The 70,581-nt window shown below is 50.6% G+C and overlaps 1 protein-coding gene across 5 annotated transcripts; it reads left to right on the top strand.

Moving 5' to 3' along the window:
• The first annotated feature begins 42,514 nt into the window (after positions 1-42,514).
• On the top strand, positions 42,515-70,058 carry RD3 (RD3 regulator of GUCY2D). Of its 5 annotated transcripts, XM_047705419.1 has the most exons (11): positions 42,515-43,472; positions 47,086-47,229; positions 51,529-51,656; positions 53,264-53,336; positions 54,898-56,173; positions 57,018-57,239; positions 58,510-58,563; positions 65,297-65,347; positions 65,701-65,769; positions 65,867-66,176; positions 67,892-70,058. In XM_047705419.1, the coding sequence occupies exons 10-11, from the start codon at positions 65,881-65,883 to the stop codon at positions 68,187-68,189; spliced, it is 594 nt and encodes a 197-aa protein (XP_047561375.1). In that variant the 5' UTR covers positions 42,515-43,472; positions 47,086-47,229; positions 51,529-51,656; positions 53,264-53,336; positions 54,898-56,173; positions 57,018-57,239; positions 58,510-58,563; positions 65,297-65,347; positions 65,701-65,769; positions 65,867-65,880; the 3' UTR covers positions 68,190-70,058. The 5 variants fall into 5 exon arrangements, with proteins under 5 accessions (XP_047561375.1, XP_047561373.1, XP_047561374.1 ...); XM_047705417.1 differs by lacking the exon at positions 57,018-57,239 and having other exon boundaries at positions 54,898-55,551; positions 56,105-56,173; positions 65,701-66,176; XM_047705418.1 differs by lacking the exons at positions 57,018-57,239; positions 58,510-58,563 and adding an exon at positions 56,382-56,503 and having other exon boundaries at positions 54,898-55,551; positions 56,105-56,173; positions 65,701-66,176.
• Positions 70,059-70,581: the final 523 nt, after the last annotated feature.

The raw sequence follows: 70,581 nt of genomic DNA, 5'->3' as shown, positions 1-70,581 counted from the left end.
GGGGTGGGTGTCTTTCCCATCTGACCTTAGAATGTGCTCTTCTCCTTGGGCCATTCTTCAGCTCCTCATTTACAGATGGATCCTGGTGAATGGAAACCTGTTTTGAATGTAGCAAGAGATCACTATTAAAAAAAAAAAAAATCTACATTGTGTGTCTGTGTTGTAACAATGTAGATTCACTATCTCCTAAGGGCTTGGTCTGCAAATTTTGTGTTTGCAGAATCATTTGCTTTTCATTAAATATTTCTGTGGATATTCATGGAGTTACAGATCCAAAGGCTTTCCACTAGAGTTTTATTTTCCCTGTATATTTAGGGTTTGTACAGAGTGGAGGGATGGTCATTAGACTGGGATTTAACTCTTCTTGGGTAAAACCCACACGGGGCAGGGGAAGTCACTGAGTTAATGTTACTCACCAGCAATTAAAGGTCTCCGGAGACAAGAATTTGCACTCCACCTGCCTTCTCCGCTGTCCTAAGTCTCCTCTGGTCAGGGTGGCCAAAGCCATCTACTCAGCTCTGGAGTTTTAAAAAAATAAGCTAATTCTTAATTGCGCAATTTATACCTAGATTCATTCTCTTAGTAAACAATTTAAATGAGACTGACAAGGCTCAATGATGTTTCCCTTGATTTTCGAGGAGTTTTTGAAAAAAACAATGGATTTTGAATTTGTGAAAGGTTTTCATTTTCTACTATTCTAATCTTATGGTTTTTGTCCTTTGATCTAATTACCACCCCCATGCAATCCTCAGTTTGGTGTGTGTCATTCAAGATCTTTTCCTGGGGCGCCTGGGTGGCTCAGTGGGTTGGGCCACTGCCTTCGGCTCAGGTCATGATCTCAGAGTCCTGGGATCGAGCCCCGCATCGGGCTCTCTGCTCGGCGGGGAGCCTGCTTCCTCCTCTCTCTCTGCCTGCCTCTCTGCCTACTTGTGATCTCTCTGTCAAATAAATAAATAAAATCTTTAAAAAAAAAAAATCTTTTCCTATGAGCGTGTGCGTGTGCGTGTGTGTGTACTGATATCTATGTGCATATATGCATATATAGGTACTCAATTAATATGGGTATCATGTCTATATAGGTATGTAAGCCATATTCACATATGTGTGTATGCATATATTATTAACGTATAATTAATGCCTTTATTAATTTATGCAGGATTGTTTTCTGAATTGGCTTGCAACTTGCTTCTTTATACAACAATATGCAGTTCAGAGAGATTTACTCTTTCATTTGCAACTACTGCATAGTTTCCATAGGGATAAATTTATTTGCTCAGGCTCCTGCTGTTGGGGGTCTTTAGGCCCGTCCAGGTTTTCACTCCTGGAGACAATTTTGCAATGAATTATCTTTAACCGCATTTCCTTGTGCACGTGCATCTGCCTTTCGAGGAGGCTGATTTTAAGAAGTGTCCTGGGGTACACGCAATTTAAATTTATCAGATACTGCCAAATTGCCCTTCGAAGGGCCAATTTAAATTCCCACCAACAGTGCATGAGAGGACTTGAAAACTTTTCATGTTATTGAACTCAGAGTCTTGTCAAAAGTTTGTGGTACTTCCAATTGGGTTTTGATTTGCATACATCTGAATACCAGTAGAGTGGAGTACCTTTCATGTCTTTATTGGCCACTGATATTTCTTCTTCAGTGAATTTCATATTCAGATTCTTTCCATAGCTTTCTCTTTTGGGTGGGTTATTTCTTTTACACTAACTCATAAAGATTTTAAAAATACATTTCTGATATTAATAATTCTTTTCTTCAAGGCTATCGCTTATTAAATTTTGTTTATGGTATCTCTTCATACACAAAACATTTATATTTTTGAAGTAGACAAATTAATTACAGTTTCTCTTTAAAGTTTTTGCTTTTTGAATCTAGTTTAATAAGATGTTGCAAGCCCCGTGGTAATGAACATTTGTTATCATATTTTATTTTAATACATATACACATATAATTCACATGATACATATATATATGTAATTCACATGGAATTTATCATCAGATGTGAAAGTTATTTTTTTTAAAGATTTTATTTATTTATTTGACAGAGAGAGATCACAAGCAGACGGAGAGGAAGGCAGAGAGAGAGAGAGAGAGAGAGGGAAGCAGGCTTCTTGCTGAGCAGAGAGCCCGATGCGGGACTCGATCCCAGGACCCTGAGATCATGACCTGAGCTGAAGGCAGCGGCTTAACCCACTGAGCCACCCAGGCGCCCCGTGAAAGTTATTTTTTGAAATGGGTAAGTCTCAACTATATATATTATACATATATTTAAATGTATATATAATATATATTTTTATTTTTGATTATTTTAAAACAACTCACAAATATGCTACTCATGATTATTATACACTATTATTCTTTTAAAGCCTTGTCAGTTAGAAATATATATATTGAAGTACTTACATATTCCTAACTCACAAGACTTTTTTTAAAAAATATTTTATTTATTTATTTGAGTGAAAGAGAGGGATCAGAGGGAGAGGCAGAGGGGTAGGAAGAGGGACAAGCAGACTCCATGCTGAGCACGTAGCCCCATGTGGGTCTTGATCCCACACCCTGAGATCTTGACCTGAGCTGAAATCAAGAGTCAGATGCCCAACCCACTGAGCCACCCAGGTGCCTAACTCACAAAGTTTTTTTTTAAAAGAAAAAAACAATAATCATACCTGACAAATTAGTAAAAATGTCTCAGTATCACCTAATACCGAGTTCAGGTTAAATTTTCCTTGATTGTTTAAAGATACATTTCCATCTTTGTTTGAAGTGAGATCTAAACAAGTAAGTGTGGGGTCACCTGGGTGGTTCAGTCAGTTGAGCGTCTGCCTTTCACTCAGGTTAGGATTCCAGGGTCCTAGGATCAAGCCCCCACACTGGGCTCCTTGCTCAGCAGGGAGTCTGCTTCTCCTTCCCTCTATCTTGTTCCAGTGAACACTCTCTCTCTCTTGCTCAGTCTCTCTCTCTCTCTCTCTCTCGCTCACTCTCCCAAATAAATAAATAAAATCTTAAAATAATGACAACAACAAATTATTGGGTGGGTATGTTTCTTGATTTTCTTCTAATCTGTAGCAGTTCTGTCTCTCCTCACCATTTTTATCTCTTTATGAATGGTAAGGAGATAATATTTTTTTTAAAGATTTTATTTATTTATTTGACAGACAGAGATCACAAGTAGGCAGAGAGGCAGGCAGAGAGAGAGGAGAAAACAGGCTCCCTGTGGAGCAGAGAGCCCGATGTGGGGCTTGATGTGGGGCTCGATCCCAGGACCCTGGGATCATGACCTGAGCCGAAGGCAGAGGCTTTAACCCACTGAGCCACCCGGGCGCCCCAGGAGATAATATTTTATTAGTTGACAGTCTTGGTTTCTACATTTTTAATCATTCACATCACAATACAGATTGCTAAATTTTTTGTTTGTGAGTTTGATCTTTTTTTTTAAGACTTAAATTTTTGTAAGTTTTAGGTTTACAGGAAAATTAAGAGGAATGTCCAGATTCTCCTTCTACTCCCCCTGCTCTAGGCACAGCCTCCTCCAATTATCAACATCTCCCACCAGAGTAGTACATTTGTTACAATCAATGGACCTACATTGAATGGCTATAATGGCAGATTTTTCTCCCCCCTCCAACATTTATACATTTTATGTATTTACTGTATTGGACAGAACATCCTGGAACATGTCAAAATATAGAGGTGATACTTAGCCTTTACCCACTTTAATGGGATTGCTTCAGTGCTTTAGGAAAATGTGCTACCTTTGTTATATATTTTGGTTAATGCCCTTTAACAAGTTTATGAAGTGTTGGTTTTCTAGGAGTTTGTTAAAAAAACATGAGTGGATTTTGAATTTATTAAATGTTATTATTGTTTAATAATAACATTATTATTATTAATATATAGTGACCCATCTGATTTTCTTCTTTAATTTCATTAATATAGTAAATTATACTAATAGATATACTGATAGATTCTCTATGTAAAATTCTCAGTTCAATTCTTTAAAAAATTTTTTTAATTTAAGTTCAATTAATTAATATAGTGTATTATTAGTTTCAGAGGTAGAGTTCAGTGATTCATCAGTTGTGTATAATACCCAGTGCTCATTACATCATGTGCCCTCCTTAATGCCCATCACCCAGTCACACTATCCCCCCAACCCCTCCAGCAACCCTCAGTTTGTTTGCTATGATTAAGAGTCACTTATGGTTTGTCTCCCTCTCTGATTTCGTATTCTTTTATTTTTCCCTCCCTTCCACTGTTTCTTTGTTTTGTTCTTAAATTCCACATATGAGTGAGATCATATAATAATTGTTTTCTCTGATTAACTTATTTTGCTTAGCGTAATACCCTCTAGTTCTATCCACGTCATTGTAAATGGTAAAACTTAATTTTTTTCGATTGCTGAGTAATATTCCATTGTATATATAGACCACATCTTTATCCACTCATCTGCCGATGGACGTTTGGGCTCTTTCCATGGTTTGGCTGTTATGGACATTGCTGCTATAAACGTGGGGGTGCAAGTGCCCCTTTAGATCACTACATTTGTATCTTTGGGATAAATGCCTAGTAGTGCAATTGCTGGGTCGTAGGGTAGCTCTATTTTTAACTTCTTGAGGAACCTCCATATTGTTTTCCGGAGTGGCTGCACCAGCTTGGTTTCCCACCAACAGTGTAAGAGTTTTTCCCTTTCTCTGCATCCTCACCAACATCTGTCATTTCCTGACTTGTTAATTTTAGCCATTCTGACTGGTGTGAGGTGATATCTCATTGTGGTTTTGATTTGTATTTCCGTGATGCCTGTAACGTTGAGCACTTTTTCATGTCTGTTGGCCATTTGTATATCTTCTTTGGAGAAATGTCTGTTCATGTCTTCTGCCCATTTCTTGACTGGATTATTTGTTCTTTAGGTATTGAGTTTGATAAATTCTTTATAGATTTTGGATACTAGCCCTTTATCTGATAAGACTTTACAAATATCTTTTCCCAGTCTATAGTTGTCTGTGGTTTTGTGGACTCTTTCCTTTGCTGTGCAAAATCTTTTTATCTTGATGAAGTCCCACTAGTTCACTTTGCCTTTGTTTCCCTGGCCTTTGGAGACGTGTGTAACAAGAAGTTGCTGTGACCGAAGTCACAGAGCTTGCTGCCTGTGTTCTCCTCTAGGATTTTGATGGATTCCTGTCACACATTTAGGTCTTTCATCCATTTTGAGTCTATTTTTGTGTGTGGTGTAAGGAAATAATCCAGTTTCATTCTTCGGCATGTGGCTCTCCAATTTTCCTAACACCATTTGTTGAAGAGACTATCTTTTTTCCACTGGATGTTCTTTCCTGTTTTGTCAAAGATTAGTTGACCATAGAGTTGAGGGTCAATTTCTGGGCTCTCTACTCTGTTCCAATGATCTATGTGTCTGTTTTTGTGCCGATACCATACTGTCTTGATGATTACAGCTTTGTCTCAGTTCAATTCTTACTTGGTCTTTTAATACAATGCTGATTACACTGTTGATTTCCCAACATTTTCTTAAGATTTTTGCATCTATCTCACAGTTATATTGGACTCTAAATTTCTTTTCTTGTGATATCCTTGTTTGGTTTAAGAATTAAAGTTAAGCTATCATCTTCAAATGAGTTGAGTGGTTTCCCACCATTTTTTCCATGCTGTGGAAGAGGTTATGTAAGCTAGGAACTATTCATTTCTTGGAGGTCTGGTAGAATTGTCCCTCATAATTCTTAAATATACTTTGTATCTATAATCATATGTCTTTCATTTTTCTTAATGTTTACTTCACCTTTCCTTTTTCTCTTTTGTTATATTTACCAAAGGAGTATCTATTACATTGTGCTTTGCAAAGAAACCTCATTTAGTTTTAGACACAAATGCAAATTTGTTTTTAAATGATGAATGTTTTGTTTCAATCTTTTTTATTCCTTTATTCTATTTCAATTGGGTTTACTTTGTTTCTCTTCTATTAGTTTAGTTTTTTAAACTTTAACTCATTTGTTTTTGAACTATACAACTATTTAATGGGTATTTAAGATTATAAGTGTTCTGACTACTGATCTGGCCTGATCCTTGCAGATTTCAATATGTACTACTCTTATTCTGGATCATTTTCACATAATATGTCATCACCATTTTGACTTCCTGTTTAATCCAAAGGTAAGTAGAATTTGGGGAGGTTTTTTTTTTTTTATGGTTTCTAAATTAGTGAACAAGGCTATACAAAGTCAACATTTTAGAATTTGCTGAAATTTCTTTCGTGGTCAATAAGTGATCAATTTTTTGCAAATTTCATGTGTATTCCATTTGTCTGTTAGGAACAATTTGTTGATTTATGTTATTAAAACCCTCCCTATAGCCATAATTATTTTTTGTCTGCTTGATTAGTCATTTTCTGAGAGATGTGTAAAACTCTCCCACTGTTGCTATATACTTACCAATTTATACTTGTGACTCTATCAGGATTTACTTTATGTATTTTAATTTTGTGTTTAAGCATCTCAATAATCATTGGTATTATATCTTCTTGAGAGATTGCACCTTTTATTAATATAAAATATTTCTTATCACTTTTAATGCTTTTTGCCTTGAATTCTATGTAATCTGACACTTATGTTGTTAGAGCTCCTTTCGCTTTCTTTCCATTTGCTTCATATATCTTGTTTCATTTCTTTATTTTTCATTTTCCTGTGTCCTTTTTTTGAAGTTCATCTCTAATTTAAAGTCTGTGGCTGGATACTTTCTAAAAATACAATTCTAGATTCTGTTTTTTAATGGACAAATTTAACCTGTTCATATTTATTGAGACTACAAATTATTTACATTTGGTCATGCCATTTTGTGTGGGTTTTATATTTCCATATGTTATAGTTTTGCTTTTCTTTTTTTTTTTTTAGATTTTATTTATTTATTTGACAGACAGAGATCACAAGTAGGCAGAGAGGCAGGCAGAGAGAGAGGAAGGGAAGCAGGCTCCTTGCCGAGCAGAGAGCCCAATGCGGGGCTGGATCCCAGGACCCTGGGACCATGACCCGAGCTGAAGGCAGAGACCTTAACCCACTGAACCACCCAGGCACCCCCTTGCTTTTGTTTTTTGTTGTTTTTTTGCTCCATTTTATTTCCTTTACTTATTGGAAAGTTTTACATTCTACTTATATTTTTGTAGTTGCTTTAATGCCTTTAAATATTTAACATACATTCTTAAGCATATCTTTTTTTAAACAATGGCTAGAGTTCAATCTATTCTTTTACTTGAAGTATAGTTGGCATAAAATATTACATTTGTTTCTGGTGTACATCATAGTGATTTGACAATTATATACATTAAAAATACCACAATAAGTGCAGCTACCATCTGTCACCATATAAAGTCATTATGACATTACTGGCTATATTCCTCATGCTGTACTTTTCATTCCCATAGAGTTCAAGTTGTCTATTAAAGCCCCCTGAACAGGAAACTTAGCATGTCTTTACTTTTCTCCTCTCTCATTCCACTGCACAACCACCCATGCTAATGTTTTTTACAGTGTATTTTTTAAATTTTGATTTAAAAAGTACCATAAATTTTACCATTTAACCATTTCAGTGTGTGGTACAATGGTATTGAGTACACGCAAAATGTACAATCACCACCACTCTCCATTTCCAGGACTTTTTCATCATCCCAAAGAGAAACTCTGTACCTATAAAACCGTAATTCCTCTTTACTGCTTTCCTCCAGATCTTGGTAGCCTCTATTATAAAAATTATATTTTTCTGTATTTACCTATTCTGGGTGCCTTATATGTGTGCAATCATATAATATGTTCTTTCGTGTCTGGTTTGTTTCACTTAGCGTTATGTTTTCCAGACTCATCCGTGTTATAACATATATCACAATTTCAGTTTTTAAAGGCTGAATTATATTCCATTGTATGACTACATCACATTTGGTTTATCCACTCACCTGCTGATGAACATTTAGGTCATTTTCACCTTTTACCTATGGTGAAAAATGCTGCTGTGAATATGCAATGAATATGCAAATATGTTTGAGTCCCTGCTTTCAACTCTTTGGGGGTATATACCTAGAAGTGCAATTGTGAAATCATGGTAATTCTATGTTTAACTTTCAGGGTAACTACCGAAATGTTTTCCACAGTGGTTGCACCATTTTACATTCTCACCAACAATCCTCTGGGATTTCAGTTTCTACATATCATCCCCAATACTTATTATTTTCCATTGTTTTGATGACGGTCAACATAATAGATGTGGAGCGGTATCTTATTGTGGTTTTAATTTGCACTTCCCTAATGAGTAGTGATATTGAGCATCTTTTCATGTGCATATTGGCAATTGGGATATCTTTTTTGGAGAAGTGCCTATTGAAGTCCTTTGCCCATTTTTCATTTTGGTTGTTTTTATTTTTGTTGTTGAGTTCTAGGAATTCTATATATATGTGTGTGTTTGGATTTTCTCTCATTTTGGGTTGTCTTTTCACTCTCTTGATAGTGTCCTTTCATGCACAAAAGTTTTTAATTTTGATGAAATCCAAGTTATCTGTCTTTTTCTTTTGCTGCCTGTGCTTTTAATGTCTAACCAACAAATCATTACCAAATCCAGTATCATGAGGCTTTTCCCCTGTGTTTTCTTTTCCACTAGTTTTAGTGTTCACATTTAGGTCTTTGATCCATTTTGAGTTAATTTTTGTATATAGTGTGAGGTAAGGAACCAATTGCATTCTTTTGCATGTGGAGATCCAGTTTTTCTAATACTGTCTGTTGAAAAGGCTGTCCTTTCCCCCATTGAATGATGTTATTATGGGCTGAATTATATCCCCCCCCCAATTCATATGTTGAAGTCCTAATATCCAATACCTCAGAATTTGACTATATTTGGACTTTGGACCCTTAAAGAGGTAATTAAAGTTCAGTGGGGTTAGATGGATGGACCTTAGTCTATCTGACTGTGTTCAGAGGTAGAGTCTTCAAAGAAGTGATCCGGTTGAAATGAAGCTGATAGGATGAGCCTTCAATCCAATATAACTGATAAGAAGAAAAGGAGACATTAGGAATATGTTCACACACACACACACACACACAAAGCACCATTTGAGAACACAAGAAGATGGCCACTTGTAGGCTACGGAGAGAGGCCTCCAAGAGAAATCAAACCAAATTTAATAATATTAAATCTTCCAATTCATAAGCATGGGATGTCTTTCTAGATCATCACCAAGTGTAATTATTGAAATTATCAAGTATAATTACCAAATTTATCAAAGGTTTCATTCTAGAAATTTTTGTTTTGTTTTTTTTAGAGTAAATACAAATATATATATATCATGTCTATATTTATATATAAATTTATTTATATATATCATGTCTATATTTATATACACCTAAATATAGATAGGATATAACACAAAAAATATACATACCTGTACTTTTGTGTATGTACACACATGTGTATCTCACCTCACTACTCGAAACTCACTTATTCCTTATGGACACATATTTCTTTTTTTTTTTTTTAAAGATTTTATTTATCTATTTGACAGAGAGAGATCACAAGTAGACAGAGAGGCAGGCAGAGAGAGAGAGAGAGAGAGAGAGGGAAGCAGGCTCCCTGCTGAGCAGAGAGCCCGATGCGGGACTCGATCCCAGGACCCTGAGATCATGACCTGAGCCAAAGGCAGCGGCTTAACCCACTGAGCCACCCAGGCGCCCCCACATATTTCTTTTTATTGGAAACATTTGTAATTATTTCAGAGAGAGTCTATGTTGTCTGGACATGGAATTCTAGCTTCTTTTATTTCCTATTAACATTTGTAGATGTATTGCTTGTCCTTTTTAAAAAATATTTTATGTATTTATTTGAGAGAGAGAGAGAGAGAGCACACAAGCTGGGGAAGAGGCAGAGGGAGGGAAAAGCAGGCTCCCCTCTGAGCAGGGAACCAAATGCAGGACTGGATCCCAGCACCCTGGGACCATGACTTGAACCGAAGGTAGATGCTTAAGGCTGAGCCACCCCAGTGCCCCTATTGCTTGTCTTCTTACATCCAACATGGCTGATGAGGGCTTATGTCAATCTGAGTTTCTTTCCTTTGTAGACAGTCCTTTTTTTTCTCCCTGGAAGTATTTAGGATTTTCTCTTTGGTGGTTCTGAAATTTCGCTACCTTGTGTCTAGATAGAGTTGGCTGAGAGAGGAGGAGTAAGGGACAGGGTGCATGGGCGTTCAGGCCCTCACATGTCTTAGCTGCATTCAGTATCCACCTCCAAGGATGGGGTTCTCTTGGTACCACCCTCTTCTTTTGAGAACAGTGACCTTCTCCATATTCTCATGTACTTTCTGCCTTTTAGGGACTCCGCACCATTTCTGGCCTAGAAGAGGTTCCTCTTCCTGTTTTTGATTGACTATAAATTTATTTCATTTTTAAATTGCATTTTTCAAATGTAAGAGCTAAAACAATAAAACTTTTGTTAAGAAACATTAACTATCGGGGCACCTGGGTGGCTCAGTGGGTTAAGCCTCTGCCTTCAGCTCAGGTCATGATCTCAGGGTCCTGGGATCAAGCCCTGCATCAGCTCTCTGCTTAGTGAGGAGCCTGCTTCCCCCTCTCTCTCTGGCTGTCTCTCTGCCTACTTGTGATCGCGCTATCAAATAAATAAATAAAAAATCTTAAAAAAAAAAAAAGAAACATAAAAACTATCTCTACCATCTTGGGCCAACAAAGTATTCCTAAATAAGACACAAAAAGCATAAACGATGAAATTGATAAATTTTCCTCTATGAAAATGAAAATCTTTTGTTCTTTGGAATACATTCTCAATAAAAAATGAAGAAACAGGCCACAGACTAGGGTAAGATATTTGTGAAACACATATCTGATAAAGGAATTATGAGCAGAATATGTAAAGAACTCTTATAATAATTAAAACCTGTGTCTTTTTTTTTTTTTAATGGGAAAAGGGGGCACCTGGGTGGCTCAGTCATTAAGCGTCTGCCTTCAGCTCAGGTCATGATCCCGGGGTCCTGGGGTCGAGCCCCGCATCACATCGGGCTCCCTGCTCAGCGGGAAGCCTGCTTCTCCCTCTCCCACTCCCCCTGCTTGTGTTCCCTCTCTCACTGTCTCTCTCTCTCTGCCAAGTAAATAAATAAAATCTTTTTAAAAAATGGGGAAAAGATGTGAGCAGACTCTTCATCAGGGAAGGGGTCTGGATGGCAAAGAGACACAAGAAAAGATGTCCAACATCATTAGAATCAGGGAACCGCAAGTTAAAACCACAATGAGATATCACTACACATTGGCTGGAATGGCTAGAAGTAAAAAGTGCTCATTCGCTGCTCATTGACTGCTGAGAAGAATGCAAAATTGTACAGCCGCTTTGGAAAGCAGTTTGGCCATTTTTAATAAAGTAAAATATATGCATATACCATACAACCCAGCAGTCCTCCTCCTAGGGCAGTTTCCTAGGAGAAATGAAAACGTGTCTGCACAAGCTGTGTGTGTGAGCGTGTACAGCTGTCTTATTTGTAATTGTCCAAAGCTGGAAACGACCCACGTGTCCATCCACTGGTGAACAGACTAGCAAATTCCAACACTTTGATACCATGGACTGCTACTCAGAAATCATAAAAAGAACTTCTGACACACACTGCATAGATGAATCTCACAAACATTGTGCTAATTGAAAAAAAAAATAAAGCCAGATACAAAAGGTTCACACTGTGTAATTCCTATCAAATGACCTTTTGGGAAAGGCAAGACTATAGGACAGAAATCAGACTCGCTGTTGGTTGCCAGCAGCTGGGGGTTGGGAGGGAATGGATCATAAAGGGACCCAGGGGGACTGTCGTAGGGGCAGGATGGAAGTGTTTTACATCTTGACTGCAGTGGTGATTACATGACTGTATACACTTGTCAGAAGTCATAGCTATACACTTTTAAAAGGAGTGAAATTTTTATTTTTATGATTTTTTAAAATATTTTATTTATTTATTTAAGAGAGAGAGAGAGAGTATGAACAGGGTGAGGGGTGGGCAGGGAGCCCAACACGGGGCTCGATCCCAGGACCCCAGGATCATGACCTGAGCTGAAGGCAGACACTTATAGGAGCCCCAGGAGCAAAATTTTTATATGTAAATTATGCCTCAAAAAATTCTGACATTTAAAAAAAGGGTGGGGGTTTTTTTTGTTTTGTTTTTTGTTTTTCCCTGCGATTTCTAGGACTTGAGCCAAAAGAGAGAGTGGTGGCTTGTGCTCAGCTGGTCATCTTGAAATGACACTCAGCACAAGGTTGCTAAGCAATGCAAGCATCGGCAACCACTTCAGAGCCCCCTGGGTCAGTCTGGCTTTCCTAGTAAGACGGTCATGTCTGTGGATGCACGGACCCGGTGGACTGGCCTTCTTGGTTTGCCCAGGATGGAGGAGGCGTTTCCATGAGACTTGAGTGTTAACACTGAAAGGTCTAGGCAAATTGGGAGGAGTTGGTCACCCCAGCCAAGGACTGTTTCAGATTCCATTTTTAATGTACCTACAATACCTAGCAAGGAAGAAGCAAAAACTTGTTGACTGATGTGTTGTTGAAGAGACGTTCAATGGGCTAGTGACCGGGTCCAGGTGCCACACAAGCTGCGTGGCCCCCCAAAGTTCATCATGAGTCAGAAGCAACCTTGACAAACCCCGAACTCCTGCATCCTGTGGGAGAACCATCCCCCTCCCCAGCCCCAACAGGCTCAGTGGGGGGTTCTTTGTCAGCCCTGAGACATTTCCTCTGCGGGTGTATAACCTCTCCTCTTAGCAGTTCACGTTCTTCATGTAGTAACTCAAGTTTGAGTTAAGAGTTAAGTTTGCCGCATCTGCCCTTCAGGAAGGTATGGCTGTCCCCATTTGACAGGTGTAGTTAGAGGTTAACACACGGTGAATTAGAATCCAAACCCCAGTCCTGCTTGTCCCAAGCTCAGAACTAACCCATGAAAATGGATAGAAGGCACTCAAGTATGAGCTTTCTCTCTCACCTTCTTCTTCCTCCCTTCCCCCAAAACGGACGGAAACTTTCCTCCCCACAGGTGACTCTACCGGCCAACAAATACAGTCCACCGTATTTAAATTTTTCTGGGTAAGAACCATGGAGAGAGGAATTTTCTGGGGGCAAAGGAGAAAGGGAAATGGTGGATAGTCGTGACTGCTGGGCTGGGAGACAGAGGTCTGGAGAGGGGCTGCCCTCAGTCTGCGGGCTGATACTCTAGTCTGGGCTGCAGGCTTTCAGGAAGCTCTGTCCTGTCTGCTCTCCTTTGCCACTTATGGCCCTGCACTTGCAGGATGCCTGACCTGGGACTGGCCTATAATCTGTGGTTGGTGACAAAATGGACTGGGCTGCCCCTGGCTCAGCCTGCTGCTCTCCCTGAGGCCCTGTAGTCTCTCTAGGTGGTAGGTGCCTGGCAAGGCCCTCGGAGCAGGACTCAGGAGGTCAGCCGCTGGCAAACCTCCTGCAGCCCAGGGCACGAGAAGGTAGGAAAGAATCCCAAACTCCCGAGCGCCTGGGGATGGAATATTCTGCCTTGCTGGCTGTGATTTTCCTGCCCCTTTCCTTGGCAAAGCGAAATAATTAGGTGCATCTCGGCAGCTAAGTCAAAATTAATTTTGCTTCCCTCTGCAATGCGAGTCCAGCTGAGTTGGGCAGGGAGGGGCCCTGGAAAGGTATTTCCACCTTGGCTTGACTTATTAGGTTAGTAGAAATGGACTTTTTGTTCTTACTGGTAGGTTATTAAAACCCTCAAGGAATGTGCAGAAGGCACATTTACTTTGAGGAGCCCAGTGGGCCAAGGAAAGGCTGAATAAATAGTGCAGCTGTTTGGATCGCTGTGGTGTCGGAGAGACGGAGCCTTTGAGGAAGGGCTGCCCCAGGGCCACATCTCCTGCAAGGCTCATGGGGGCTCTGCCCTGAGAGGGGCTGCAGGCAGAGTCTGCTCACCCTCGGCCCGTCCCTTCCCAAAGGTGAGAGATTCCTCACCTACTCCCTGGAGGCTTGAGAGCCGCACTAGCCTCTTGCCCTTGGACTTGATCGCTACTAGAATCTCTCGCGGTTGACGCGTGCAGGAAGAAAGCAAGAGGGGACATCGGGTGACATGGGAGGTGGGGGACTGCTACATCCTGTCCAATCTGGGGGTCTCTGGAGCAGAGAGCTACGAGTAGGGCGAAAGCAGGCTCCCAGTGCAAGAGGCCTGGGGGAGTAGGAGGCGCCGAAGCCTGTGGCTTGTAAAGGGCTTGATTGAGCTGCTGACTCAGAGGCGCAAGGTTGATTACCCATAATTACAGCCCCGTGTGCTGTTGTGTCTTGTCCAAATGCAGAGATCTCTTTAGCCGCTCTAAGTGGGAGAGGCGTTTCTAAAACACACGTGCGTGTATCTCCCCACCCTCAACCGCACAAGGAAAGAATCACCTTTCTAGAAGAGTTGCGCTCCCTCCCAGAGCCCATGGGAGCTTTTCTAAACCTGAAGGTCATCATGTCAGCCCTCCTCCAGATCTTTAGCAAGACCGAACAGCCCTGCTGGTCGGCTGCTGCCCATCTCTCAGCCCGATCAAGCAGCCAGGATCGCCACGCCCAGTCATTCGGTTAGCGCAAGAAATAGTAGTGAGGGCCTGCTGTGTGCTAGGCACACTCTAGGCATTACGGATGTTCATGTGATCCAAACAAAGTCCCCACTCTCATGGCATTTACATTCTAGAAGGGGAGTCCGGCAAAATTTATAGCAGGGTGGCAGGCAATAAGTGTTAAGGAGAAAAATAAAATAAGGAGGGCACAGGAGGGTCCTATTTCTTAGGGTAATCAAGGAAAGTCTTACTTACAATGTGTCATTGGAACAAAGGTCTAAAAGAAGAGAAACACTGGGGCACCTTGGGTGGCCCAGTCGGTTAAGTAACTGACTCTAGGTTTCAGCTCAGGTCTGATCTCGGGGTTATGAGATCGAGCCCCACGTTGAGCTCCACAACTCAGCATGGAGTCTGCTTGGGTTTCTCTCTCCCTATCCCTCTGCCCCTTGTGGTCCCTCCACCATGTGCACATGTTCTCTCTTTCTCTCTCAGAGAAATACATCTTTAAAAAAAAAAACAAAAGAAGAGAAAGGGCAAGTCAGATATCTGGGGCAAGGTAGAGACCAGCACATGCTGGTCCCCTGAGGTGGGGACATGCTTTCCATGCTCCAAAAACAAGAAGGACAAGTGGTTGTAACAGACAGAAGATGAGTTCAAAGAAGAACCAGGGAGTTTGCACTCTGGCTCTTATTCGAGTGAGGTGGAGGGTTTCGAGCTGAGTAAGGGTATGACCCTGACACGTTTTAAATGGATCCTCTGCCGGCTTTCTTGACAGTAAAATGAAGGGGGACCATGGCAGGCTCAATGACGGCAGTTAGGGAGCTCTTATAGCGATCCAAGAGAGGGGCGAGGGAGGCTTGGACACAGTCCTAGAGGTGGAGGTGGTGGTGGTTGTGGTGAAAATCCAGACCTGTTTGGCAGAGCTGTCAGGACTGGGTATGACAGAAACTGAGGAGTCAGAGATGACTCAAGTTTGGGGCCCAAACAACTGGAAAGACGAACTGACCACTTCCAGAGATGCCAAGACTGCAGGAGAAGCAGGTTTGGGGGTAGGAGCAGGACTTTGGTGCTGGACATTTTAAATTTGAGATCAATATTCAACATCGCAGAGAAAGTGTCAAATAGGCATTTGGATGTTCAAGTCTGGAATTCAGGGGAAAGATCTAGCTGGAAATATAAATTGAGAAGTCATCAGCTGTAGGAGGTATTTAAAGCCATGAGCATGGTTGACAATTGTCCTTATTTAAATTCATGACCACCCACCTCAATGGGCTCTTGAGAAGACAGAGAAGTCCAAGGACAGAGCCCTGAGGCACTTCAATGATTTGGGGTCAGGAAGATGAAAAGGAGCCAGCAAAGGACACAGAAGAAGCGGTCAGTGAAGCAGAAGGAAAGCAGGAGAGGGTGGTGTCCTGGCTGCCAGGGGAGGAGAGTGTTTTAAGGAACAAGTGACCAACTGGGTTCAAGAGTCCTGGGGGGCCTAGTGAGCTAGGAACTGACAATCAATTATTGGCAATAATTGGCCACCTTGAGAAGGTGTGTTTTGTGGAGAAGTGAAAGAGAGAGAGTGGAGGTATAGGATTTGAAGGATTTGAAGGCAAAGGTACCTCTTTGGAAGAGTTTGGCTGTCAAGAAGCAGTTAAAGAGGGGCAGGAGCTGGTAGGGGACATGGGACTCGGAGAGGACTATTTTGAAAGATGGGAGAAATAGCATTATATCTAAAGGCTAATGGGAGTGACCTGATGGAGGGTCAAAATGGGATGATGAAGGAGAGAGACACTATTGGACTAAGGCCCTTGGGTAATAAACAAAAGAGGATAGACTCTAGTTTCTAAGAAGAGGGTTTGGCTTCAGATAGGAGTGTGAACAGTTCATCCACAGTAATGGGAGGAAACGTGGCCGATGTGGTGGGAGCCTATGAAAGTTCTCTTGCAAGTCCTCTTAGAGGGTGGGAGGGTGAACGAGCAAGGGAAATGAGGTAGGATTGCTGGGGAGCCCCAAGTGTCCACTTGACCTCCCTTGGCTGTGAATTTAGAGTAAGGTCAGTTAGCACAGTGGATGTTTTCTAGGCATATGTAGCTGTTGTGGTAAAGGTGTTAAATAGATGGGAGCTAGATTTAACCAAAGTTAGTGTTTTTCTAGACATACAGTGAAGGAAGAGGGGCCATGGGAGTTGAGGGTATGCAAACGAGCGGCTCTAATGATTGACCAGATCATCTAAACTGGGTGAGAGGGGCATTGGGGAGGTGGAAGGGAAGGGAAGGGTGAGTAAGTCTGAGGAGATGAAGAATTCCTGGAGTTCAGGCACCAGAGGGAGTGAACTGGGAAGACAGGAGGTGTGAAACTGAGATTATGGAGTTAGTGGTAATAACGTCTCTTGGGCGTGACCGTGAAGGTGAGCACCGGAAGTGAGGAGGAAGATGAGATGACTGGGACTGAGGAGGGGAAGGGGAGGCCAGGTGTGCCAGATTGCCTGTTGGCTTCAGCCCTGCTTGCCCTCTGCACTCTCCTCAGTACTGCAGGGACTAGGGGCGAGAAACTGCATTTCCCAGAATCCCCCGCCAACAAGCTTCTGAGTTTGTTTCCACAAATGAGGAGGAACTTACGCTAGACTTGGAAGTAGAAGAGAAGCAGAAATGTGATTGTTTTTCCAGCGGGGCAGTGATGGACAAGTACAAGAGCTGTGAGTTCATCGATAGAAGAGTCACAGAGGTCTATGAGGGCTTTCGGTCACATCACCTGCCTTCCTGATGGAGTTACGTCACTGTGGAAAGCTCCCTGTGTTTCTTGTAACCTCCTGACTCTCCAAAAGCTGGTATCAAATTCGAAGTCTGTGGCAACTTCTCTGACTTGTCTTTCAGCCCTTACTTTTTTTTTTTTTTTAATTTAACTCCCTGTATTGAATACTTTTGTGCTTGAAACACCTGGAGGGGTTTCTAGTTGCTTTCTTTGTTGTTTTTTAGTATACCAGATTCTTCCTACCAGAAGGTTTTTGTTCCTGCTACCTTCCCCCAACACCCCCCTCATTGGAAACACTCTGCTCTGATGCCCCTTTTTTACCTACCTATCCTTCAGCTCTGCTGAAGGTTGATCCTTCTTGGTCAACCTTGTTCCAATTATTTATTGCTGTGTAATAAACTACCCCTAAATGTATAAACAACAACCATTTTACTGTGGTCAGGAATTTGGGCAGGGAGCAGTGGGGATGGCTTTTCTCTGGTCTGCAAGTCGGAGGCCTCCGTGTGGGAGATGTGAACAGCTGGGGTGACTTGGTAGGTTGGGTACTGGAATCATCTGGAGACATCTTAACTCATATGTTCAGGGCCTGGACGGGGATGGCTCGCAGTCTGGGCTCAGCTGGGACTGCCACCTAGAGCGCCCACGTGAGGCCTCGTGGGCCCAGGGCCATTGGACTTCTTACATGCTAGCTAGCTCAGGGTTCTGGAAATGAGAGTTCCAGTGAAAGGAGCAGAGGGCTTTCATGTTCTCACCTCTGAAGTCACATGTTGGTACTTCCACTGGACTCTGTTGGCTGAAGCAAACTCGAGCCACCCACACTTGAGGGAGGGACAGAGACTCTTCTTCTCCACAGGAGGAATGTCAAAATCCCAATATTTGTTTCTTTCCGTATTGGGCTCTTTGCATGTATTCCTTATGATGAGAATGTAAGTCAGGGCTTACACACTCAAACGAATGGCTCCCATAGCCAGGCCAGGGAGCAAAGCTGGCCAGGTGTAGGAGACATTAAGGGCTAGTGAACTAGAGAATGTTCGAGCTCCTGGGAGTAACCAGCCCCCTCTGGGCACTGGCTAATTGTTGTCCCTAGGGAAGGCATGCCCAGTACTGCTAGAGCTTCCAATTTTTCAAAAGGATCGAGAACTCAGGGTGTTTATATAAAGCTTTCCAATTTTAACAAGGCTGTGCCCGCCAACTGCCTGGAACCTAGTAAGCTCAATAAATAATTGTGGAAGAAATAGAAAAGTCTCCCTGAAGGCCTCTCACACACCCACCCCCGTGCCCACTGCCATTCCTATCCTGGGTTTCTGCTGACAGAGAGAAAAAAGAAAATACATCATAATGCGAGGAGTGTGGGTGAGGCGTTCCCACCCCTTGGTCAGGATGCTGTAGGAGATGATGGGGCAAGACAAGGAAACTAGGCTCCTACGTGGGCCTGGCATTTGGTCTGATCCACACAGCAGGTCACTGTGTTCCTCCTCTGCTTAATTTTTCTTCTAAATGCTTAAAATGATCCGAGACACATAACCGATGGGCTCCTCTCACACGACAGGTTGAATCTCTTTTGTTTTGTTCGCTCTGCGTCCAGAGCCTCGAAGTTCCTGCGGTGGAAGGTGCTCAGCGGATCCTTACTTGGTGAAGGGGTGTCAAGTGGGTGTTAGGAGTAAGGCCCAGGGGGCTAAACACCTGGGGATAGGTCCGCAGATGGGTGAGGAAGCTGGGGTTGAAATATACACGCGTGTGCGTGCGCACGCGCGCACACACACACACACACACACACACAGAGTTTGGTACAGAATATGACTCCCGCTGATGCTTTAATATGGAAGATGTTCCTTGTACTCTAGAGCCAGGTTTTTGAAAATGCTTGTGCAATTTAAAAATGCATTTGTTAAAATCAGTTTCCCTATAGGCTATTACAGGAAAGAAGGGGATTAAGAGATTTCGGTAATCCTCGGGAAACATTACAAGCTTCAGGATTCTCGTCTATTTCAGGCAAAGCTGTGAATATTCAAATATGTGTTATAAATGCAGCGCTTGGGTATGAGAGAGCGAGGGGCAGAGTTTTGGAAACCTGGCAGGGGTGCGGAAGGGCGGCTTGGCCTCCCTAAATTTGCCTGCAGGTTCACAGCAGCAGAGACCATTCTCTTTTCCCTTTGGGGCAGGGGGCCGGTGCGGGGGGTGGCTTGTTTTAAAGACTTTTGGAAGTTTTGATATTCTTCCAGGCAGAGCTTCCGTAGATCCGCAGCCAGGAAGCCAGAAGTTTCGTAGTGGCACAAAGGTATGGGGTGTGGTGCCAGTGAGCACAGAGAGCACGAGGTCACCTCCTCCGGAGACAATGGCCTCCATGGGCAGCGGCTCCGCTGCTCCCCAGTGGCCAGCCGTCCTCTCCCACTGCCCCCTGAGGCTGGCCAGGCTGAGGATACAGAGGTGGCCGCCTCTTGTGATGTCACTGACAACAGCATGTTCGCGAAAGATCTGGAGAGAGCAAGCCAGCCCCACACAGAACCACATATTTTTCTATAGCACTAGACTTCAAACCGGACTTGCCCAACCCCAAACCCTTTTACTCTCCAGTAAAAAGATGAACCTCAAGTCTTTCTATACCACCGGGGGATATTTCTCAGATGGGAGGAAGTTAGGATAGTCTCTGGTGGTCCCCCACCACCCCGCCCCCGGCCCCAAGTCATACACACCATGTCACCTATCTGTTCGCCATTCAAGGCAGAATTCCAGCAGCAGCTCTGGGCGGCAGCTCCTCAGCTAGATGCTGTCCAGTAAGTTCAGTAAGAGGGGCACTCTCTCCTCCCCACCCCACCAGGGGGCCGCAGAGCTGCCTGCCCCTCTAACAGCGTGGGGCACATGGTGGACACTCCTTGGGGCGGGGGTGTTCATGGAGGACTGGCCGTGATTTAGCAGCCACTGGGCACCAGGTGCAGGGCCGGCTTCTCTGCCAACATGTTCTCTTTTAACCCTTACAGGAACCCTAAAAGATAGGAGCAGGTCCCACCTTACAGATGAGGAAACTGAGGTTTTAGGAGCATGGTAGACTTGTCTGCACTCACAAAGCTGCTTAGCCAAGGAGCTAGGCTTGGAATGGAGTTAATCTGCCTCCACAGCAGTTCTTGTGGTATGAACCACTGTGGGGCGGGGGGGGGGGGACTACATGTTGTTGCGGGGCGGGAGCAATATTTACATTGCCTGTTCCCGGTGCTGAGGGCATCCAGATCAGAGCAAGCATCTGTGTGGGGGTGGACGGGGGAGGCAGCTTCCCCTGGCAGGGAGGGGTTTGCAGAAGCTCTGAGGAGGAGTGAATGAAGGGAAACAGGTCAGGGCAGTAGGTGGGGCACTCGGCGGGCTGGGTGACAGGGGCAGGCTGGATGACAAACTCCTCTGGGCCCCTGGGGTTTGGAACAGGAGGGTGATGAGGGCGGGGCCACGTGCAGAGGTCATGGCTGGGCTCAGCCAGACCTGACCGTCAGTCCTTGCTATGGCGGTTTTTAGCGGGACACCGGACTCGTTCCAGCAGCTTCCTGGCTTCTTCAAGCCTTCTCTGCCTCCTTCCTAAGTCACTGGGCTAAGAAAAGAGAACATGTCCACCTGGCCAGCTTCCCAGCTGGAGCCTCAAGAAATTCTAGCACACCAACAAGTGAGAGGAGAAAGGAATAATCTGTTCATTAAGTCATCAAATATTTATTGAGCACCTACTAGATGCTGGGTGCCACCATCGAGACTTGAGATCCAGCAGCAAGCCAGAAAGACAGATACCTCTGCCCTTAGGGCGCTTCTTCTTGTGGGGACCGGGAGACAGTATGCAATCACCATAAGAAATAAGTAAAGTAGATCTTAAAGACTGTGAGATAAAGACAAAGGGAGTCGAAAAAGGGGGAGCTGTAGTGTGTGTGTCCAGGGCTGGGGTTGATTCTGGCTGTAACCTTAACATGGTGGTCAGGGGACGTGAAGGCACGTGATCCATGTAGGTCCAGAGGAAAAGTATTCCAGGCAGAGGGAACAGCCACAACGCAGGCTTGTGTGTCTGAGCAGGAACTAGAGGGGAGGGGGCAGTGGGGGAGCAGAAAGAGATGACAGATCTGGAGCAGGGAGTGGAGGCTCTCTCTGAGCAGATGGGAAGTGATCTGACGCTGAGTGTAAAGGACCCTCCTAGGCAGGTAAGGAAGAAGGTAGGAACAGCTGAGCAGCTCCAGCCAGCGGGAGGTGGGGGGGTGGGGGGTGGATATCCCAGCAAGGGGAGAGGGCGGCTTGGAGCATGGGAGATGCACTCCTGAGGGGTACAGAGAGGGCGAAGCGAAATAATGTGCTGAAGGAAAGGGCTTTTTGAAAGCTCTTGCCAAACAGGAGTTTCTGTCTGGAGGAGAATTCACACACATAACAATGATAAGAAAAAATAAAATTAGGGGCGCCTGGGTGGCTCAGTGGGTTAAGCCGATGCCTTCGGCTCAGGTCATGATCTCAGGGTCCTGGGATTGAGCCCCGCGTCGGGCTCTCTGCTCAGCAGGGAGCCTGCTTTCCTCTCTCTCTCTCTGCCTGCCTCTCTGCCTACTTGTGATCTCTCTCTGTCAAATAAATAAGTAAAATCTTTAAAAAAAAATAAAATAAAATTATAAAGACCGTAATGATGATGATGTTGCTAATTTATGGCTCAGGAAAAAAAATGTCTGAGGAAGGACCCCCTAGGAACAGCGGGCAGCCAACAGCACCCGCGGGGTACGGGCTGGAACAGAAGGAGCCAAAGGAAGGGCTTCCACAGGCGGAGACTTCACCGAGGATGGTCCCCTGGGCTGGGTCCACAAGGTTGTGGAGATTTAGGTGGGCGGAAGGGAAGAGACGCCCACGTGAAGGAAAGGGAGTCTTGGAGGTACAGAGCGGGGCCTAACAGGGACCTGCTTGATTAGAAAAACTTAGATTGTGTGTGTGAGTGTGTGTGTGTGTGTGTGTGTGTGTTAGGGGAACAGGGAGAGTGGGAGAGGTATTGGCAAAAAAGTAGAGTGACATCAGATTATACACACAGTGGCCATATTCTGTAAACCGACAACCAGGCCACCGAAGCCGAGTGCCCAGCCCTGTGCCCCAGTGTACCCCGAACCCTCCCCCAACACAGCCTCCATCTCTCGGAGCTGCAGTTGTCTGATTAGTCCTCTGTCTCCCCCTGAACTGTGAGCTCCCTGGAGGCTGAGGGAGAGGGTCCCCTCAGGCCATCTTGGAGTGAGACCCCAGTGCAGCACTACACCAACCCCCTTGGGTAACTCGGAACAGGGTATGTGCCCCCAATTCTGACTGTTCTAAGGCCTGCCTCCATGTCCTCCGCGCCTGTCGCCGGGTCTTGCAGACGCCCAGTAGGAGCGGTGAGGCCAGATGCCCGGGGGCCCCCACTGCTCTGCCAGCCCCTGGCAGGTCGCGCACGCAGTGCGGGAAGGCCAGGGCGTCCCCGCGGAGAGCCACTCCCCGCACGGACACCATCACACGTGCCGGGTTCTTCATCCCCTTCACCGGCCTCACAACCCTTCCAGCTCCTGCCCTGCTCTGGCCTCCCTCAGGCCCAGCTAAGGAGCTATTTTTGCTCTCCACCCCTCCCCCACAAGCCTGTCCTGTCCGCTAGGCCTGAGCGGGGGGGCTCTCAGAAGGGGATTCCTGAAAGGCCCTGCACTTCAGGGGACAGGGAGGGGCCCCCAGCTGTCAGGCGAAGGGGAGAGGACTGGACGAAGCAAGTGACTCAGAGCAGCCAGTAAGAGGGAGAAACAGGAAGGAGCAGGTGCAGGGAGCCGTGGGAGTAGGGGTGGGGGAGCAAATGGGGAGCTGCAGGTGGGTCAGAGCAGGCCCTGCGGGCACCAAGGAGGACTCAGGGGCGGGCTGAGGAGATACAGGGAAGGGGGCAGAGCGCAGGCCCCCAACAGTGCGCAGGCTGAACCCAAGACCAAGAAATCACTGCATGAGTGGGTGGCTCAGGCTGGGACCCACAGGCCCCCCAGATTTTGGAACAGAGGGCGCCCTCAGCCCTGCCCCTGAGCAGGAGGCCCTCTGCTGCCCTCCCTTGCGGGCTCACAGGTCCAGCAAAGTGCCCAGAGAGGGCAGGGGTCCTGCGGAGCCTTTCTGTCCCTCCCAGCAGGGGTGGGGGCAGGGCCTCGCTATTCGGGATCTTTGGGGGTGTTGATGGGGTGCAGGAAGTTCTGGACCGAGAGAGGGAGGGAGAGCAGAAGGGATACAGAGATCTAGAAGAAGGGGAGGTAGAGGGACTCTGAAAAAGTGCTAATTTTGAAGAAGAGTGAAAATAGAGATTTTTTGAACTTCAGTGTCTGCTGCTCACTGGGGCTCCTGAGTAGTCAAGGTTTACTAGGGTATGTGCTTTGTGGGTTGGTCACATTGTAGCTGATCTGTGAGCTGCTGACAGTGGACACCATGAGGAGGGGTGAGGCTGTGAGTGTGTGAGAGGGTGTAGGGGGGTGTGTGTGATTGTGACTGTGGATTGCGTGTGAGGGTGTGCGTGGGGTGCGTGTGTGTGACTGTGTGGTTATGTGTGAAGGTAGAATTGTGGGGGGCAGGTGAGGGTGTGTGTGTGCATGTGACCCCTCAGACTGGTGGTCGTGGGGTCCCGCGCGGACCTCAGACAGGATTCAACGTGCCTAGCTGGCGGGCTGCCCTCTGCAAGTTTGGCTCAGGTCCCTGTGCAGCCGCTATGCAAAGGACTCACCCCAGAAAGGAGGTGGGTAACCAAAGTCTCCACAGTAGGGGGAAGAGGGATCTGTGGCGCATTAGGGGAGAGATCTGAGCCCTAGGAAGAGGAACAGGAAGATGTTCCCTCGAAGACTCTGACCCTCCAACCAAGCGTAAGACCAGGGAGAGACGCAGCCGCCATCGCCGTCCAGAGCCCCTGACGCCCCAGCTCCAAGCAGTGGGTGGCAGCAGCAGGTAGCACTCTGGGGGGCACGCTGGGGAGGCAGAACCCCGGGCGGAGGCATCTGGGGGTGGGAGTGGGCGATGGCAGAGGTCTGAGGCCTCATAAAAAGGAAACCAGGAAAACTAGAAGCCAGTGATATTGTACTGTGGTCCACGCACGGAGCGGGCAGAGACTGGAGGGGAGGAGGCAGGAGGATGGGAGCAGGTGCACGCAGTGGGAACAATTAAACACCGACCCACTGTCCTCACTAGACTGACATCTCCTGAGGGTGTACTTGTCCGCACCAGACCCTGGGACCACTACCATGAGCCTAACACCGGCCCACCGGGTCCGAAGAAATTCGCCATCCGGGGAGTAAGAGGAGCATCACAGGCCGTCATGGCTCCCTCTGAAGCAGTATCTGATAACGATGATAAAAGCAGCGGCACCACAGGGCCGCACGTCCCCGGCCTGTCATAAGCCTTCTACACATGCTGGGGCTAAAGTACGGATGAGGCACGAGAGGCATCCAGGGACAAGCCCTTGCCACAGCCCGAGGGGCCCAAGGGCACAAGTTCATCGTCCTCACTCTTCACCTCAATCCTGAGGAGAAGCTCCTCCTGAGGGGAGAGCAGTATTTTCCACAGGGTTCTGGCATGGGTCAGGGAGGGCATCTGAACTCCCAGCAGCAGTCACACCCACCGCCACCTGGACAGGCTGCTCTCCCTCGTTTGGGGCTGGCTGGATCAGACTTGTCTAGACCAGAACACCCATTACCCCATCTCTCCAACCCATCTCCTCCACGGACACCCTCGGGGCCTCCTGGGGAGAGCAAAGCTTGGGAGGACAGAGGAGGTCATGGGGAGAGAGACCAAGAGGTTGAGCGTTGGGGATGGAGGGGCCGAGGGGGTGGCGTCCAAGCCTGAGAGGTTGGAGGCCCCCCAGGCAGAGAGAGGCTGAGCCAGCCAGCTCCCTCTTGGCCCACTCAGAGCAGTCCTTTTGGGGAAGGCAGGGCTGGCAACTCAGAGGTGGGTGGGGACAGCAGAGGTAAGTGGGAGGCCCTGGTATTTACAGGGCTCAGTGTAGGAGAACAAATGTATTCCCAGACGGCGGCCCACCCACATTTTCTTCCCATTTCTGGTTCCATCCTGTATGCTGGGTGGGGGAGGGGGCACCCGTGTGACCAGTGCCTGTGTGGACACCCCCTTCTGCACACGGAAACATCACCGAACAGCAATCCCTAGCCACTCCTTGGGCCCAGGGAAGGATTGTAATATTTGGGATATACTTACACTAAAACATTATTCCTTGTATATCTGAAATTCAAATGTAACTAGGCTCCCGGTATTTGATCGGGCTGTCCTAACCGGGGATGTCCCCACCAGCCATGAGGCTGGTCCTCAGTGGGCCCACAGTAGAAACCCTCATAGGCCCTGTAAGCTGACTTAGGGCCCCTTGGGCAGAGACTTTCAGGGTCCCAGTACTAGAGTGTGGCTGAGGGATGTAGGCTCGGGCGGGGGGTGGGGGCACATCTTGGCCCTGTAGACTTTTCTGGCCATTGAAGAGTCAGATCTGGATCTCCTAAACCTTAGGAGCTAGAACAGGGGCCCCTTCGCTTGCTTACTGGCTGTATGGGATGAGCCCCAGCCTACCTTCAAGTGAGAGCTCCCCTCAAGCAAGAGGTGTCCCGGGACCTTTACTGGCCTCCTTGGAGCCTTTACCTCGAGTTCCTGATGACTGGAGAGGAGTCCTGTGGGATATAAGGGGGAAGGGAGGAGCTAACATTTATTCTGGGCCTAGTGTATGCCTGGCATTTTGTTTTCTAATTTAAGCCTTGCAGGCCTGCTCATTTCCCTTTTGCAACTAAAGATGCCTTCATAGCAACATAGGAAGAGGCTCCTGATGGTCACGGTCACAGCTCATTCTCACCTGCAGGCCTGGGCTCACTTTCCCCTCACCAGGGATCCCGTCCCTCCACTTACAATGGGAGCCTCCCCACTGGGCTGGAACTTCCTTATTCCCCTTCCCTGCTGCCTTTTCTTTCCCCAAAGCACCCTCATCAAATACATTAAATAGGGTGCTTATTTGGTTTGTCATCCCTCTCCCCTTCCAGAGCTTAAGTTAAAAGAGAGCAGGTTTTCCCCGTCCATTTTGTTTACCAACAGCTTCCCTGTGCCTGAAACAGAGCCTTACACATACTGGCTGAATGAATCAAAGGTAACAATGACAGTAACAACCAACATTATTTTGTACCTCCTCTGCCCCAGAATGAAGTACTTTACATATGTTCATTTACATACCCTCATCCTCCCAACCCCTCTATGAGGCACAGAGCCGGCACAGAGAAGCTGAGTAACTTGCCCAAGGTCACACAGCTTGTGGGCAAGATGCAGTCTGTTTGGCCTGAGTTCCTGGCTGACCATCTTTTACACACCCCACAGGTGTCTGTGCCCCTGGCCTCTGCCTCTCTTGTGTGCATCCGGGCCCCGTGCTGGCGCTCCTCCCACTCCACTGACTTGCCAGGTGACAAATGTCTCTACTTGTTTACTGCTGATTTCGTCTCTTTGAGGGGAGGGACCAGTCTCCTTCGCCTTTGTGCCCTCGGTGTTCTGTACAGTGGACAGGCCCTTCCAGGGCCCACACCCCACGTTCCTGGCTGGTTTGTACGGCACCTCTGGGACGTGGCAAGCACAAGGCATGATCACTCCACTACCCCCGTTTTACCAGCGAAGAAACAGCCTCAGAGAAATGAAGTGATTTGTTGCGGCAGGAAGAACAGAGAGTAACCAGACGCCAGGCGGCCTGGCCGCAGCCCAGCCAGGCTGGGGATCCGCACTCTCTAGCCCCACGGGTTCTGGCTGCTGCCCAAGGCTTTGGTGGGCACCTGTCTAACCACGTGTCAGAACTGGGCCAAGGAGAAATATCAGTGTGGGGTGTGTGCTGGGAGGGTGGGCTGGGGGATCCAGCCAGGCTCTCTCCCTGGGGCCCTGTGGGGGCTGCTTCTTGGCGCTGGAGCGGGCGATCGGGTGAGGTATGATTCCAAGGCTGTGATGCGTGTCTGCCAGGTGCGACTTAGAGCACACAGGATGCAAAGTGTGGTATATTTAGCCCGTGGCCGCTGCTCCGTTCCCCCTGCTGGGGAAAACCCTCGGGAAGCTGCTGTTCTGATGGAGGAAAGTGTTCTGTAGTGTCGATGGCAGGGTGTGTGTGCGGGGCGGGGGACAGGGGGTTATAACGTGCAGAAAACCCGAAGACTCGTGGCTCAACCAAGAAAAGGCAGCAGGCTCCCAGAAAGAACTCAACCTCAGCCAGAAGCAGGCGGTCTGTATGTCTGTCCTTTTCCTTGGTGCCTGAGGGTCCCCTATGGACAGATTCATGCTGAGACCAGGGAATGGTGGGGAGAGGCTATATTTATTCATTCATTCATTCATTCATTCATTCATTCGACACGTGTTGAGTACACGTCTATCGTGCACCAAGCACAGAGCTAAATGCTGAGAATTTAGCAGGGAAAATAATGTCCTTGCTGTCATGGAACTTTCAGTTTCAAAGGAAACAAACATTAAAGGAGTCTTGCTCATTAATCATCTTGCTCACTTAATCATTCTTAGCTGTCAGTGCTCTGAGGGAGAATTTCCAGATGCCTGGAGAGGGCAAAATAAAGAATTTCAGTCTGGGAGTCAAGGAAGGCTACCTGGAGGAAGCGGTGTTTAAGCTGAATCCCGGAGGGTACCTGAGAATTCACTTGGCAACTTGCTAAGAGTTGGGGGCAGAGAGGGGCAGAGCAGCAAGCCTTCCAGGCCCTGGCAGTGGCCCATGCTAAGACCCTGAGGTGGAATGGAGCTTGGCCTCTGCAGGCCACACATCAGGGACTCCATAGTGACTGGTGTCGGGATCCTAACCTGATCGGGAGACACAGGTCTGGCCCTCGAGCATCTTCTCGCCCGATGAGCAAACAAGGGAGTTCAACCATGAGAACAGCTTTCCATTGACAGCAGAAATGTGTCTGAAGCGGGGGTATTTGCCACAAAGGAACAAGTTCGTTTGGGACGGCTTGCTGAAAATGGTGTGTCTCTGGTTTTGAAGGTGGGAAGTATCCTGATTTGGCAGGGGGTGTAGGAGTTTGAAGAGCCGTGCGCAAGGCTGGGGAGTGGGAACAAGCTTACTTTCGGTTGGAGCAGGAGGCGGGGGAACGACTCAGTTTGGGTGTGTATGCTCTGTCTCTGCAGTTAATTTTAAAGCTACTACGAATTTCCTGATCACTGAGCACCACAAAAGCCCTGATCTGTCTCATTTTATCCATACAAAGAGCCTGTGGAGGGAGAGACGATCATCCTATTTCATAGAAGAGAAAACAGAGGCTCAGAGGATGAAGTCGCCTGCCCACGGTGACCCCGAGAGGAGGCGTGGGACCAGGACTCAGGTGGAATGGGTCTGCTGTGTGGCTCACGAACCTTTCATTGCACTTGCCTTCCTAACAACCTGACATCTCAGGGGTTGTCCCTGACTGCTTTGGGGTGTCACTTGTACCATAAGAATGGGCTGAAACCGTGGTTAGCCCTTTGAAAGCATTGACTGGTGACATGGCTGTGGTCATAGGACTGCTGGCGTACCTCCCATCCCCCTTCCAGCCCACAGAGGGGCAGCTGGGAGCCCGTCATTGCAGAAGGTGAAGTGCAGGAGGAGGTAGGCCTACCCCAGCTCCCAGAGCAAGCTGGGGAGAATCCGAAACTGCTCTTTCCTCCCTTCTATAATCCACAAGTCTTGACTGGTATCACGAGAACTGGGAATTTTGCCTGTTTTATTGCTCTATCCCCAGGCCCCTGAAAAGAGGATGGCACGTAGTAGGCACACAGTAAATTCTGTTGAAATCGGTCTCTGGGACCAGCGCTGTTTTGGGGGGAATTTGACACATACAACCCTTGCCCTCTGCTGGCACATCAGCTAACTCAACACAATATAACAGGCACACACGCGCACACACTCACACGCGCACGCGTGCGCACATGAAGCCAGTCTACCTGGCCATATACAATGAAATAGTATTCATCGGGAATAAGGCGGACTTGAGAGAGACCTGAACCTGCCAGCTCATTTTTCCCAGCGGTGAAATTACTTAGAAACCAAAACCAATGTAAACCAATACAATATCATTGAATATTTTTATTGTCTTCTTTTTGGGTTTTTTTGGGGGGAGGGTAGGCTGTGGATATAACTTACATAATAAAGTCTCGAGGGTCCAGCCGGATGGATTTTTACGTACCTGATATCAGCGTGTGTACATTTGTGGAACCTCAACCCGGATAAACACAGATCATTTCCAGCAACCCGGAGCTTTCTCACGCACTCTCCCAGAGAACACTGCCGCCCCCCACCCCCTGCCTCCGCCCCCGCCAGAGGTTGCTGCTGCATTTTACTTTGCCTGTTCTTGACCTTCCCAGAAATGGAATCACATGGTAAGGACTCTTTTGTGTCTCATTGCTTTTGCTTAACAGAATGTCTGTGAGGGTCATGCTTGATGCTCTGTGTAGCAGTTTCCTCCATTTAACTGATGTACAGGATATGTAATTGCCACGTAGCAAATGTTGTATATAACGTAACATATATATGATATGTATCATATATGTCATATAAAACAAATATATAAAGTTATATATATTGCTTATATATATGCATAATCAATTCATTTATCCATTCTCCTTCCAATGGGGATGTAGGTTATTTCCAGTTTGGCTCTATGATGAACAGAACGACAATGAACCCTTCCGCACGTGTCCCAGAACGACAATGAACCCTTCCGCGCGTGTCCCCTGGGGAGCCTGTGTTCTGATTTCTGTTGCTTCTACAAGAAGTGGTGTCGCCAGGTAGGCTTGTGTTTACCTCTAGTAGTTTCCTCAAAACGTTTCCCAGGTTGCACCAATTTATACTTTCACCAGCCATATATGAGACTGGAGAGTTTTTAAAGTCAGGAATGTGATCCTTCTCCCCAACTTTCCTGCCATTTCCTACCACACTGGACTAAAATATTGGACAGCGTATTGGAGCCAGGATCTGCATGTTCTCTCCCCAGACCTTAGAGGATCCAGGACTCCTGGCGGCGTCCCCGGGAGACTCGGGGAGGGAGGCTGGGGCTGGCCAGCAGGCTGGGCGGGAAGCTGTTGGGAAGAGTTTCTCCCCAGTTGGTCTGTGAGGCAGTCCAGGCGCTCCGAGAGCTGCTCTGTGACGCCCCAGTGTACTGGGCTGGTGTCAGGTGAGCCCTCATGTCCCATCTGCCCACAGATAAAAGGTAAGCAGTACTCTTTATTCTGGAATGAATTTATGGCTGGAGTTCCACCTGCCACAGTAGAATACAGTCTCGTTGCCTCTTCCCCCATCACTGAACTCCCTACTCTGTTGCCCCCTTAAAGAGGCCAAAGGACTAAAACTCTTGGAGTCCTATGAGAGGAAGCAGTACAAGGACTGTGGAGAGGGCTGAACGGAGGAGGGGCTGCCCCAGTTAACTTTAAGAGTTGACTTCCAGGGACGCGTCCCCTATTGTTGCCACCGATGTGACGATGTGACGTGATATGGCCTTTAATACGTCCACAGGCAAAAAAGAGAAAAGGTCAGTGTAGTCCTCACTCGGTGGGCTCTCTTCTGCCCCGACGACCAAGGAGCACTTGGGGGAATGAAGCACAAAGTCCTTAGGGAGTAGGCCACACTTGCGTTCAGGTCCTGGGCCTGTCCTTTACTGACAGCGAGGCCTAAGCAAGATACTGGAGCTTTCCAGGCCTTAGTTTCCTTGTCTGTAAAATGTGGCTGGTCTGCTGATTAAATGGGGCAGGCGAGGACGACATTAGCAAAGGGCTCAGGGTGGGCGCTCACAGGTGCTCCTTCTCGGGAAGGGAGGAGAAGTCAGGTGTGGGGAGGAAGCCAGTTTCTGGGAGAGGAGCCCCTGCCTGGGCTCTTCTAGAAGGCGGCTGATGTGGGCTGGGGAGGGGACTGTCCACCTGACTTTATCAGGATGCCTTTCAGACTCAGCCTTCTCTTTCAGGAGAGCAAACAGAAAAAGGGATTAGGAATTAGATGCCATTTGGAGGGTGGGCACCTGGCTGAGCTGCAGAGTCTCTGCTCACGAAGGTCTTTGCAAGGAAGAGAGTTTCAGCCCTGGCATTTTGGGGATAGAGTTCTAGTTGTTTCCACAGGAATGACATACTGTGGGGAGGGTCGCTTAGAGCCCCTGATCTCCCGGCGCTGGAGGCCAGGCCACGAAGACGGTGTGGCCGGTGTGGAAGCCCAGGTCCAGTCATCCACAGGCACTGGATTCAGGGGCAGATCTGGGTCCCACTCACTGTTCACTCTGGACTTCATGGCCCAGCCCTGCAAAAGGTCTGCAAACTTTCCCGCAAGCCTCCAGGCCTGGCATTCTTACATATTCCACCCTCTGGAAGGCTTTGGCCTGCCCTGGGGACCCACTTCAAGTGGCTTCCTTCCCTTGGCTACAGAGCCTTTGAAACTGGCTGAGGCATTTCCTGTCCCAGGCCGAGTCCGGCTAACGGGTGGCGAGGCTTCCTCCCCAGGCTGCTGTGTCAGGCCTGGTTTGAGCCTGGGCCAAGCTTGGGAAGGCAGTAGGTGTTGGGTGGGGGCGGGGCGGGGGGGTGTCTTCCTTCCAGTTCAGGACAGGGCTGGGGAAGGGGGAGGGACGGGCTGAACATTTACCCTTGGGGTCAGGCTTGGATCAGGCATCAGGGACAGGGACAGAGCATGCAGCCCGGTACTTCGAGAGCAGGGACACAGAGCTCTGTCGCTGTCCCCCTAAGGCAGCCAGAGATAGCTCCCTGTGGGCGCTGGACCCACGGCAGCCTGTGAGAAGAGCCAGTGTAGGTAGCTTTAAGCAATTGCTTTACATTTAACTCTCCAAATGCTAAGCTCCAGTTTAGCTTTCAGCTCGGGGCTGAGACCCACTCTGCGGCTGCTTCCTGTTCCCTTTGATTTTGTTTTTTATGAATAAAAGTTGTAAATATCTAAGGTACCCTGTGACGTTTTGATAGGCGTGTCCATTCACGATCAGTCTCCATTCTGTCCTTCAGCACAAATCCCACCCTCCAGGGGCTCCAGGGGCTCCTTCCCTCGATAAAGTAGCAACAGGCCCTGTGATCTCACTACCTGGGGCTGGGCCAGGGATCCCACCAGCAGACCATGCCCTGCCGCTCCCCGTCTGGACAGTCTTTGGACATTCCGGCCAAGTGCCACAGGGTCTGGGGCTTGGGGTGGGTTCCCAAGCCAGGCATCTCCTCTTTCCTTCGTCCCCATCATTGCTCTATGGTCTGAACCCACAGCGACCCTCCCTTCCCCCCAGTGGAGATGCTGCAGCCAAAGTAGCAAACTTCGGATTTCTCCAACTACCAAGTGTCAGGCGGAGCCCCTGCAGGGTGGGGTAGGGATGAGGGAGGAAGGGGTGAGGGCTGGGGGAGAGAAAACAGAAGAAAGGTCGAGGAGGCAGTTAGGTGGGCAGAGGCACCCGGCCTCCCCCTTCATGGCCTAAAGGATCATGGGACCCGGGGTGGGGGTGCGGAGGGCCGGAGGATGACTAGGGGGAAGGTTTGCTGATTTGCATGCTATTTTTGCACGGCATTTGCATGCTTTTCGTGGACTGTCTAGAGTAGACCTGGGAAGGTGACCGCCCTCCTCCGGCCCCATTCTCTCCTCTCCCTCCTTCTCTGAGGTGCTGGGGTCTGCAAGCCCTGGTGGGGAAGCCGTGGACGGGGCTCCCCCTGCACCACAGCTCTGTGGGGGCTGCATGGGTGGGGAACATGTCATGCGCCCCCGGGCAGGGATGCTAGAGCTAGGAGAGGCCATGTGTGGCAGGGGGCACCCTACTGGGAGGAGCGGGGTTCAGGGATACGGGTCCGAGGAGGAGGACTTGTGGACTCCAGGCTTCTTCCTAGACCAGGGGCCCAGAGGAAGGAAGCCAGATGAGGCGTCTCCTCCTGAATTCTTGTGAAGTTTTGTTTCTTGCAGCAAAGCCGGCTTCGACATCAAATGCCTTTCTTTCCCAAGGGTCCTGCTTCAGCCTCAGACCTAGGCCATCTCTGTATTCAACCCTGGGGGGGCCCGGGCACAGAAGGAGGGGCCATCGGTGACAGCGCTCTATGCCGTCCCAGGGGCTGGCTGGGCCCAGGATCAAACATGAACAAGGGTCCTGAGTGGGCTTTTGGGCGGGCCTGGGGTGCCTGGGCCCCAGCTGGCTTCTGACTGGTGGCTAATCCCAGAGTGCCCTGGGGCAGGACCATGGGTAAGCTGGGAGGAATTCATACCATCCCGGGCTGTGAGAGTGCCACATCCTTGCAATTTTTCTTTCTGTCTTACAGTTTTCTTGGCTCACCCTCGCCATCTCTATGATTTTTAAATCAATGAACATGTAATTATGATCCTGTGGCCCTGTTAGCCTTCCCAGGGTGCTTCCCCACTGATAATCCCGGCCTCTCCAACTGCCACTGACAGGCTCACTGTGTTTGGGGTGGGGAGGGGGACATCTACCTTCTACCTTACACTCTTGGAAACCCAGCTCCACGGAGGTGGCCAGGTAGCTGGAGAGCAGCAGGAGAGAGCACTTTGGTTGGGGAAGGCTTGACACACTGGTAAGGCCTCCATGGGCCCCATAAAGCGGGGACGTCCAAGCCGCGCCTGGGAAGAGCATCTCAAAGGCTGTGAATTCAACTCCCGGGGAACAGCTTGAGTTCATCCCTCCTGAGGGGAGACCCGCCTAGAAGAGGCAGGAGACAATTTACTCCAACCAAGCTGCCTGGCCCGCCTGCAGGTTTGGCAGACCCAGGAGCTCTTGGCACACACATAGTCTGGAAGGCTCACGGGCTGTGTACACACTCATGGGAGCTGGGAGGCATGTATGCGATCTGTCCACACTTGCGGAGCCTGTGTGTGTGTCCACAGTTCGGAAAACACCCACTGACTCTAGCGAAGTCGTGCTCCGGGTCGTTTATCTTCAGGAAAAGTCCCATCCTGTCCTAATTTGTACACTTATGCGACGCCCGTGCTCTAGGATGCCTTGGAGCTCACATGGCCCACCCCTCTTCGGTTTCACACCTGACAAAAGGGAGGCCAAGAGGGATCAAGTGACCTACCTAAGGCCACATGGCTGATAAGCAAATTTTCTTTTGAGTTACAGAGTTTAAAGTCTGGAGGTGCCAGAGATTTGGCGGGTGACTTAAAGCCAGGGATCTTGCAGGCAAGGGGGACAGGCTTTTGAGTCCTAAAGGCCTGCGCTCACGTTCAGCTAAATGTGTGTCTTTTGACAAGTTCCTGAACCTCTCTGAGCACCAGCTCCCTTTTTTTTTTTTTTAAAGATTTCATTTATCCATTTGACAGACAGAGATCACAAGTAGTCAGAGAGGCAGGCAGAGAGAGAGGGGGGGAAGCAGACTCCCCACCGAGCAGAGAGCCTGATGCGGGGCTCCATCCAAGGACGCTGGGATCATGACCCGAGCCGAAGGCAGAGGCCCCAACCCACTGAGCCACCCAGGCGCCCCCCAGTTCCCTTTTTTTAAAAGAAGAAGCCATCAAGCCTGCCCTCCAAGGTTGTCGCCAGGCTTGTGAACCACATACATGAACGTTCGAGGCCTGATGCATAGTAGTACTCAGTAAGGGGTTCAGCTACTATTTGATAAGGGGGGAAGCAATCAGTCACAATGCTATTTCATGACACAGCGTGGGCCAGGCTCTATGCGTGTTGCTGGGGAGGCTAGAGCAGCTGGGAGTGTCTGGGTAGGCAGCACATGGGGTAAAGATGAGAAAAACCGGTATGTCCTGTGACAGGTCTCAGGGGATAGGGAATGCAGAAGAGAGACTGACCTCAGATGGTGTGTGTGGGGGTCTGGATGGGGCACTGAAGATTTCCTAGAATTGGAAGGATGAATAAGACTTACCCAGGCAAGGAGAGAGGGAAAGGAGATTCGATTTCATTGAGAGAACCGTCAGGACACAGACCCGGGAGCCACGGCGAGTCTGGCTGTTAGATGTGGCTGGAGGGGCTCCGAGGGTCCCCAGGGAGGGGACTGGTGTGGACAAAGGAGGGTGGCTTTGGAGTAAAGGGCCAGGGAGTCTTTGAAAATAGATCTATGCCAACACCAAAAGTTCTCAGCAGAAAATCAAATTTGGAAAATAATGAACCTTGCTTCAGTTGACTCTTTTTTTCTCAAAGTGTTGCTTCATTGTTCACTAAAAAGCCTTTTGCCTTTAATAAAGGTCACTGGCAGATTAAGTGTTGACGCAGAGCTCGGCTCCTTGGTGCAAAAGGAAGAAATTCAGACATACATGAGAAATGCAGGTAACTACCCATTTACTAATGGCTTAAGGAGCTACTGCTTTGGGCCTTCGACCTGGAGGGTACCCCAAGCCCCCCAGCTGAGATTCACCCCCATCGTGTCTCGGTGCATCGAACGCACCGTGGTGGATGGTGGCCAAAGCCATGCTTGAGGATAGTGGGTGGCGAATGGGGTTTTCAGTGTTTCATTCCTTCCAATCGATTCAACAGATATTTGCCAGGCACCGTTCCAGGTGTCTGGGGACGAGGGCAGAAATTAGACAAGAATCCTGCACTCCTGAGACCTACAGTCGAATCCAACTGGTACTTGGTGGCTGACACCAAGTTCTCCAGTGAGAAACACTCAACCATCCCAACAAAGGGGGCGGAGAGGGGAGAGTCCGGCATTTCCAAGTCAGACCATATCTGGGCTCAGATCCCAACTGTTGGAAGTGAGTTGATCTCTTTTGGGTCATCAGAAGTAAGTGGGAGGCACAGATTGTTATTTTCCAGGGTGAAATGGGAAAAAGAAGGTGCAGTGTTCGACATCAAGACTGACACGTGAGAGGCACTCGGTATGATAATCACTAGTATCCGTGATCTTTGGGACAAACACAAAAGGTTCTAAGTGAGTGAGCTAAAAAGAGGCTTTACTGAGGCAAAGAGCTGGTAACAAATTTTAGGGGAAAGTAGGCCAGCCCATACTCCAAAACAATTAGAAGGAAAGCTTCTCCGGGGTCAGGAGTGGGCTTTGCTCATTTTATATCTCCAGTGTGTAAGCACGTAACAGGCATTACTACTGAGCTCTGAATGAATGGCTCTTAGGTCTTGGCCAGGACCCAGGAGAGAGAGTCGGGCGGCAGACGGTTCCAGGAAGACACTCTGCCATGGGTTATTCTGGCCAAGAAAGGTCGACAGAACCTGGGACATCATCAGGAACTGGGTCTTTTGTGAAAATAGCTAACACATGGAAACCCACCAACACATTTCTGGAAAGAGTACAGAGAGCAGAAGGTTTAGGAGAGACCAGTCTGGGGGCAGGGAAGAGGAGGAAAACCTTGGGGGAAGTGCCTTGGAGGGTCTGTGGTAGGAAACATCCTTGTTGCCCCTTTGTTGACCTTACGCATCATCAGAGAATCGGTCTCACTGCGCACCCATGAGTACAGTAGCTTATGTAGTTCACTCTCGCATTCAAACAGGGATGAGGGGCTGGGTTTCCCACTCAAGAAGAGGAATCCTGGATGCTCAGGACGGTCTTGGATCTGATCAGGGAAGAATCAGCCAAGGTCCCAATGAGAAGTTCCCCATGGCCAGTCTAAGAGAGCCAGAAACATTCCCCAAACTGGGACACTTCTTCCCTGGTTTTGTTGGGGGCAGGGAGGGGGGACGATTCAGGGATGTCTGGGCAATGCTTCATCCTCGTGCGCTCACGGATTCAGAGAGTGTTGTAGCTGGACGGAGCTGCGGTCCACCCCCCAGTCCAACACTGAGGACAGTCCTAGGGGCAAGCAGTGATTTGATCAGCGAAGCTGGGACCAGAACCCACACCAGCTGGTTGTTTCTCATGGGTCGGTGCACACAACTTGCAAATGACTCACACATATTATCTCCGCGCTCCTGACTGAGACATCCAACTGCCTACCTGACATCTCTTTTTGAATGTCTTAAAGGTTCCTCCAACTCAGTGTGTCTAAGACTGAACACTTAATCTCCTCATACTGGCTCCTGGCTCCGTGTGTGGTAACTCCACCCACCCAGCCCCGCAAGCCAGGAAGCCAGGAAGAAACCCACACACGATCTCTTTCCCATACCCTTTGCATCCCATTGGTTACTGAGTTTGGCTGACTTTATCTCCTAAATATTTCTTTAACCCCTTTTCTCCACTTTAACTCCTTTTCTCCACTTCCTACATCATTCCCGTGATACAAGTTACCCTGACCTTTCGGGGCCTTCCACCTCTTAAGTCGTGCAATAGCCAGCTACCTGCTAGGGGCACCTGAGCTCATTCCGGGTCATTCCTCACATTGTAGTCACGTGACCTTTACAGAGCACAAACCTAGTCATGTCGTGCACACACGGCAGCTTGGGGAAACCCCAGTGTCTTGCCTTCATCTTTAGGATAAAGGCAAAAATTTTTTTTAAGATTTTATTTATTTATTTGACAGAGATCACAAGTAGGCAGAGAGGCAGGCAGAGAGAGAGGGGGAAGCAGGCTCCCCACTGAGCAGAGAGCCCAATGCGGGGCTGGATCCCAGGACCCTGAGATCATGACCCCAGCCAAAGGCAGAGGCTTAACCCACTGAGCCACCCAGGCGCCCCAAGACAAAATTTTTTACTGTGACTTCCAAAGTCCTGCATCACCTGCCTCCTTCCTGGCCCAGGACACATGCTCCTCCCGTCTCCACACAAGCCGCACTGCCCACAGTCCCACACCACAGCCGCACGAAATGCGCGCCTTCCTCCCTTGGCTGGGGTCACACCTTTTTGTCCTTTAGATTCCAGCCCAAACTCCATTTTCTCAGGAAGCCCTTTGGGAGTGGGTCAAATCCCCCTATGTTATGTTCTTGAAGCCCCTGTCCCCAGCTCACGGTTTACATGCATCTGGTGAGTATTTGGCGAATGGCGTTTCCTCACTTCCTCTAAGCTCCACGAGAGGAGAGACCATGTCTAGCCAGGCCCTAGGCACACTGTGAAGTGCCTGGCATGTGGGAGGCACCGAAACATTTGCTCATTGGGAGAGTGAACTAATGAAGCCTCCATTTCTCAGATTTTCTCCAAAGATGACACAATGGAGAAAAATCGCCAGTTGGTGTTCACAGATGGCCTCCTGTGACGCTTTCTGAAACCAGATGAGAGGTTAGACAGTGAGATGCATGTGAATTCGATTGTGCCACGAAACTTAGATCCTAATAGTTTTTTTTATGTGTTCCTAAAGAAGATCGCCATGTTCTGGTGAGTGGGAAGAAAAACATAGTGATATGTATGGTAAGACTCCACGACCAGTTTTAAATGCACTAAAAATGAATAGCAGCAAATAGTGGGATATGAGTGACCTTCCTTCCTTTTTTCTTTTTTGGTAAATTCTCCATTATGTACTACTTGGTAGAGAAATAAAAAGTATAATATCTTTTCTGATTTCACAAACACATAATGGTTTAAAAAGTGGAAGGTCATGCGTTCACATACCCAAGAATGGAAACCGTATTTCCCCTCAGCCTGGGGCCTTTCTGAAAGTGGAAACCATTTCACTTCCCCTCTTTATTTCTCCCTGCACCATCCTCTCCCCATGTCAACCAGCGCTCTTAGTTCCAAGTGCCAGAAAACCAACTCAAATTGATTTAGGCGGAAAAGGAAATGCAGATGTTGGCATAGCTGGACAGTTCCAGGCATGGTAACTCTCAGAGCTCAAGGGATTGGTCTTTCTCTGCTTCTTGCCTTGGCTTTCCTCCCAACCGTGGCAAGATGCCCACCAGCAGTCCCAGATTCCTATGTCCTATCAGCAGAGAGTACGCCCCCACCCTGGCAAAAGTCTCGGGCTGATCCCTGCTCGGACAGCAGTGGCCAGGGTGGGGGTGGGAGAAATCTCTTGCTGGCCAGGCCTGGGCCAGGTGCTAGCTTCTGGCTATGGGACCTATAGGAATCTGACAGACTGCACGTGAGGGGTTCAGAATTGGATGCTTTGGCCAGAATAAGGGGCAAGGGGCGATGGGCAGGCAAAACAGCAGGTGACCCGCACACTCCAAGCACTGAGCTCTGCCCACAACACGTGCTCAGCCCACAGCACCGACTGGTTGACCTGGTTCTAGAACCATCTGGGAAGGGAGGCAAGTGGAGAGTTGGGCAGCAGGGCCTTGCGAGGTCCCACATCGGCTGCCGAACCTCCGCCTACTTCCATCTGTGCCAGCCGTCTCAGCTGAACATCCAGAGGGAGGCATTCGGAGTCTGCGCACGTCCCAGAAAGTGATGAGGAGGTGGAGAGCGATGTTTGCCAAGTCGCATGGAAAATTGACCTTGAGCTTCTCCAAACACTGTATGCCCAGGAGGCCCAGCTTGATAACCGGTAGAACTGGGGGGCAGACTGGCCTAGCAGGCCACTCAGGAGGGCTGGGAGTCCCTGGTGGCCTGCTCCCCTCCCAGCAGGCTGGGCCCACGGGCCGAAGGGGGCTGGTGAGTGCAGGTCAGGCTCGGGAGGATAAAGGGGTTACACAACTTCTGCTGAGGGTGTAGGATGAAGAGGAAACCTGATGGATGTGTTTGGGAAGTTCCCCGCCCAAGGAGAGAGAAGTAACAAGACTGAAGCTGGACTCTGGGGCATCCAGCTTGCTGTGCAGGTGGCTGTCAGAGAGACGGCCTGCCGGCCTCCTCTGTGACAGGAATTAGGTTTGCTCCATGCCGTCTTTGCTATCCTTGTCCACTCGATTATTTCTGCCCTTGTGGTCCCAGCCCGTTTCGACCTCATAGCCTGGGTCACGACCCGCTGTGCCTGGGAGCCCTGGCACGGTGCCCGTCCCTCACAGGAGAACCTTCTCCTCACACTGGCCCAGCCCCTCCTCTGCCTGGAAGGCGCCATCAGGCAAGGCCCCAGGAAGCCTGAGCTCAAAATGCCCAGTAAGGTGGGCCCCTACAGGGGCCTCCTGGGGGGATCTTCTGGCAGGCGTCACCATTTCCATATACACATCACTGGGGGGGGGGGGAGGCCGGAACAGGAGAAAGTGACAGAGAGCCAGGGGGTGAGGAAGTGAGAGCAGATGGAGCCAGAATCGGAGACCACAGTGCCGAGCAGCCCCTGAGGCCCAGGCAGAAGCAGGGATGTCAAGTCCCACCCTGCCGGACCCTTCCCTGGCAGCTTCAGGGAGAACCCGGGCCTGGCCCTGTCTGAACCAGCAGGCCACCAGCGAGCTCCTGGGGCCCGATGAGGCCATCAGGGGAGCCAGCCTCCTCCTCCTCAGTCCTCGTCCTCTGTCCCCCACCTTGCAGTACACTTTTTCCTGCTCCCTTCTGCCTGGGCCTCCTCCCCTGAGCTGGCCTCCTCTCACACAGGTTAGGAGAGGCCGGTGCCAAGCCTGCTTGCACAATTAATTGCCAGTGCTTGGTGTTTAAGACTGGCAGGCTCGCCCACAGGGGTCCTTCTTGATCTTTCTGCGGCCGCTGAGAATTCAGATTGTCCTGTTCCAGGCAAGTTCTTAATAGACATTTAATGAACGAATGGATTAACGAATGAACACCTGTTATCAGATTGGAACCCCCCCCCCCCCCAGCAACCTTTAAGGCAGCCCAGAGAGTTACCATTAGTGCCATCCATGGCTGGGGGAAACTGAGACACAGAGAAATTATATGCTACACAGAGGTATGCAGTGGTCAACTGGGGTCAGAATCCTGTTTTCCCAGTATCTGGGACCACACTCTCCCAGCCCCTCGTCCTGTCCTTTTCACCTCCCTCCCCGCACCCTCTCAGCCACCCCTTGGGGTTCAGAAAGCCAGACTGGGGGAAGGCACTGGGATCCAGTGGGCGGGTTTGCACCCCGCTGCCTCTGGGCCGTGGGGACAATCGGTGTGGGCTGCTCTCTCAGCTGGCTGATACGGCATTGTCCCTGTCCTCAGGGACCACAGCACTCTGTGGCTCCTCTCCCCTGGGATCAGCCTGCCCAGCACAGTCACCTCAGAGCCTCCACTGGAGCTAGAGTGAAACCTGGCTGCACATGGCAGTGACCTTTGACCTTCCGGCAGGCCAGATTAAATGAGAAGTGACCCCCTTGACTTCGGGACTGTGGGGGAGTCAGAGAAAGTAGGATTCCCTGGGATTTGGAGGTGGTGGGCACCAGGATACTTCCTCATCTCCACTGGTGGTCGTCTGGCCCCCCGGGGGGAGCTCTCCTGGCGCCCAGAAGACTTTAACCTCAGGAGTAGACTTCCCCTCGAGGTGCTGGGAACCTTCTGGGGCTCCCAAACCCACTGCCATTCCTGGGCGCCAGTTCCTTTGCCATGAGGCCCCAACCTGGTGGAGGAGGGTTAACCACGTTCATTAGGAATTTCTCATTGGCAACTAATTCATCTGATCTTTTCCAGAACAATTGTGGGGCACGGGGGAGCTGAAAAAGGAGTGATGGTCCATGACTAAAGGTACTAGCCACATGTGGCAATTTAAACTCAAATGTATAACATGAATGAAATTAAAAGTTCCTTAGTTCCTTAGGCACACACTTTGCACAGCTAGAGCGCTCAGCAGCTCCTGCATTTGACAGCACCGCTAGAGGACATTTCCAGAACTGCAGAAAGTTCCACTGGACAGGGCAGGGCAAGAGGCTGACCTTGGCTCCCTGATTAAGCTCGCGCGCAGGCCCCTTTTGGAAACTGGGCTTGTCCGGAGCGGGGGTGTGGGTGGATTGGGGGATAGGGCTCTCCCCACCCACTCATCCCAGCGGGGAGGGTTCAGGCTTTGTCCGAAGGCGCCACCTCCTCAGTCAGGGTCACCCCGCCCCGGGCCCGGTCCAGGCGGGCGTCCCCTGCCGGCTGGAAGCCACAGGGCGACGGAGGCGCAGCCCCGCGGGTGAGGGGACCCAGCGAGGGATGCAGGCGGCTGAGCGCGCCGAGCCGGGTCCCGGGAGCTGGCCGAGGCCGAGCGCCGCGCAGAGCGACGGGACACCTGCGGAGGGCGGCCTGCGCCCCTCTTTCCCCCGGGGTCACCCGGACTGGGGGCAGCACTCGGTTCCCTCCGCGCCCCAGACGTCCCCGTTAACCTGGTGGTTAATTATTAATTCCTTCTCCCGGCTGGGAGCGAAACTTCCACGGGACTCGGGCGGGGAGGGAGCCTCGGAAGCGCCCCTAGCCGCTCGTTTTGCCGCGGGAAGCGGAGGCCAGGGCAGGGCGAGGTCCCCGGCGCAGGGCTGCCGCCTGCGGGGTGGGGGGTAGGGGCGGGGCTTGGCGTTGGTGGGAACGGAATGGTAATGTTCTTTCCTCTCCTCCGCCCCGCACACCGCCCCCTCCTCGGAGCCTCCCTCCCCGGCCATCCCGCCTCGGGGCGCCCCTGGCGGGCCCCCTCTAACCGACCGTTCCTCCTGCGCCCGCTCCCGGGGCCGGACTCCGCAGGGCGCCTCCGCCTGAGTGGTTGCTTTCGTCTTCGCGCTCTGCTGGAAGAGCAATCCCAACGCTGCGGCCAGGTGCCCGACGTGTCGCGGCTCAGGGGCAGAGGGCAGAACCCACCCCAGGTCTTGAAGACACAGGCCCGGCGTCGCTTTCTGTTCCCACAGCTGTCCAACCCCGGGGCCGCCTACTCCCCGGTCTACCGCGTGAGCGACTACGCGACCGGAGGAAATCAGAGCGCGGCGGCGAGCGGGCCTCCGGGCTCCCGTCCCCACCCGCTCCCAATTCCTCGCGGCAGCCGGAATCAGTCCGAAAATCCTGCCGAGGATGCATGTCGCGCTACATTGTAAAATGCTCCTATGGGCTCAACGCAACTGTCCAGGGAGACACGGCGTCCGAGCAGTCCCCCTGGCGACCCCGCGGCCGTCCCCTCTGTGGCCGAGACTTCAAGGTCCTGGTTCACAGGTGGAAAGACCAGGGAGGGAACTCATTCAAAAAATGAGGATGAAAGTGTTCCGAACTGAAAAGGCAAGATTAGGTCTCCCAGGCCCTAGGGTACCACGAGGCACGCAGGCCCCCGCACACTCCGCGGCAGGAACTGGGCCTGTTACAATCTGTCTGGGAGGTGCTGCCCTGACCCGCACCACCCTGGACCGGTGGGCGCCGCGGGGGCAGAGGTTCGCAGGAACCCGAGGTTCGTCCCCCTCCTCGCCACCAGATGTCGCCGCTGCTCACCTTTGGAGCGCGCCGGGCTGGCTCGGCTCCAGGTCGGATCTGACTTCCGACATCAGAAGCTCGGCGGCTGGGCCCCGCCTCCCGCGGTAACACACCCTCCGGGGGACTCTGGTGCACGCTCAGGACTGAGAACCACCGGTACAGGTAGGTCGTGCTGCAGGCCCTGCGGCCCCTGAGGTCTTGCTCCCCTGCAGGTGGTCAGAGTAACTCAGCCTGTCCCCCACCTGGAGTTCCCTCCCCGCTTACTTGCCTAACTTGGGCAGGAGCTCGCTTCTCAGAGCTTCCATTTCCCCTGCTGCACAGTGGGGGTAAAAGTACCCACCAGACAGGGTTGTTATGAGGCCACAATAAGGCAGTGTCTGAAAATGGGTCTGCAGAGGCAGATCATTGTGCTGTAAAGGTGTGTCATGGCTCTTGGGGTTTTACTTCCTGCACACCGACTCTCAACATTTGAAGTGCAGCTGGTTTGGGGGGTTCCATCGTCTCTCTTTTGTCTCAACACCCGTATTTCTCTCCCCGCCCAGAATTACCATTCTGAGACCCAGGGAAAGCTATGCTCCATGAATACAGATAATAAATAATAAATAAAATGTAATCTATTATAATTATTATCACTAATTCGTATATTATATATTTATATATTATATTATATTTGTATTTAATTATTTATCATATATTTTATTTATTTTAATATTTATTGTGTATTATGTATTATGTATTATCATATATCATATAATTATATATTACTATATTATGTTGTAAATAATAATATATAATATATTGTATAATAAATATAAAAATAAAATAAGTAGTAAGTACAGATAATAAAAGCTCAACTTCCATTGAGCACTCCCCATGTTCGAGACCCTGTTTTATGTATTTTATTTAATCCTTACACAGCCCTATGAAGTAGGTGCTGTGAGGGATGATAACACACCAAGGCACAGAGAGACTGAATAATTTTCTCCAAATCGTGTAGCTAGCAAGTGGTGGGACTGGATTTGAACTCAGGCAGCCCAACACAGTGCTCGTGTTCTCAAGGCCTACCCAAGGCTGCCCCTAAAGCCTGGTTCCTGTGCTCCTGCACAGTGAGCAGCAGAGGCAGAAAGAACATCGGGTTCGGATTCACTCTCTAGCTCTCTGATCACAGTTGAAAATCCCTGAACTTCTTGCTACACGCACCTCCTCAGCAAGGCTGGGCGCTTGATCAAACCCACGCTGACTCGACATTGCCATCGGGCCTGTAGGCTGTAGCAGTCTTCCATGGTTTCCTTGCTTTGCAATAGAAGAAGTTCAGGTTCGCCTGATACATTTCCTGCCCAGGCCTGGAATCAGCCTCTTCTCCGAGAAACCTTCCTTAGTTTCAGGGCTAGATGGCATTTCAAGGCCACAGTCTGGGCCTTAGTATCCATTTTTTTATAAAATTTAATTTGATCATGTATTGCATGGATTTCAAAAATATGTAAATCAATAATTTTATTAACCAGTGTATTGAATGCCTACTAGGCATCAGGCCGTTTCTGGAAGAAGGTGGATTATAAAGAAGCATAAGTTCCTACCACCAAATGTCAGGACCCTCAGAGAAGTGGAGGAAGCCACTGGAGGGCATTTGTGCAATGAGGACTCAGTAGCTCCTTGGGGACAGGTATGGGATGCACGGGATGGGTAGAATAACTTGGTCTCCCAGCTGGAGCCCAAAGCTCAAAGGCCTCCGTGCCTATTTGGCTGGTGAGGGAGAGATGTTTGAGTTCAGGATGATGCCGGGTAATGAGAGCAGGTTACTCCTGTTGCCGTGTTTACCCGCGCGGGTGGCCCTGGGGACTGACTGAGGGCAGGCAGGAGAAGCACAGTTGAGCTTTCTGGCAACCTCTCCAAGGAGCCCCTCAGGTGTGGTGCCTGACTTCTGCATAAACAGGTAGAAGTCTCTGGGGCCCCCAGAGAGTTCTGAGCCCTGTAATTGACCCCGCTCCGCGTCTGCCCATCGCACAAGGGAGCTGGGGGTTGACTTGCCCCAGTGAAGGAGGACTGTGGAAGAGGTATAGGATCGGAGGTAGCGCACGCACAGGAGCCCCGGGGGCTGCCCACTGGGCAGTTCTGTGCACAGTTGGCCTCTAGGTCAGGGTGCACAGAGTGAGAGGTGTGAGCCTTGGGTTGGCTCCATTTCTCAAAAACCATGGAAATAGGACCCCAGCCACAGGGCCAGGCTCCTTGAACACCGGGCTCCCTTCCTGTTCCATCAGCCTGAGGGGGCCTCTGACCCTGGGCAGCCATCACCAGAACCATGAGTGACAGCTCTGGCCTCTGGGGTGATGGCAAAGGGCCTGGCCTTTCGGGTCTGCCAGTCTGAGCTCTGAAACTTTCAACAATTATTACCCGAGCCTCAGTTTTCTCATTGGCAAAGGGAGACACTCCGAACGCCATCATGGGGGCACCTGTGGGAATGAGACGAGCCGGTGTGCCAGGGGCCTTGCAGAGGCCTGCCTGTGGCGGACTAGGCCCTTTCTCCTGTCAGGGCATTAGGGAAACTGAGGACCCATGATGGGCATGGGTGTCTGCACAGGACCTGGAAACACAGAGACCTCTGGGAGCCAGGCTCCCATCCCCAAGTCTCCCAGAGGGCCCAGCCTGGGCCCTGAACACAGCATCTCTTCCACCAGGGAGCAAAGTCTGTCTCCGGATGCACTGCCAGGAACCTCAGGGTTTGGTCTGGAGCTCGGTGGGCAGGGATGACTCCTGGCAGGACAAGATGGGACTCTGACTGGGCCCCTGTCCACAGCCAGAAGCCTGCCCCTGGGGACAGGTCCGGGTCTGCGCTGGAGGCACCTTGCTGTCCTGAGGGCTCCAGGAGAGTCTGGAATAGGGGGAATGAGAGAGCCCGTTCACCACCCTGCTCCTTCTCACAGAGCTAAGGTCTCCACTGTTGGGGTGTCTTTTGTTAGAACTAAGGAAATGGGGGCCATGCGCTCTGCCCCTCAACATGCCAGTACAGTAACACAGAGAAATGGACTCTGGGGGGGTCCCCAGAGTTTACTGAGGGGGCTATTCTGAGTAGGGCTCTTGCTGGACAAGATGTGTTACATACATATCTCCTCTGGTCCTCACAACTCTCTAAGGAAGGTAATCTTGCCCTAAATTCTACCCGAGGCTCAGAGGAGTTCCAGCACAAAGCTTGGATCACACAGCAAACAAGTATGGGTCTAGGTTTGAAACTAGAAAGGTACAGGTCTTTGAAGAGCCCCACTCCTCATCCATAAGGCCCCGCTGCCTCTATGCTAAGCTCCCATGAGTTTGAGGATGATTCTGGGCCGCTCAGCTCAGACACCAGAGAGCAAAGGGTTTCTGAGGCTTTCTGGACTCAGAGAATGCGTGCTAGGATTCTCCACAGCCCCAGCACACAGGAATCTGCCCTGCCCTCCTCCTTGGGCCCTGGTGAGGGAGGACCCATATTTGCTAATAAAATGAAACAAAGGACGTGAACGTGTTTTGTACGGTCAGGTGGTCTGCAAATGCAAAATGATTGCCCCTTACTTTCCTTCCTGGGCGCCATGACTCTCCAGCAAACGAGTACCTTGGGTTTCTGTGTTTAATCCTTCCTTGGTGAAGTCATCCAACAGATTCACCCAGCCCCACAAGGGTGGCCTTACACGACTTGTGTCCGCCCAGGACAGCATGGACCAGACAGATCGTTTATAGTTACACGTCCCCTAAGATGATCTTGTCCAACTCTAGAGTCAAGCAGACGCTTTTGTTTTTACAGAGTGAATTATTATGTGCGTGTCATGTTTAGCCTGTTCAGAAGACCCAGCCGGGCAGGGAGTCTGAATTCGACAGCCTTTGAAGAAATGTTCAAGTGGAGAGGAGTGCTATGGTTCTCTGAGCACCCGTCCATCCAGAGCATCAGGTGACCTTAGCACAAACAGAAAAGCTACTGGCTAGGAAATCAATGAGTAACCTTCTCTTTTCCTTCAAGAGTCCTTTTTAAATATCAGACTGGTTTTCAAGGGCAATTTAGCCACAGATCAAACACCTTGAAAAGAATCCCAGCACATAGGCAGTCCTGTTCTTTGCCGAAGCTAACACGGGAATTCTGGCACAACGCCAGGGCTTTCTGGGGTGCAGTTTACCTCTCCCTGCCTTTATCCATGTGTACACCCACCGTGGTGGGTCTTGCTGTTTCTACAGGGTGGGAAGCTAGAAAGCAAATTTGACACAGTTATTATCTTTTTCTTTTTTTTAAGATTTTATTTATTTATTTAACAGACAAAGATCACAAGTAGGCAGAGAGGCAGAGAGAGAGGGGGGAAGCAGGCTCCCTGCTGAGCGGAGAGCCCGATGCAGGGCTCGATCCCAGGACCCTGGGATTATGACTTAAGCCGAAGGCAGAGGCTTAACCCACTGAGCCACCCAGGCACCCCAACACAATTATTATTTTATGGCTGGATAAAGTCTGGGCTGTTGATGTTGCATAATTTGTAAGTAGCCGCTCCGTTGGTGGACAGTGAGATCACTTCTAGTATGTGTCAGAACAAGTTTGGGGTCTTGGTTTCTCAATTCCCATGACCAATTTCCTCCCCTCGGGGCTTCCAGAGATTCTAGGCAGCTGGCAGCTCCCACCTAGAAGTGAAAGGGGCCTCTTGCCCCAGTGACAAGCGCTAGGGGCTCAACATGCATTGTGGCCCTCTGTGGTCCGATTGGATGGCTCTGCTCTTTTCCTTTCCTGACTGGTTGTTTGGCAGGAGGGGCTTAAAGTGCCTTTGTTTTATCTTCTGAGGAAAGAACCAAGGGCACAGGTGAAAGAAACCCTGGGGAGCCTGCTGCTACCTTCTGGCAACTTCCAGCAGCCAGTACAGGGTCTTGCACAGGACAGGTGCTTGGCTTCCACTGACATCCTGACTCTTTCACTAGCCCTGGATTTCAGATGCAATCCCTACTCCTCCTGTCCCTGGGATCCCTCCTTAAACAGCCCACCAAGGGTGTCTATCTATCTGAAAGACTGCTGAAATACCTCCTCTTCCAAGCAGCCTTCCAGGATTATGAAAAGAGCAAATAACATGGAATTCCACCCAACGCACATGCGCATGTGCGTGCGCGGACACAGACACACACACACAGACACACACACACACACACACACACACACACACACCACCTCCTTGTCCCCTCCAGATAAAGCACTTGTAACACAGAGAAAATGAGATGAATTTGGTGCTCATGACCAAAGCTTAGGGTGTATGTGCCCAGGGGCTTCTATCTGATTGGTGGATGCCATCAATGCAGCAGGGGGCAGGGGAAGTTTGGAAGAAAGGAGCACAGGTTACTGTCCGGGCTTTGTCACCCACCTGCTGTGCTGTGTGAGCAAGTTGCTTGCCCTTTCTGAGCTCCTCATCTCAGCCTTGTGGGAGTAAAGGGCATCCAAGCCCCCTGCTGCTCCAGGATTCTCTCCATTGAGCAACCCAGGGACAAAAGAGGGGTGTGTGTGTGGTGTAGGAGAGACTGGGAGCTGGGAAAACGGGGGCTGCTGTCAGGGACCATCCCTGGATCTCTGCGGTGCCTTCAGCCCGCAGCACACGGCTTTGCTACCCTTCTCTGGCTGGAAGCCCGGGGGGCACAGAGGAGCCTGCCTTCTCCACCTCCAACGGAGGCACCAAGCCTGGGATTGGCACAAAGTCGGTGCTTAGTGAGCCTCCGCTGAGGGGATGAGTGGGGCCCGGGATGTGCAAGGGGGGGCGGATGTGGTGAATGAAAACAGTGCACTTGGAGTTCCCCAAGGGCTCATGGAAGCTCGAGCCATTTGTGAGTCTGTTGTAAAGGACTCTGGGGGAAAGACTTGTTTTCTATCCTTTGTATGCGACAGAAAGGCATCTGCATGGACTCGTGGGGAAAGATTGCACCAGATCGGCCAGTCTGTTGTCCTGGGCATGTCTTCTCTGTACAAAGCCACTGTGGGAGGAGGCTCCCTGCCAACATGGGGTCCCCAGGGACAGGATCGCTCAGACCTGAGGCTTCTCGCTGTGGCTCACCGCTCAGGTCATCGAATGAGCAAGCCTGGCCCTCAGGGAGGTGGCTGTGAGAGGGGACCCCACTACGTGGAGGACAGGTATCCTGGAGCCAGCAGGACAGAGGGTCCAGGCAGCAGACAGGGGACCTGGCAGTGGCTGAGAAAAGTCAATGTCCACAGAATGTTGACAGAGTTTGCAGCTCAGGATGTGATGAAAACCCCCCAATTCAGTTTGTCCAGAAACCCTTCCGTCAACTCCGGCTGAGGGCATAATTCTTTCTGGGGACCGAGGCTGAGCTCAGTGTTAAGGGTCACACAGGGCAGGTGTCGGCGTGCTGGGGTGGCTGCCCGGGGGGACTGGTCCTGCCCCTGCGCTCCAATGGCAGTGTCCACCCAGCAACCTGCACCACCACCCTGTTGCTATTGGCTCTTCCCGGGCAGCTTGCTACTTGACCTCTTGGTGACATTTAAGGTCACACCCAACCCTACATTTCGACTTTTCCAGAAGGAGAGCCCAGGACAAGGCTGTGGAGGCGGCTCTCGGAGCCTGGGAGGAGGCAGGAGTGAGGGCACGGGAGAGTGAGACAGGAAGGAGGGAAACCAGCCCAGGATGTGTTAGCAGGGCCGCCACCGAGGGCAGCAGGGTCTGAGTCCCTGGGGGTCCCCTGGGAATCGTGACATCATACCTTCCAATGGACGGGAGTCTGGAGCGTTTATCTGCCAGCTCCCATCCCCCATAGGTTGAAGACTGTCCCCAGTGATACTAGCTGCCCCATGCTCGGGGACTACAGTCACCGGTGGGCCCAGTGGGCGTCCTCAGGCTCGGGTGGTTGTGAGATCAAGCGGGTGTTGTCAGTTAGAGGAACCTCTGACTTCTAAAAGAACTGCCCTCCAGAGCTGCGCTCGGAGCAGACACGGGCCATCAAGATGGGACGGGGACACCAGAGGCGTCACTGCTGACGTTCCCTGACCACCCTTCCTCCGTCTCTCTGGGGGTCCTTCTCCAGACCCATTGTAAATATCTGCTAGTGCCACTTATCTCACTCCCTCTCCTAAGTGCTCACATCCTATATAACACGGCCCGGAGTTTCGCCGGGGCCCTGGGATGGTGTCAGGACACTGGGGAGACGCATTACCCAGGAGGTGCTTACTTAATTCCCCTGTGTTCCTTTGCACAGCCCTGGGTGGGAACGCAGCTGAACTAAGCGCGGGACACCCGGCTCCCTGGTGCTTTCCCAGCCTGTTCCTCCCGGGCTGGAGGGTCTGTCCCAGGCTCTCTTCTCTTGTGGTCCTCTGTGATCTGAGTCTGTCCACCTATGCCCAGAGCTACCCCTTTACCCTGCTCCTGACCACCCCCACATCTGTATCTTTCCCCAAACCCTTTCTCCTGCGGCATGGAGCTGGCCATGGATCTCTCCACGGGGAGTCACACAGTCCGCTCCACGTCCACACAGCCAGAGCTGAGCCTGGCTTCCCCGCGGATGTCACATCTTGCCACCACCCAAGTCAGAGTGCCCGGACAACCCGACCTCCCCCTCCTTCTTCGCACCCGGTTCAAACAGCCTCTGGGAGGCCGGCAGCGGACTCACCGCTGGGCTGCCCCCATGCTTGGGGCTCACTGGTGCTCTTCCTCGGGAACTGATTCTAGAATCTATGAAGGTTCACATGCAACGATCAGGTCTGCGTGGTAATCCCCCCCTCACAGTCACACCTTCTCCCATGTCATTCTTCCCAGGCCCCGGGGCATCCCCTCCACGGTCTCACACCGGTGCCCACCCAGAGGGCCCCCATTAGCGCGTGCCACCTCGGGCTTTGCTCTCCCTGATGCACTGCCACACACCAGGCCCCCTCTTCCCACTGGTTTTCCATTACTTGGCCTCCTCCCAGAAGCATTTCCAGCGTGAGCAGAAGGGGCTGCCCTGCTTTCCTAGGGAGACTAGATGCAACCTGCCCAGGCCCCCGGGGTCACCCTCTGATGCCCCCGGCTCCACCTGCCACCCCACCCCCCACGGTGTGCACTTAGCACCTCACAGTCTGTCCTTGCCTGGCTTCTGTCTGTTGCCTGCAGGCCCTTGAGCCGTGACAGTTCATCTCCCGGGGCACTTTCAGGTTCAGGGAGTACTCAGGGGCAGGTCTGGGACACGCGCTTAGCACAGACACCGGGCTCAGGCTGCTCTCACTGTCATCTTCCAACCCACGCAGGACAAACCGGTATGTGACAAGTGCTGGGGCTTGGGATCCCTGTCGTTGAGGAGCTGTCCCTCCGCCGGGGATGCGGAACCCCGTGCTCAGGAAACAGCGCCAGGCACAGCCGATTCTCATGAGCTGAGGTAATGTCCTAAAAGTCACTGCAAACGTTGAATTAGCAAATACTGAACAATCGCTCCTGGGGGAAATACAGGGTGAGTTTCCTAAAAGCCTCCGGTCATGACGTTTGTGCCAACTGTTCCCTCCGTAACCTCATTTTGTGTGTATTTCTGGTTAAACAAGTGTTATTTTTATATATTGTTGACTCGTGAACACTGAACTCATGGCCAAGAGCGCTGTAACTCGGACTTGGACGAAGCTTGGGTATTTTCTCTGTAAGGCACGTCACAGCCCGCTTGTGCTTGGGACCAGCATGTGGCACTCCAGCGCCACACCTGGGGCCGTGTCAGATGGAGAATCACCAGCAAAAAGCACCAAGTGGGTAAAGTGTGGCACTAACCAGACCGTGACAAAGACACTTGTTCGCAGTGTGAGCGCCAAGACGGGAAGGTCGAGGGTCGCTTTGTTTGGCCTCAGCTGGGGATGTGCTTGCCGGGCGAGTCAAATTTTTCAATGCTTTGTAAAGGTCCGGAATGACCACAAAAGTGTCGTGAGCATTGATTTGGGGATAACAGATTTTAGCGAGTAGGAAAATTGGCCAATATGGAATCCGTGAGTAATGAAGGTCAGCTATATGTACAGAACTAAGAATGGAGCTTCAGGGAATGGAGAGGAGGGAGCAGCTGGGAAGATAGGAAAACTTTCTAGGGTTTTACCACTGGAGCTAAATTTCGAGGGATAAGTAAGACTTCCCCAGGTCGGAGTGCCCTTGGGGCAGAGGGTGCGTTGTGCACAAGGCATGAGACAATGGGGAGTGAGGTGATTAATTTATTTGGGATGAGGATAGGAAATCTTGGAGGGAACATGTCAGGAAGAGCTTTGATCTCCAGGAACCAAGGGAAGGGCCGAAGGTTTCCACAGCCATCCCTACCCACAGGGCTTTCCACTAGTTAGGGTTGGGCCAATGCTGTGGCAGAGAAACCCCAAATGGCTTGATCCAGACATTTCTTGCACTATTAGAGTTCAGCAGGGGTGACTGGTGGACGGTCTTCCACATAATTTAGACCATGCCTCCTTCCAAACTGTGGCTCCACTGTGCTCCAGGACCAGAGTCCTTGCTGCCCATCAGCAAGTGGGAAAAGATGGAAGGTGAAAACATACATTAGAGACATTCTAAGCCCGACCTTGCAGTGGCCTGCCTCCCGTCCACCCACATTCCGTCGTCACTTGGTGCTACCTGGATGCCAGGGAGGCTGAGCGACAGAGTCCCCGTGTGGACAGCTGCTTCCCAGAAACGTGTCTATACTCGGGAAGGGAGCATGAAGCTTTGGTGGACAGCTAGCTTTTTCCGCCACCAAGGCTCTCAGGTCAGTCTGTCAAAACACCGGGCAGCATCTGAAGGAAGGTGGTAGTAAGTGAATTCTATGGAAATGGGTCTAGCCAGAGTAGACAGTCAACACTCTGTGAATGAATGAATGAGAAATGCTTTGTGCCTCTCTCCTCAGTTCCCTTTAGTTTGATGCATTTGAGTCTAGAGGGAGGAGGGAGGAAAAAGGACAGAGAAAGGGAGCTGGGGCTTAAGCAAGTCAGCTGAGGGGAGAGTGAGCATTTTCATTTTTCCTGTCATCAGGTACAGTGTTGCCTTTACTTGGAGAAGAAAATGTGGCCGCAGGAGTGGAGAGAAGGCTGCCTGGAGAGAAGAGGTATGAGTCTGTATCTATGAATATTGTGTCAGCTTAATACAATCTCATTCCGAATTTGGGCTACACAGACCTTCTGTAGGACTCTGAAAACCCCATGCACGACCGAGTGGTTAGAAATGGTTTGGAGCAGCGTCTGGGTGGCTCAGTGAGTTAAGCCTCTGCCTTCAGCTCAGGTCATGATCCCAGGGTCCTGGGATCGAGTCCCATGTCGGGCTCCCTGCTCAGAGGGGAGCCTGCTTCCCTCTCCCCCTCTGCCTGCTTCTCTGCCTACTTGTGGTCTCCCTTTCTCTCTGTCAAAAAAATAAATAAAATCTTTAAAACAAAACAAAACAAAAAAAAGAAAGGGTTTGGAGCAGTCCTCACTGTCTGGAAGGAAGCCAGGGAGAAGGGAGCGGGAGGAGCAGCCTGACATCTGGGGTCAGGGACCTTCTCCAATCTCTCCTTGGTTTCTAATCTAGCCTTGTGCCCAACAGCTTCATAATTCCACACCTCCAATTTATTAACCAAGTGCTGTCTGTGAGGCAACATCATGAGCCCCACTGGTGTTTCTCCCTCTGAATGGCAGCTGGATATTTAACTACGCTTCAGCAACTCCCTCTGATGTCAAAAGAGAGAAAAAACAAGCACCACCTTCTCTCTTCAGTACAAAGTCACACTCAGCACGGATAATTCCAAGGCCTCCGCAGGCTAACAGATCAGAATAAATCAGCAGTCAGCACAAACGCCAAGCCGTCTTTGAGTTATGGCGTCAAGGCTGCAGGCAGGGACTACACCTGGCATCATGGAAAAGGGCAGGAAAGGAGCCAGCTGTGTCAGGAAGGAAGACACAAAAACCTCTGTCATCTTCGTGCGTGTTCCCCAGAGCCACAGGTCAGGGGTTCAGAAGCTCACCACTTGCTGCGATGAAATCTTCCTTTTGATGGCTGACAACACTGACCTCATTTACATTAATTGTGTGTGTGTGTGTGTGTGTGTGTGTGTGTGTGTGTTTGAGGGTGCGGTGTTAAGACTAATGCATGGCCCTAGAAAAGGGATAAATTTTTTCATTCAAACAGAATGGCCAGTAGTAGACGCAAGGTCGTACAGTAGAAAGACAGAAGTCTTTAGCTCTGAACCCTAATACTGTCCCTGCTCCCTGTGCTCCGCCGAGATTTCCATCTCTTACTCCTCTGACCAGCCTCCCAGAGGCTCCGTTGGGACGCTTGGAGGGGGAGGGGAACGGGATCTCCCAGTCCCAGCCACCTCCCACCAGTGTGCCCGCACAAAACAGTGCTCTGGACCTCTGTGTGGCATGAATCTGTATGTGACTTGGTCGCGTTGAATCACTTCTAGTACCTTCTCCAAAAGGAGGACAGAGCCTTCTTGTCCTGCTAGTCCATACCCCCATGTCTGGCACAGAAATGCCTTAGAATTTCTGCCCTTGAGGATGTGCCAAGGTGGAGGTGGGAACTTCTGGTTACTGGCCTCGGGATGCTGTGGCCTCCGCTGGCCCTGGGGCAGGGGCCACATGGGAACTGTGAAAGGACGTGAGCTCAGCTCCCCAAAATGTGGCGTCCTCCAGGGCCAGCGGCTCTCTGCGCCATGAGCTGGTCAAGAGAAGGAGCGGCCGGATCCTGACTTAAGAGCCCTGCTTGAGAAGCCGGATGAGGAAGGCAGAGTCACCCGGCGGAAGCAAGCGTCCCTCCAGCACAGAGTGGCCGAGCTTCCCGGGAAGAGCCCGACATGCGGGCAGGCAGGTGGACAGGCCAGACCAGGTCGTCGTGGCTTAATCTCCCCTTGGCTGTGCATTCTGCTTCACTGTGCACACCATCAGGGCTAGATGTGTCCGGCAGTCCACCCATCATCTGGTGGCAGGTGCCGCAGCTCCCGAGGGCCCCAGCTGCTGGCAGCGCGACAGGCATCCGTGCCAGCGGCCCCTCACGTCTGGTGGGCGCAGGCTGGGCCTCAGGGGGCCCTGGATCCGGCCTGCGGTAAGCGCGGGGACAGTGAGGAGGCCCACGGGCCAGTGTGGGATCCCGGAGAACAGCCACAGAAGGCTCGCGCCAGCCCCGCAAAATACTCAAACGCCTCCCAGCCAGTCCGCAATCCATGCCCCCTCTTCTCCCTGGACTCCTTCCTGGGCCTCGTCCCCTTCTCCAGAAAGTCAGCAGAACTTCCTGCCCTTGAGCTTGCCTTGAGGGAAAGAGAGAAGTCCGAGCAGCAAAGAGGAAAACAGGTAAGGATGCAGGGAGGCAAAGGCGAGCCCCCCAGCACCTGGAATCGCCCCTCTTCTGGAGGAGGGAAGCAGGCGGGAAGAGGGGAGCTGCACCACGATGGGCTCCCCATCGTGCCCCCAGCAACTCACCCCCACCCCAGTTGGTGCCACCCCACCCACCCCGAGCGGGGACGCAGGTGCTCTTCACCACCTGGGTCTTCCCAGGCATCTGGGTCAGGCCAGCCCGGCTGGCTCTACAGATAATACAGCTCCAGGTGAAAGAGGCTTAGGTGGGTCTCCATGGCAACCGCAGAGCAGGGGCGGGGCCGCTGCCTCCGAGTTCGGGAGGAGCTGTGCTTCCGGCCTCCTGGGACACACACACACACACACACACACACACTCCACAAACACCAGCCCAGGCTGGATCCTTCCTCCGGTCAGCGTTGCTTTCTCTCCCTACAACTTCTGAGACACAGAGAGGGAAGAGCAGGAGGCAGCAGCCCACAGCGATGAGAAAGAGGAGGGAGAGGTCTAGGACATAGTCTTCCCTCCCCCGGACGTTCTCTTCTCTCAGGCTGGAAAGCAGACGGCAGGACCCCCGCTGGACCCTTCACCTCCGGAGAGGCTGGCCTCAGAAAGCCAGGTAAGAAGGTGGTCTCCCCGAGAGACTGTGGCTTCCCCACCCGAACCCTGGAAGCAGCAACCCCACCTGGCACCTTCCGGAGCAGAGGCAGGGCCGAGCTTGGAGCTGGGAGGGGCGGCTTCGGGGCTGCGGGGGCTGGGGACAGCCTCCCGAGCTGTCTGAGCCCAGGGCCCAGATGGTTTCAGGGAGGGCTCATCCGTCCCACAAGGATTGGTGAACTCCACGGGATCCTCGGAGCTGTGACCTGTCCTTCGAGAAGCCATAGGTCCGTCTGCTCTGGAACCAGCAAGCCTCAGCCTTTTCTTTTCTGCTTTGATGGGGAGGCCCCGGGTAAGGGGAAGAGAGGTGAAACCCACCAGAGATTCTCTCATCGATTTGAGAATTGTGACTCAAGCACCTACTAAGAGTAGGCTCTTGGGACACAGCTGTGCCCAAGACACGAGGGTGGTGTGTAGACCTCAGGCTGTGAGCCCCGGTGACACACCCGGAGGGGTAGCCTGACAGCTGTGTGGGTGTGTTCCCGGGAGAGGAGAGGGCTTGGGAAGAGACGTCTGAGCTGCGACCATCGGGTCAGCAAAGAGTTTCCTGGGGATCAGCCACCCCTCCCCACCCCACAGTGACTATGGTCATTTGGGCCCGAGCACGTGACCCCTCCTGGTTGCACCTCTGCCTCAGAATGAGGAGGATGGCTGCCATTCATTCATTCATACATTCAGGAACCATCTATGAAATGTCTACTACATGCCAGCAGATTCAGCAAATAGAGCTCTTGCCCTCTCAGAGCTCCTAGCTGGCAGGGGAGAGAGGGAAAGAACCAAAAAAGTGAGAAATGTATTCGTTACAGATGCCATGGTATGCTGGGCCCTCGTGCCATGCACGGCAGGCACCCAGTTCCACCTCAGGGGGCATCAGTGAGGGGCAGGCAGAGGGGAGCCGACCCTTGAAGTGAGCCTTGAAGAGGAGCAGGTGTTCGTCAGGCAGAAGGAGGCCCACAGGTCAGCAGCTCAGGCCGAGTCACACCTGGCCTGGTGGAGTCCCCGTTGCTTTTCTACGATGCTGAAAAGAAGTGAGGTTAATTCGTGATCTGTGAAGTGGGCCTTGGGCCTTGGTTCTAACAGGACTGGAAGGAAGGTCAGAGAGCAGAGTGCTTACTCTCTGCACATGTTTCGAGGCTTCTGCCCAGAAAGAGGGTCATGCTGCCTGGTCTCTGAGGCAGGGGCAGCTCGGGACAGTCCAACGAAGTTGCCACTCCATGCCCGTGGGCCTGGGGGACACGCGAGGCAGCCCTCGCTCTGGCCAGCAGACACCCCAGGTCAGTTGTTAGAGCCCTGCTTCTGAGTGGAGGGCCTGGGCACGGCTCTCTTTGTACTGAGACAACAGCTTCCTGACCAGGGCTCTACCGTCCCTCCCTGGCTGGCCACAGGGCTAGCGGCCTGGCACTCCCCAGAAGCAGGGGATCCTCTCATGCCTGATGTAGGGGTCTCAGAGCCTTGCTTCTAATTGTTCCCTCCACTGAGACATCCCCGCTCCCCTCTGACTGCTAACTGCCTGGGACCAGACGCCTCTTGCCCTGGAGCTTGGGGAGCTAGCGGATCTAACGAGCCACAGCTGGTGAAGCCATGGAAAAGACGTTATCCTCAGGGATGTTCAAAAACAGGCTGAAGGAAGAGCTCAGAGAGTCTGGGCATGGAAGGGATAAGGAAGGGGAAGGAAAGGAAGTGAATGAAGGAGCTCTGAGCCGAGTGATGCTGAAAGGCAGAGAGTGCACGGGAGGGCTTTCCTGCTGGTGGGGGTAAACTGAGGCTACCCACCTGAAATTTCCCTCCATCCAGGGGGCAGAGCTCTCCCAGTGCCATGACCAGAAGCCAGGGTTCTGGAGTCAATGCTGGAGTCAAACCATAGGGTCCTTTATTTTTTATGCTATAGACCCCTTTGGAAGTCTCTAACACCTTTGGACACATTCTCAGCAAAATGTTTCTAAACACATAAAATTCAGTAAGGAAAGAAACCAGCTGTACTGAAATGTAGCTATTTATGTATTTTTTAAAAATCAATTTAAGATCTAGTAATCTATGTGCCTCTCCATCAACATGTAAAATGATGAAATCTAGTGGCAGGGCTAATCCCTCCAGGAGCACACGATCAGGAAGGGAGGGACAACAGGGACACAAGCAAGGACGGGCCTGTGGAGCAAGGGAGCGGCTGCAGTACGGAGTACAGCGCCGTGAGGCATGTGCCCACCCTGCTTAGACGAGGCTGGCTGGTGTTGGGAGACGAGCACAGCTTTTGGCAGAGTAAACCTAAGTTCAATTCCTCTGCCTTTCTATCCCTGCCAGATGCTGCCTGTGTCCAAGCCACCTGCACTGCTCCAAGCCTCAGTCTCCCTGTCTGTAAGTTGGGGTAATAAGGTACCTACTTCCCAGTACTGTGAAGATCAGGAAAAGATGTCCACATAAGGGCTTTATAAATGAACAAGACATTGAGGTTTACAAACTCAGGTAGGGAAAAGAAAAACACCCTTCTTTACTTTCAGTAACTCCCGGAGGGAGCCCTGGCACGGCAGCCGGCCTACCCGTGTGTGGCCGGGCGGGGTGTGTTGGAAGGCAGGCCAGCCCAGCATCTGCCGAGGCTCGCTCCCTCCACACCCAAGGACATCCGTGCAGAAATGCCACAGTGCTTTGTACAAGTGGACGGAAACCGTGGGCAGAGGCGCAGAAGAACAAGTCAGGTCCACCGGATAGAATGAGTTGGGAAGTCTTCCTGCAGAAAGTGAGTTCTGAATTAGGTTTTCTCCCCAAGCTTTAAATTGTGACTATGCTCCGAGATGCAGGAGAGTTGGAAGGGGAGTGCCCTAAACACCCATAAAACACCGTGAATATTTTGCCCTACTTGCCCTCTCAGTGAGTGTGTGCATGTGTATGCAACATTTTTCTGAAGAACTGGAACAGAAGACATTGCTGACCGTGATGCTTCAGGCATGAACCTTTCAACATGGCCTCCTAAGTTGGGCTATTTGTCCCTTTTCCCCCTACAACCATAACACTATTTTTATACCTAAAAAGATCAACACTCCTTCCCTAACCTAAGTTCATACTCCAATTTCCCCCAATGTCCTAATTGGGTTTTTTTGTTTGTTTGTTTAATTTTTAAAAGATTATTTATTTGAGAGAGAGAGAGAGACAGAGATAGGGACAGAGATCATGCAGGGGGAGGGGCAAAGGGAGAAGCAGACTCCCCGCGGAGCAGGCAGCCCAGCCCAGCTCCATCCCAAGCCCCAAGATTATGACCTGAGCCAAAGGCAGACGCTTAACCGACTGAGCCCCCCAGGCGCCCCAAGTCCTAATTGTTTTAAACAAGGATTCAATTAATGTTCGTGCATTGGAGGCAGGCTGTAGGTGCTGTTGACTGAATGGGAAGCCGGCATTCATCCTGGGAAGGTTCCAGAGTCACCATGGTGCTGCCAAGGCCCAGCCGTGAGCAGGAGTGTGAGGGGACCTGAAGCTCACACTGAGGAGTCTGGCTTTGCCACAGAGGGAGGGGGGTTAAACCAGATTTGGGGGATGGGGAGGAGTCGAATCCAAATTGTACAAAGTCCCCAGAGAAGACTACACTTGCTGTTCTGATGAGCCTTCTGGGTGTCATGGGACCCCATTTGGCCATCATATTCTTCCCCAGACAGTCACAACACAGATTCAGTCGGGACTTGGCTATGGGTCAGGTCTTGGGGATGCTGTGGGCTAAGCCAATGACCTCTGGCGTCTGTGTGGCTGGCCCGCCTCTGTCCTGCTCTCTCTCTCTTTAGCCCTCTTTAGCCCTCTTTCCCTCCTTTGCCCCTTTAAGAACTTAATCAGACCTGCTAAAGAGCCTCTCGGGACAACAGCTGGCACCGGAGACAGAAATAGCTCCAGCAGAAACCTTGTCTCTGTCCATGGCTTCAGCCCTGCTGAGGGCTGGGGGAGGAGGGAGAAAATTCAGAACCTGCCCCTTGCCCTTAAGAAGCTCCACCACCTGGGCCAGACACGCTGAGAGCCCACAGAACCCAAGACTCAGGCGAGGTCACCCCGCACAGCCCTGGGTGAGCACCTGTCTTTAGGGGCCAGCTCGGGTCAGGAGCACAGCCTTGAACCCAGAGTTGCACTAGACCACACCTTGGCTTTCTTCTAGCCCCACCGTCCTGGGGCAAAGAGTCTGGGGATTGGGAAGACATACATACCCAGAGGTCACTTCCCCTCCACATCAGGCCTTAGATTCTTAGACCCAGAATTCCTGGCCCAGACAGTCTCCCGCCCACTTCCAGAGCCTGAACAAAGTTTCCTCTAGGGCCCAGTCTTTCCAGGGTGGGCGACATCACCAACATGAACAGTCCCAGGTCTAAGTGTGGCAAAGAAGTGGTGGTTGGTAGGCATGTGGATGGGCCTTAGACATGAAAGCTGGGTTGTCCCCACATGTTTGCCAGGTCCCTCGTGGTATGAGAAAAGAAGGGGGACAGGATGAGAGCCAGAGCTGGCTCAACCCATGCCGCCATGTTCTAGCAAAGAGCCCTCTCCTGGGAGTCCAAGAATTCTCAGTTTGGATCTGAGCTTGATTTTGTTATTGTTTTTGTGAAGGTACAGTTGACAAGGAAGGAAAAGCAAAACATTTTTTATTGAATAGTCTGTTAACCTAATTTGTAACTTAAATGTTTAGACACATGGAATGTGAGGTTCCATTTACGGCACTGCCCTAATCCCCTAGCAAATGTGTGGTGCCCTGACCGGGCCTGGGGTGGCTTTGCTGCCAACACTTGGAGACCAGTCTGGTGTGGAGATAAAAGTTGTCTTCAGTGCCTCCCACCTTTCCTTTCTTCTGTATTCCCCTGCCACAGGAGGATCCTCTATGGCCGAGCCATTAGCAACAACAGGGATGGGCCTTGAGGGCATTATGCTAAGTGAAATAAATCAGACAGAGAAATACCACATGATCTCACTTATATGTGGAATCTAAAACAAAACATTGAGCTCAGAGATAAAGACTGGTGGTTGCCAGAGACAGCAGGTGGAAAGTGGGGTGGGGGGCGCTGGGTGCAGGAGGGCCTAAAAGTACAAACTTCTGGGTATAAAATATATGAATCCTGGGGATGACTGTAGTTAATAACGTTGTATTGCATGTTTGGAAGTTGGTAAGAGAGTAGACCTTAAAAATTCTCATCACAGAGAAGGCAATTGTAACCATGGATCGGGACAGTTATTAACTAGACTTATTAGGGTGATCACCTCACAATATATATGAATATCAAATCATTATGTTGTACACCTGAAACTACTATAATGTTACATGTCAATTATACCTCAGTAAAAGAAAAGAAAAGAATGTTCTAGATACGTGCAAAGGCCTAAAAGCAAGAGAAAGCAGGGCACATTGTGTGTGTGTGTGTGTGTGTGTGTGTGTGTGTAGGCCAGGGGAAGGGGGAAGTTTGATGAGACATGAAGCTGACCATGTGAACAGGAGCCACATGATAAAGGGCCCGGAAGCCATATTAAGGGGTCTAAGGACATTGGGAACAACTGAAAGCTTTTAAATACCCCTGGGCTTAAACAAAGGCCACAGACGCTTTGACTATTGGAAGTCCCACCCCACATCACATCAAACAACATCATAAAAAGAATCCACATTATGATTACTTTTAAATAAAAATTTGAAAGGGGTTTTACACCTCCCATTTGGAATTATTATTAATTTTTTCATTTCAATTTTTCAGATTTCTATTGATATCTTGAAGCCAGTGAAATTTGCAAGGGAGGAGGTATGGGGGTGACAGGCTCACAGCTCACAGACCCCATTCTCTATGTTACAGTATCTAATGAAAATGAAAAAGTGACATGATCAGGCTTATGATTTAGAAGAATCCCAGTTTCACGGCACCTTTCAGGGTGGCTCAGCTCGGGATTTGATCTCAGGGTTGTGAGCCCTACATTGGGCTCCAGGCTCAGTGTTGAGCCTACTTAGAAAAGAAAAAGACCACATTTTTTAAATCTTTGAGTGGAAGCTGTTCAGTGGGTATGGAATTTCGATTTTGCAGGAGGAAAAAGTGCAAGAGATCACTTAATAATCACATAACACCGTGCTTATAGTTACCACCACTGTACTGTACTCTTAAAAATCTTTCAGATGGTAAATTTCATGTTATTTGCTTTTTTAAAAAACACCACAATAAAAGGGAAATAGAGTGGAGATTAGATTAGAAGGACCAGCCCTGGGGTGCTGGCCAGAAGCAGCTGTAATACATCTGGCAGATGGTCAAGACCAAAACTAAAGGAGGAAGAGAATGGACAGATTTAGGAGAATGATAATACTTAAATTTGGAAGAATCAACAGGAATTGGATGTAAGATCTGACCGATGGGGCAAAGAAAGAGACAAGGATGATGCATTAGACTGGGCAACTAGCTTATGCCCACTGCCAGGCCGGGGCCGGGGAGAAGCAGCAGCTACAGGGGAAGGATGTGGAAGTTGCTAGGGGAGGTGTCCAGGAAGCATCTGGACACCCGCACCTGGAGCTCAAGAGACAAATGGCTTCCGGATTTTGATTTGGGAGCTATGGACATTGAGGAAGTAATTAGAGACGAGTGAAAGGATGAGGCCTATTAAAACAAGACAGCCTTGGACAGAGCCCCAAGGAACAGCAACAACCCAAGGAAGGCCAGGGGAGGGGTGACCAGAGTCCCAGGAGGCAGACTGAGGTACAAGGCAGACCGGGGTGGGACCTGGACCAAAGACTGTGGCTTGATGGAAACCAATGGAAGACTCTTTCCACAGGAGGGAAGGGTCAGTGGGGTTGGGTTTGGGAAGCCTCAGGTGAGTTAGGACCTGTGCTGTCGGAAGGGGTGTGGCAGGGAGTGGAGGGTGTTTGGAGAGGGGAGGGGGTCTGAGGCAGGTGACATTCATTCCAAGGCATTACATCCCTCTACCCTGAGTCCCACTGGTCTCTTCCCCATTCATTCATCTTCCAGGCTGGTGAAACTCCAGGGACAGGTGCCCAGCATTGAGGGGCAGGTGCAGTATGGCCTGGTGATCGGGGGGGGGGGGGGCGATGTTGGGATGGAAGGATTGAGGGAGGTTAGCCAAAGATGTCTTCCTGGGGAAGGAGGGCGTGGGCCAGGTTTGGAAGCGTCCTAGTGTGAGGCTCAGTGGGGCAGAGAAGCGGGAACCATCCCGGTAGGGTCAGTCCTCATGACCACACAGTTCGGCCAATATCTCCTCCTGAGGAGGGGTCTCCACGTGACAGGAGAGTGTGGAGCCATGGGGGCCAGAAGGGACTGTCTCTCCCATGGCCGCTGACAAATGCCCCTTCATTCGGGGGAGGTCAGGTCTGTGGGGCTGCTGGCTCTCCCACCACCATGCCTGCCTGCATTCATTCATCATTCATTCCTTTGTTCATTCACTCATTCATTTGGCATTTTTTGAGCACCACAGCAGTACCATCCAGCACCAGGGAGGGAAGCATGAATAGGGCATGATCCTTGCCCACGTAGGACACACACAGTCCGGGAGACAGATGGTCACGCTCCATGAAGTGTTCCTGGGGCTGTGAAAAATGTCTGTGCAGAGCGCAGTCAGGGGACCAAGTGGAGAGTGATCACATTAGGAAAAGTGTGTCAGGGAAGGTGTCAGGAAACACTTCCAGAAAGGAGCTGAGTCTAGTGGTAAGTCCCCAGGCAGGGGAGGGAGGGACACTGAGAGAGCACGGGGCTGTGAGTGGCCCAGCACCACCAGCAGCCCCTGTGGGGACTGGTAACCCATCCAGACTTGGAGTACCCTTCCATGCAGTTGAATGAACACCTGACCTGGTACCGCTCACTCTTCTGCTGTTAAGCATCAACCTGACCCGTGTACTTGTAAAAACACAAACACCTGCTACTACAGGGAACATAGCATGTTCAGTTACAAAGGGTCCCATTGCCTGATTCAACCAGATCCCTTTGCCTTGGGTAGAGGCTCCTGGTGCTCAGCTCTCAGGACAGAACACAGCCCACCTCCATCCCTCACCCCTTTCCCCACACTACGCCCAGCTTTATGATTCTGAACACAGGAAGCAGTTAAGGGTGGAGAAGTAAATCTTCTAAGTGTCCTGATCCCAAGAACAGAATCTGATGGTTTGTGTCCTTCCCTCCCAACCTCCCGGGGAAGGAGTCAGGGTGTAATTTGAGGCCCCGCTGGTGACAGTCTTAGCTGAGTGGAGGGTGAAAGTTTTAAACTTCCTAAATATAATGGTTGCTAAGGGAACTGGTGGTTCATGGGTAAAGAGGAGGTTTCGTTGATGCCACTCCAGGAGGCTACTGTTGCCCCATAATACTTTTCCTATTTGTGTCTGATTCTCAAGCATTAACAGTTCATTTCTCTGCAGGGTGGTGGGAGGGCTGCCTAAAAATGTGTGTGTCTCCATGCTTCACAGCTATGTTGCTGAGACTGAGTTCATCCGGTCACTTTTCTCAGCATCTGGAGGGTCTGGGCAGGAAGACCATTGGTGCAGGAATGGGGAGCTCCTTAGGGGGGGGAAGGCATAGACAGGGGAATTGGGGCATCTCAAAGACCCACTTTAGATTTTAGCCCAGGAATGGCCCTCACCGTCACTGCTGTCAGAGGCACAAACCCATTTCTGACAGGCATCATTCATCCATCCATCCATCCACCATCCATCCACCATCCATCCGTCCATCCATCTATCCACCCATCCACCCACCATCCATCCATCCACCATCCATCATCCGTCCTTCCACCCATCCACCCACCCACCCATCCAGTCAGCCATTCACAAAAGCTGTGTTGTACAAGACCTTGTGGAAATATGATGAGTTAAGGTCCCTGCTCCTGAAGCTGATGCTCCTTGCACACGTCTCTCCTTGTACCATGGCTGGGTCTCCACCTGGGACACCTTCTCCATCAGTCCATGTGTCTGAAGCCAGTATTCCCCCTTCAGCCTGCTCTTGTCCACAAGCCTTCCATGACCCCCCTCACCCCCAGAGTCACTCCTTCCCCTCCCCATCAATGCCCACAGTATGCTTCACCATTCCCATTTACCTCTTTCCATTGACATCTCCTGGGCATCAGGTCCCTGATATGCTTTCCTGTGTGTGTTCTTCCACAGATGTGCACACAATGCTTGATCAGTGCTTCTGAATGAATGAATGAACAGTAGGTAAGTTGTGTCCTTTGCAGGATGAAGTCAACCCCATACAGTTCCAGGCTTCCTTCAGCAGCAGACTGGGGCATTAAGAAACCCAGGTGTTTTCCTTTTGGGTTGACAGAAGATGCAGTCATGTATTTTCCCCCCTTAAATTGCAGGGATAAGATTGTGCTCAGCCATACACAGTATATTTCCTTCTTTATTTGGAGTTCATGGGGATTCCAGAGGCATCTTCCCTGGCCTCCGCCATCAGGATGTATCAGGGGTCATTATAACCATGAGACTATCATACTTTCATGTGGCGCTTAGAGTGCCCCAAGTTTATTCACAACTGCTTCTCACGACAGCCCAATCTTGTCTTCCAGAATTAGAAATGATGGCTCAGAAAGGTTAAGCAACTTACTCCAGGCCACCCAGCTGTGACGGCGGAGCAGGTCTTCTCTCGGGTCCCAGCTCTCCTCCTTCCCCCTTGCTCTCCCCCACCCTGACAGAGGGGCCCAAGAAAGACACACTCCTTCCCTATCTCGGCAGGGGCTGGGGGGGCCATGTCCCTCATCCCCTGGCTGCGGTGGAATGAAGCCCCCTCGAGGCTGTCCTCCCGGAGGCCCGCCGAGATGGTGCTGGAGACGCTCATGATGGAGCTGGCAGGGCAGATGCGAGAGGCGGAGAGGCAGCAGTGGGAGCGCGGCAATGCAGTCAGGAAGATCTGCACCGGGGTCGACTACAGCTGGCTGGCCAGCACCCCCCGGCCCACCTACGACCTCAGCCCTGGCGAGCGGCTACAACTAGAGGACGTCTGTGCCAAGATCCACCCTTCCTACTGTGGGCCCGCCATCCTCAGGTAACCCCTGCACGGGCACGGGGCCCAGAGGTGCACTGCTACCCCAGGGGTGCAGCCTCAGGGAGAGGGGCCCGAGGCCAGCAGGACTGGAGTCAGGGCAGCTGCACGATCCAGGGATCTGTTAAAAGGAGTGAGGCAGAAGGAGGAATCGGCAAGAGCCCAGAGCACACCAGGCCAGAGCTAAGGGCTCAGAAGGAGGCAGGAGGCAGCTCTTGGGGAGCACAGGACTTTTCATGGGAGAGAACCTCAGGCCTTTGAGCTTTCTGTTCTTCCTGGATTATCACTACCCTGGATTTCAACACAGCTGGCTCTTTCTCCTCCATTAGTTTATTGTCCATATTACCTTCTTAGAAAGGTTTTGCAGACAATTTTCCCAAAATTCAGTTTTTAATTATCCTTTGTCACACTAGCATTCATAACAGTTTGCCTCAGGGGACTGTGTGTGTGTTTGTGTGTGTGTGTGTGTGTGAAGTATTCCAAGGCATGGGGCATTGAACACGTAGAGATTTAGAGCTTGGGTACCACAGCTGTCCTGAATATAAATGTAACCTTAATAAAGTTTGACCCACAGGGCCCAGTCTTGGCTGGGTTCATGTTAAAGTCAAAGAAATGTAGTCCAACAACCAATGGTAATTTCAAAAGTTGCTCGGGTTCACGTGCAGTTCTCAAACACTAGTAAAGGAATACGGGTCCACAATAAAACGTCAGAACATCCCTCAAATCTCCAGCCACACATCTCTTTAACCAATGTAAGCACCTATTGTACCCCCTTTTTCTTGGAAATTCTCCTTAAATTCCTTCTCTGTTTCCAGTCCTATCCATAGCCCACTGGATTTTGTACTCTTTCTCATGCCCTGCCCCCCCCTTCTTCCTCCAGGCTGAGAATCTTATCCTCTCCAGGTTCTCTTGTTCTGTACTTCAGAATCCCCCCAAAATGTACCTACTTCCAGAAGCAACTGGGGATGGGGGAAATGGGGGGAGTGAGTCATGGGGATGGGGCTGGTGAGAGAAGCCAGGTGGATAAACTAAACTTCATAAAAGAGGGGGAGTCTGGGAACACACGTATGATCGTGATCACCCCCTCAGCTTTCCCGTCCCACTGCTGAAAAGTGTGAGAAGTCCTGACTCACTGTGGTGGAGGAAACCACTAAGTGGGCTTGCTGATAACTATCTGTCATTTTGAGCTCTAAGCAGAGACATTTTAGGCAGAGGAAAACCTCACACAGCCAGTGGCCAGGAGCTTTGGAAGGAGTATCACAGGGCAGTGACACCATCAGATAGACATTTTGAAGAGATCACTCTGGCTACTGGGGAGGGAAGGGTGGCAGAGGTTAGCCAGAAAGCCTCGCATAGATAAGGCCAGACCATGGTAGCAGTGGGCTCCCCTTACTACTCTGGCATTGATAACCTGAGTCAATGTAAGGATCTTTACATACACATAGACATAGACATAGACACACATATCATACACACACACACACACACACACAGAATAGTAGCTATGACCCCAGTTTACAGATGAGGAAGCTGAGGCCCACAGAGGCTGGAAGTAGCTGAGGGGGCGGATTTGAACTCAGCACTGGCCTGAGCGGTAGGGAGGTGCAGCAGTTTCTGACTGACGTCAGAAGTGGGGAGCTGGCGGAAAGGGAACTGACCCCTGGGCGTGCACAGGGAAGCCAGGGTGGTTTGACACCTGCCCGGCCCCACACCCGCAGGTTCCGGCAGCTGCTGGCGGAGCAGGAGCCCGAGGTTCAGGAGGTGTCCCAGCTCTTCCGCTCGGTGCTGCAGGAGGTCCTGGAGAGAATGAAGCAGGAGGAGGAGGCCCACAAGCTGACTCGGCAGTGGAGCCTGCGGCCCCGCGGCCCCCTGGCGCTGGCCACCTTCAAGACCCGAGCGCGCATCTCCCCCTTCACCAGTGATATCCGGACCATCTCCGAGGACGTGGAGCGGGACACGCCGCCGCCGCTCCGGACCTGGAGCATGCCGGAGTTCCGGGCGCCCAAAGAGGACTGAGCCGTTCCCTCCCCAGCCCAGGAGTGGAGCCACCAGCGGTAGGGCATGATAGGCCGGTGACTGGTCCCGCGTCCTGGAACCTCCCCCCTTCCCCTGACAAGGGTCCCAAGAGGTGTTTCCTTCCCAGGACATTCCGGTAAAATGAAGGAATCCGTCAGGCAGCACTCCCCCATCAGCCCTGAGCCCACAGTTAGGGCTCCGCCCGCATCTATCTCCTCCCTGCCCCTCCCACAAGTCAGTGGGAGCAGCCCCTCCCCTGCCTCTCAGAGATTCAGGATCTTGGCAGACAAGATCTACCCCTGGGGAGGGGAAGAGTTTGCCAAGACCTGGGTTCTCACCCCCAATTCAGGGATATCCTATTCACCCCTTCACCCTGAGTAAGGGGCGCTGGTTGGGTAGTGTGCATTCTCTGCTGGTGGCTGGTCTCACCGTGGCTCCTAGGTCCTTGCCTCTGGGACAGGCAGGGCTGAAAGGGCCTACAAAAGCCGATAGGTCACTCTCCTCTGCTAGTGAAATGAACAAACTGAAGCTCAGAGAGGGCAAGATTCCTTCACCTTAAATTGCAGCAGATCCCCCCAGGGACCGTGAGGTTGTTCCTGTAGGTATAGTGTCTGCCTGAGTCCTGGGCTGTGATGGGACAGCTCCAAGGGCTGTCTCCACCTGCCAGTGGTCTGACACATCTCTGACCTTGGAATTGGCATGGAGGTCTAAGGCAGCTGGGATCAGAGGTAAGATGCCCTTGCCCCAGCCCCAAGAGACTCATCATTCAGGATGTGGCCAATGCCTGGCAGCTCCTCCCAGAGCTGAAGCTTCAGGCTTCCACCTCACTGCTCTGGAGAGCCCAGGGCACGGATTCCAGGGTCCCTTCTCTAACTGGTCATATGAAGGAAAGTGATCCCAAAACCCCAACTGGTCTCAAAGAACCAAGGGAAATGTTCTGGAAGAGCTGCCCTACAGGGTTCACTGTCCTTCCTTTTCTAATATGGTTAGAACTGGATACGGGACATGTGGTGCTCCAATGTATGGAAGGTTAAGTGGCTTCCCTGGGCTGAAGTGGGGTGTTGGGGGATGGGTGAGGAAAGTGTCTGTCCCCAGCTACCAGTGCATGCTCAGAAAATGCAAGTGGATCTTACTAATTATTCTTAATAAAATGCCAGGAGATAAGTCCGTGGGGACAAAATCCATAATCTCCCTGACCAGGCTCAGTAGAAAAAAAATGGTTTTTAAGTATCTGGTTTGGGATTATTTTCATTCAAGTCTGGACAGAAAATCCTAAGATGATGGAAAACCTCTTATCCGATACAGTCGTGATGAAGGAGTTGTCTCATTACATACCTGGTAGCCATTGAAAAGCGTTTAAAGGAAAATGTACACCTTACGCTTCTTACATATTTTATGTTAAGACATAAGAAAAAGTTCATTTAATTGCCAAGCTGTGTTCACTCTTTTGTGACATGGATTGTCTGATGAGGATCCCACACTTATGTTTTATTGGCTCATCTGTCCTTTAGTCAGTCATACCAATAAGAACAACCGGCATAAACAAGTTTGGAACGAGCAGAAGGGACCCTCGGTAAGCAGACAGGTCACTTGGCAGGGGCAACAGTGCTGGGGAGAGTTAGAATATGATCTACTAGCTGTGAGCTTTCTGGGTATCCTGGTTGGAGATCATCTGTTTTTTCTGAGGGGATGGAATGTCAGGGTCAACCTAGTTGCGGGGTATGGGCTATTCAGAGGAGGTCAACTAAGAGAATAACTACTCAAGAAATGGGCAGAAGACATGAACAGACATTTCTCCAAAGAAGACTTACAAATGGCCAACAGACAAAAGAAAAAGTGCTCAACGTCACTCAGCATCAGGGAAATACAAATCAAAATCACAATGAGATACCACCTCATACCAGTCAGAAGGGCTAAAATTAACCAGTCAGGAAATGACAAATGCTGGTGAGGATGCAGAGAAAGGGGGAACCCTCCTACACTGTTGGTGGGAATGCAAGCTGGTGCAGCCACTCTGGAAAACAGTGTGGAGGTTCCTCAAGAAGTTGAAACTAGGGGCCCCTGGGTGGGTCAGATGGTTAAGCATCTGCCTTTGGCTCAGGTCATGATCCCAGGGTCCTGGAATCGAGCCCCACATTGGGGTTCTCCTGATGGAGAACAGGAGAAGCCTGCTTCTCCCTCTCTGCTTGTGCTCTCTCACTCTTCCGGTCATAAATAAATAAAATCTTTAAAAAAAAAAAAAGAATTTGAAAATAGAGCTACCCTACAACCCAGCAATTGCACTACTAGGTATTTACCCTAAAGATACAAATACAGTGATCTGAATGGGCACGTGCACCCAAATGTTTATAGCAACAATGTCCACAAAAGCCAAACTACGGAAAGAGCCCAG

Source organism: Lutra lutra, chromosome 15, assembly GCF_902655055.1.
Source record: "Lutra lutra chromosome 15, mLutLut1.2, whole genome shotgun sequence".
Classification (NCBI taxonomy): domain Eukaryota; kingdom Metazoa; phylum Chordata; class Mammalia; order Carnivora; family Mustelidae; genus Lutra; species Lutra lutra.
The sequence above is the reverse complement of the archived record's forward strand: the minus strand, read 5'-3'. Positions and strand labels throughout refer to the sequence as shown.

Bases quoted from the DNA above. Each gene is read 5' to 3' on its own strand.
- RD3 (XM_047705420.1), top strand. From the start codon at position 65,881: ATGTCCCTCATCCCCTGGCTGCGGTGGAATGAAGCCCCCTCGAGGCTG. The intron at 66,177-67,891 runs GTAACCCCTGCA...CCACACCCGCAG, and splicing joins TGTGGGCCCGCCATCCTCAG to GTTCCGGCAGCTGCTGGCGG.